We start from the raw sequence: 72,089 nt of genomic DNA, 5'->3' as shown, positions 1-72,089 counted from the left end.
AACCTGACGTATATTAACCCTCCTCTACTGTAACCTGACGTATATTAACCCTCTACTGTAACCTGACGTATATTAACCCTCTACTGTAACCTGACGTATATTAACCCTCTACTGTAACCTGACGTATATTAACCCTCTACTGTAACCTGACGTATATTAACCCTCTACTGTAACCTGACGTATATTAACCCTCTACTGTAACCTGACGTATATTAACCCTCTACTGTAACCTGACGTATATTAACCCTCCTCTACTGTAACCTGACGTATATTAACCCTCTACTGTAACCTGACGTATATTAACCCTCCTCTACTGTAACCTGACGTATATTAACCCTCTACTGTAACCTGACGTATATTAACCCTCTACTGTAACCTGACGTATATTAACCCTCTACTGTAACCTGACGTATATTAACCCTCTACTGTAACCTGACGTATATTAACCCTCTACTGTAACCTGACGTATATTAACCCTCTACTGTAACCTGACGTATATTAACCCTCTACTGTAACCTGACGTATATTAACCCTCTACTGTAACCTGACGTATATTAACCCTCTACTGTAACCTGACGTATATTAACCCTCTACTGTAACCTGACGTATATTAACCCTCTACTGTAACCTGACGTATATTAACCCTCCTCTACTGTAACCTGACGTATATTAACCCTCCTCTACTGTAACCTGACGTATATTAACCCTCTACTGTAACCTGACGTATATTAACCCTCTACTGTAACCTGACGTATATTAACCCTCTACTGTAACCTGACGTATATTAACCCTCTACTGTAACCTGACGTATATTAACCCTCCTCTACTGTAACCTGACGTATATTAACCCTCCTCTACTGTAACCTGACGTATATTAACCCTCTACTGTAACCTGACGTATATTAACCCCCTCTACTGTAACCTGACGTATATTAACCCTCCTCTACTGTAACCTGACGTATATTAACCCTCTACTGTAACCTGACGTATATTAACCCTCCTCTACTGTAACCTGACGTATATTAACCCTCCTCTACTGTAACCTGACGTATATTAACCCTCTACTGTAACCTGACGTATATTAACCCCTCTACTGTAACCTGACGTATATTAACCCTCTACTGTAACCTGACGTATATTAACCCTCTACTGTAACCTGACGTATATTAACCCTCTACTGTAACCTGACGTATATTAACCCTCTACTGTAACCTGACGTATATTAACCCTCTACTGTAACCTGACGTATATTAACCCTCTACTGTAACCTGGCGTATATTAACCCTCTACTGTAACCTGACGTATATTAACCCTCTACTGTAACCTGACGTATATTAACCCTCTACTGTAACCTGACGTATATTAACCCTCCTCTACTGTAACCTGACGTATATTAACCCTCTACTGTAACCTGACGTATATTAACCCTCTACTGTAACCTGACGTATATTAACCCTCTACTGTAACCTGACGTATATTAACCCTCTACTGTAACCTGACGTATATTAACCCTCTACTGTAACCTGACGTATATTAACCCTCTACTGTAACCTGACGTATATTAACCCTCTACTGTAACCTGACGTATATTAACCCTCTACTGTAACCTGACGTATATTAACCCTCTACTGTAACCTGACGTATATTAACCCTCTACTGTAACCTGACGTATATTAACTCCTCTACTGTAACCTGACGTATATTAACCCTCTACTGTAACCTGACGTATATTAACCCTCCTCTACTGTAACCTGACGTATATTAACCCTCTACTGTAACCTGACGTATATTAACCCTCTACTGTAACCTGACGTATATTAACCCTCTACTGTAACCTGACGTATATTAACCCTCTACTGTAACCTGACGATATTAACCCTCTACTGTAACCTGACGTATATTAACCCTCTACTGTAACCTGACGTATATTAACCCTCTACTGTAACCTGACGTATATTAACCCTCCTCTACTGTAACCTGACGATATTAACCCTCTACTGTAACCTGACGTATATTAACCCTCCTCTACTGTAACCTGACGTATATTAACCCTCCTCTACTGTAACCTGACGTATATTAACCCTCTACTGTAACCTGACGTATATTAACTCCTCTACTGTAACCTGACGTATATTAACCCTCCTCTACTGTAACCTGACGTATATTAACCCTCTACTGTAACCTGACGTATATTAACCCTCCTCTACTGTAACCTGACGTATATTAACCCTCCTCTACTGTAACCTGACGTATATTAACCCTCCTCTACTGTAACCTGACGTATATTAACCCTCTACTGTAACCTGACGTATATTAACCCTCCTCTACTGTAACCTGACGTATATTAACCCTCTACTGTAACCTGACGTATATTAACCCTCTACTGTAACCTGACGTATATTAACCCTCCTCTACTGTAACCTGACGTATATTAACCCTCCTCTACTGTAACCTGACGTATATTAACCCTCTACTGTAACCTGACGTATATTAACCCTCTACTGTAACCTGACGTATATTAACCCTCTACTGTAACCTGACGTATATTAACCCTCTACTGTAACCTGACGTATATTAACCCTCCTCTACTGTAACCTGACGTATATTAACCCTCTACTGTAACCTGACGTATATTAACTCCTCTACTGTAACCTGACGTATATTAACCCTCTACTGTAACCTGACGTATATTAACCCTCTACTGTAACCTGACGTATATTAACCCTCCTCTACTGTAACCTGACGTATATTAACCCTCTACTGTAACCTGACGTATATTAACCCTCTACTGTAACCTGACGTATATTAACCCTTCTACTGTAACCCAGACGTATATTAACCCTCCTCTACTGTAACCTGACGTATATTAACCCTCTACTGTAACCTGACGTATATTAACCCTCCTCTACTGTAACCTGACGTATATTAACTCCTCTACTGTAACCTGACGTATATTAACCCTCTCTACTGTAACCTGGACGTATATTAACCCTCTACTGTAACCTGACGTATATTAACCCTCTACTGTAACCTGACGTATATTAACCCTCTACTGTAACCTGACGTATATTAACCCTCCTCTACTGTAACCTGACGTATATTAACCCTCCTCTACTGTAACCTGACGTATATTAACCCTCCTCTACTGTAACCTGACGTATATTAACCCTCCTCTACTGTAACCTGACGTATATTAACCCTCCTCTACTGTAACCTGACATAGCAGGCCTAAAAGAAACGCCTGAAACTAAACGCCTCACATTCTGGTCATGACGAGAGAAACAAACTGTCCGAGGAGGTTCACCCTATCCAGTAAATGTGGAGTAGGAGTTAAGATGGAGTATCGTCTTGTTAATATTCAGATGGTAACAACTTCAGAGCTAGCCAGCTAGCGTTATCCAGCGATTAATGGAATCGCCGACAAAGTTGACACCCAACAATATTGGTATGTGGTGTTTGTCTACTTTGTGGCACTTGCTTGGAAAGCTCCGTGTTTTCCAGTCATACAGTGCCGCGAAAAAGTATTTTCCCCCTTTCTGACTTTCTCTATTTTTGCCCCCTTACACTAAATAACTGGTTGTGCCACCTTTAGCTGCAATGACTCCAGCCAAACGCTTCCTGTAGTTGTTAATCAGTCTCTCACATCGCTGTGGAGGACATTTGGCCCACTCTTTCGTGCAGAACTGTTTTAACTCAGCGACATTTGTGGGTTTTCAAGCATGAACTGCTCGTTTCAAGTCCTGCCACAACATCTCAATTGGGATTAGGTCTGGACTTTGACTAGGCCATTCCAAAACTTCAAATGTGTTGCTTTTTAACAATTTTAATGTAGACTTGATTGTGTGTTTTGGATCATTGTCTTGCTGCATGAGCCAGCTGCGCTTCAGCTTCAGCTCGCAGACAGATGGTCTGACATTCTCCTGTACAATTATCTGATATAGAGCAGAATTCATGGTTCCTTCTATTAAGGCAAGTCGTCCAGGTCCTGAGGCAGCAAAGCATCCCCAAACCATCACACCACCACCACCATGCTTGACCGTTGGTATGATGTTCTTACTGTGGAATGCAGTGTTTGGTTTCCATCTCGTCAAATAAGCAGTTCATGCATGAAAACCCACAGCGACGTGAGAGACTGATCAACAACTACAGGAAGCGTTTGGTTGGAGTCATTGCAGCTAAAGGTGGCACAACCAGTTATTGAGTGTAAGGGGGCAATTACTTCTTCACACAAAGGAATTGGGTGTTGCGTAACTTTGTTTATTAAATAAATGAAATAAGTATGTAATTGTTGTGTTATTTATTCACTAGAGGTTCCCTTTATCTAATATTAGGTTTTGGTTGAAGATCTGATAACATTCAGTATCGTGCACTATATGTTTCACCGGGGACTGTAAACTGCGAGGCACATGTCCAAAAGCGGAAGTCGCGTCACAGGCTCTCTTCCTTTTGCCCCTAAAAACCGGATGTCTCAGATTTTTGCCCCTGAAAACCGGATGGCTCATATTTTTGCCCCTGAAAACCGGACGGCTCATATTTTTGCCCCTGAAAACCGGATGGCTCAGATTTTTGCCCCTGAAAACCGGATGGCTCAGATTTTTGCCCCTGAAAACCGGATGGCTCAGATTTTTGCCCCTGAAAACCGGATGGCTCAGATTTTTGCCCCTGAAAACCGGATGGCTCAGATTTTTGCCCCTGAAAACCGGATGGCTCAGATTTTTGCCCCTGAAAACCGGATGGGTCAGATTTTTGCCCCTGAAAACCGGATGGCTCAGATTTTTGCCCCTGAAAACCGGATGGCTCAGATATTTGCCCCTGAAAACCGGATGTCTCAGATTTTTGCCCCTGAAAACCGGATGTCTCAGATTTTTGCCCCTGAAAACCGGATGTCTCAGATTTTTGCAGATGAGGCTGAGGGTGCATCTACCGTGTCTATGTAACATTTGGGAATATGGGATACAACATGTGGTTTTGTCTTGGATACATGGGATACAACATGTGGTTTTGTCTTGGATACATGGGATACAACATGTGGTTTTGTCTCGGATACATGGGATACAACATGTGGTTTTGTCTCGGATACATGGGATACAACATGTGGTTTTGTCTCTGATACATGGGATACAACATGTGGTTTTGTCTTGGATACATGGGATACAACATGTGGTTTTGTCTTGGATACATGGGATACAACATGTGGTTTTGTCTCGGATACATGGGATACAACATGTGGTTTTGTCTCTGATACATGGGATACAACATGTGGTTTTGTCTCTGATACATGGGATACAACATGTGGTTTTGTCTCGGATACATGGGATACAACATGTGGTTTTGTCTCTGATACATGGGATACAACATGTGGTTTTGTATTGGATACATGGGATACAACATGTGGTTTTGTCTCGGATACATGGGATACAACATGTGGTTTTGTATTGGATACATGGGATACAACATGTGGTTTTGTATTGGATACATGGGATACAACATGTGGTTTTGTCTCTGATACATGGGATACAACATGTGGTTTTGTATTGGATACATGGGATACAACATGTGGTTTTGTCTTGGATACATGGGATACAACATGTGGTTTTGTCTTGGATACATGGGATACAACATGTGGTTTTGTCTCGGATACATGGGATACAACATGTGGTTTTGTCTCGGATACATGGGATACAACATGTGGTTTTGTCTCGGATACATGGGATACAACATGTGGTTTTGTCTTTCTCTACAGAGTACCTATTATGTTGGTGGGAAATAAGAACGACCTGCACATGGAAAGGTGTGTTACTTACTGACATACGTAGATACACACACTCACACACACACACACACAAACACACACACACACACACACACACACACACTAAAGCTCTCTGATTCAGAGGGGTTGGGTTAAATGCGGAAGACACATTTCAGTTGAATGCATTCAGTTGTACAACTGACTAGGTATCCGTGACGCCATCCTCTAACCTGTTGGTGTGTGTGTGTGTGTGCGTGTGCGTGTGGTGTCTGATTGGTGTGATGTTACTTTGTATTCCAGGGTGATCAGCTGTGAGGAAGGGAAGGCACTAGCAGACTCCTGGAACGCTGCCTTCATGGAATCCTCAGCTAAAGAGAACCAGGTGAAAACAACTAGAACACGTCTATGCCATAGAACAGGGCCTGGAGGGACAAAACACTTCTGGTGCTTGTTTCTACCTGGTAGTTAATCACCTGGTTTCCCAGGTCTGAATTAGTCCCTGGTTGGAAGGAGAGAATGAAAACCTGAAGAAGTGTTTTTGGCCCTCTATGACCGACATCGAACAGCCCTGCCGTAGATCGTAGCACTAATACACCTGATTCCACGAACCAACTCCTCATCAAACCTTTGATTAATGGAATCAGGAGTGTAGTACTAGGGCGAAAACTACAATATGCACCTATTTGGTCCCCAGGGCCAGGGTTAAAAAACACTGCTACAGGCACTGAGCTTGGGAGTCTACAGGCCTGTATTGCAGTACTCTGTACTCTACAGCAGGGGACAGCTCAGCTCTCCACACTATTGAAAGGAACATTCTAGAGAAGTTACAGTACTGTTCTCTCTCTCTCTCTCTCTCTCTCTCTCTCTCTCTCTCTCTCTCTCTCTCTCTCTCTCTCTCTCTCTCTCTCTCTCTCTCTCTCTCTCTCTCTCTCTCTCTCTCTCTCTCTCTCTCTCTCTCTCTCTCTCTCTCTCTCTCTCTCTCTCTCTCTCTCTCTCTCTGACGGTGGTGTCGTAGTAGATAGTAAAGTAGTCTGTTCTATTTCTTTCTGGTGTGTGTTTCCGACGGCGGTGGAGTTGTTATATTCTAACCGGTGTGTCTCTGTGTGTGTCTCAGACGGCGGTGGAGGTGTTCAAGAGGATGATCCTGGAGGCCGAGAAGCTGGAAGGAGGCGTCCAACCAGGGAAGACTTCCTGCTCCTTGATGTAGAGCTGCTGATCAATCAAAACAGAGAACAGGACACTGCACTGGGATATCCCGTTACTTGAAGGCTTCCTGCCAGTTCAACTACTACTTCTCAACTGTCTTCAACTGTCAACTCACCAACAGTTTATTTGTCAGTATTTCTGTTTGTTTGTTATGAAAGGTTGAGTGGCTGTCATACTGTACATTTCCCACAATCCACTTCTCGTCTGTTCTGTGCTCAGCCCTGATGCAAAACTGAGGCCCTGCCCAGAAATAACCCCTAGACCCTACACCCTTACCCCCCAAGGCACTTCTAGGGTTTAGGGACTAGGGGCTGTTTCTGTAGTCTTGTTCGACTATCCTGATCTTGCAAAAGCACAGCGATCAGGATGGTAGATCAGACTACTGTTTCTCATAAAGTATGTATCAGAAACTATGACTGGCTTCCTCACGTGGGGCTGCACAGGTGTCCATTCTGGCTTTATGGTGGAATTGTGACTATGGAAGATCAGAGATATTCCATGTAATTTGATTTCACATTGAACCTTCTCATATTAGAGATGTCATGAAGACAAACAATCCCTTCTATTGAATTTAGTTTTTTATATGTTTATTTAATCAATGATTGTTTTGTCCTCACACAGCTCTATCCATGGAATTAGTCCACTGTGCCACCAGCATGGACCTAGCATGCAATGTTTTGTTTCACTCATACAAAGCTCTTCGTTTTAGTCTATTCAAACAGACCCCATTTCAAAGGAAACAAGCACTCATTAAGATCAGGTGTGGTTAATTAGTGGGTGTAGCCAACACACCTGAACACACTTAACAAGATACAGGATAGAGAGAGTTTTGTTGACGCTGAGAACAGAATTTATATGTTTTTAAAATAACAATCTTAGAACATTCTCTGAATGTTACTAAAGTTTTCTGTATTTTTTTAATGGACCTTTTGGAACAATTTGAGAACATGACTTTAAATAAAAACCATGAGGAAAACTGTAGGAAACGTTATGCTGAAGTACTGAAATTCCCACAGAAGAACGTTGTTTCTTAACGTTCTCTGAACTGTTTTAAAATGTCAAACCAGTTGGAGAACGTTTCTAGAACATTACCAAAATTGAAATGAAATGTAACCATGTTTGACATTTTAGGAAACATTCTGTTAAAAGTAATGAAATAGGAAGACAATTACGTTTTTTAAGTTCACCTAAATGTGCTGAGAATGTTCCAAAGCCAAGCAACTACCCAGAAAGTTGTGGGAAGGTTGTATGCAAAATAACCGTAGGACAACAACGCTCTCACCGAGCTCTAAGAAACACATGGTTCTCAGAACGTTATGTGCTAGCTGGGATGGTTCTCAGAACGTTATGTGCTAGCTGGGATGGTTCTCAGAACGTTATGTGCTAGCTGGGATGGTTCTCAGAACGTTATGTGCTAGCTGGGATGGTTCTCAGAACGTTATGTGCTAGCTGGGATGGTTCTCAGAACGTTATGTGCCAGCTGGGCTCTGTCATTGTTGTCATTGTCAATCCATACCCCACTAAAACCTAATAGGAAATCTTCCAATAAACTTAAGGGCGAATCCTAACTCCCTTAAGTCAAATTTTCACAGTCTCCCATTGACATCAATGCATGACTAAAGTGAACATTCAATTTATGTGGAAGTTAGGATTAGCTCTTTAGACATTTCTGATGCATTCGTAGCTGTTTCCTCTGTCCCTCCAATACACAGCTCTTTCTTTATCTACTACTTCTCTCCCCGTCGTTGTCAGTCAGATGTTTTGTTTTGTTGCATAGCCGTTTCTGTCGTCAGACAAAATATCTGCATCGCATTTTCTAATGTTGTACAAAATGTTTTTTGATTGTAATCATTAAAGCAGAAAGTGATTATTTATTTCAGAAGTGTTTGTTGTATCATTCCTACAATGATGATTGATACACTTTGCTCAGATTCAATCATTTTGAAAAAAAGATTTTTTAACTACAAAGGGTTTCAAGGTTTTGGTTTATTTCAAGTCAAATCATGATTCACGTTTGCTGATAAATATCAAGCATAGTTGATGTGATGGTTGTTGTGATGGTTGATGTTGTGATGGTTTAAGTTGCGATGGTTGTTGTGATGGTTGATGCTGCAATGGTTTATGTGATGGTACTCCAGACCTCCAGGGTAGGATTTGAATATCCCTGGTCCAGAATGTGAACCAGTATATAGATTCTAGAATGTGAACCAGTATATAGATTCTAGAATGTGAACCAGTATATAGATTCTAGAATATGAACCAGTATATAGATTCTAGAATGTGAACCAGTATATAGATTCTAGAATGTGAATCAGTATATAGATTCTAGAATGTGAATCAGTATATAGATTCTAGAATGTGAACCAGTATATCGATTCTAGAATGTGAATCAGTATATAGATTCTAGAATGTGAACCAGTATATAGATTCTAGAATGTGAACCAGTATATAGATTCTAGAATGTGTTGCACTTCTCAGTGTCACAACACTTCATGTTGATGTAAGCGTTGGTTTGGAACATCTTACAGCCCGACATGTCCATGCATCTCTGGAAATGGCCAACTGAGAGAGAAAACATAGGACAATGTTATGTTACTATGTGATAGCTGTTAACGGTTGACTATAATCTGTATTAAAAACCTTTTATTCTTGGTTATTCAAACCAGGGCCTGCATCCCCTCTGAAAAAAAAACTGCATAGACCAGCATGATACGTATGCTGATCTATGCTTTTTTATTTTTTAGCAGGGTCCACAAAGCATCTCAGAGCAGGAGTGCTGATGTAGGATGAGTCCATATAGTCTTATTCATTACGATATAAAACTGCACCACTCTGAGACGATTTGTCAACACTGGCACAGAACTTAGTGTGACATGACATCCAATGCTGTTTTCTCAAGTAATGTAGCATCATCACAACATTACTATTTTTCAAGTGTAAGGGTTTAGCTCAGCGGGCTAACATAGTCTGAAGACCCGGGTTTTGAACCTGGTCAGTAACATTACTTACACGGTGCTCTGAGGAACTTGGCGGCTGCACAGCCGTCCTTCTCTGGGGGGCAGGTTTCTACTGTCACCTCACAGTCTCGTCCCGCCTTAGTTGGGACACAGCGCAGACAGTCAAGGGCTTCACCTAGGGGACAACACCACTGTGTCAGGACCACAGATTATAGCGAGGTTATAGGAACCCTAGAACACACCTAGAACACACCTAGAACACACCACTGTGTTAGGACCACATCGATGTTACAATACGAGACCGTTCCATAGCCTCACCCAGCACCACAGTACGGGAGGGGTTAAAAGACAGTGTTTACTCAGTAGTTAATTAGTGACAGACCCACCACTAGCCAACACCAGGGCCAGAGCCACAGCCAATATCACTATCTTCATCTTGCTGGTTGGCCTGTGTGTGAACCTGAGAGAAGGGAACAGGCAGTGATTTGTAAACATTGCGAAAAAATGTTTTGTGAACCCTTTTTGTGGATTATGCTTTGCAGCGAGACATACGTACGGCTCACTGCATTATGTTTGAATTAACTTATATTTTTGAGTATTTTATTGTTTGATGAATGGTGATAGTCAGAACGTAGAGGGGAGACGTATACAGAAGGAGACAGAGAAGAAGGGCTGACACGGGATTCGAACCCCATGTCCCCATGGGTATATGACATGGGATTCGAACCCATGTCCCCATGGGTATATGACATGGGATTCGAACCCATGTCCCCATGGGTATATGACATGGGATACGAACCCATGTCCCCATGCGTATATGTGGTCTAACCACCACACCAGATTCAGAAACACTTTTGATTAATTAAAATAATTTATATCACGTTACCATACACTTTGATCTTGAACAAAAAATAGCTTTCATTACTCATATTGAGAAACAAACCCAAGCAATAGAGGACAGTAAAAGACTATAAAGCATCCAGCCGTTGAAACGTTGTAAAGCAACATGAAAAATGAAGAATACCGATCAGAGAAGCATGAGACAAAATGTACAACTGACTATAATAATAATAATATGCCATTTAGCAGATGCTTTTTATCCAAAGCGACTTACAGTCATGCGTGCATAAATTTTTTGTGTATGGGTGGTCCCGGGGATCAAACCCACTACCTTGGCGTTACAAGCGCCGTGCTCTACCAGCTGAGCTACAGAGGACCACAATAGCTAATTGCACACTAATGAGAGAGAGCAAGTGAAATGAAACTCAAAACGGAGATTAATGAACTGCTCCAATGCAAACGGCTGTTTTTTTGTTGTTGTTTTTTAAGAACAAGCTTTGAGATAAGGAGCCATAAAACCCTAACAAAATATCTAATACAGCACGTGCAGCGATGGTTATGTCTGAATGTGTTACTGTTAACACACAGGTAAATGTAGTTCAGGTATGACTTACCTCTCCAACGCTGTGCTGAGAAATGTGTTGTAAAGATCAAGCCTCCTCCTTTTATAGCCTACCATTGGTCTCTTTACTCAGTCCTGTCTACTCCCCTCCTATGGACACAGGAGTGTATTGGAGCAAACACTGTACAATCACGCCATCAGTTCACCAACCCACTCTATGGCTGCGTTCCCAATGGCACCCTTATCCCTTATAATAGTGCACTACTTTTGACCAGGCCCTCCCTGCCATTAGGGACGCAATCCTACGACTACAGGGGGCGTGTTTTAGTCAAAGTCTGTAGAATCATGTGCACGGTGTGCTATCGGTTCATGCCAACTCCCCTAGGAGTTAAGACTGTATCATCAGGAATGCTACAGTACCTCTCCACCCACCCAGTCTACCAATGTATGCTCTCTCCACCCACCCAATCTACCAATGTATGCTATCTCTCCACCCACCCAGTCTACCAATGTATGCTCTCTCCACCCACCCAGTCTACCAATAGAGACACAATGTCCAAAGGATAGCAGTGCCTTTCCCAACACCTTAAAGTTCCTATGGGTTAAATCCCATAGGATTGCATCTACAGTACATATGTATGTGGTCCTCTGTAGCTCAGCTGGTAGAGCACGGCGCTTGTAACGCCAAGGTAGTGGGTTCGATCCCCGGGACCACCCATACACAAAAATGTATGCACGCATGACTGTAAGTCGCTTTGGATAAAAGCGTCTGCTAAATGGCATATTATTATTATTATTATTATGTCTCCCCCCCATATCTGTAGGTCTAGCATGGGTACCTGTCTGTTTGTGCTAACATTCCACCCCTGGCCAGTTCTTGTCATGCTATTGTTTGACAGTGGCACAGAGAACAAGGAGTGGAGTCATAAAACAGGTCTGGATTTCAGCCCACTGGACAAAAACGTTGTTTCCATGGTCTTTGAACCCCAAAAAATGTCATGTGATGACTTTGAATAAACGTGGAAAACAAATTGAATTTGCAAAAAATAATCAATTGAGCCCTATTTGAATCGGCTACAGTGGGTTGAATTGAGCCCTATCTGAATCGGCTAGAGTGGGTTGAATTGAGCCCTATCTGAATCGGCTACAGTGGGTTGAATTGAGCCCTATCTGAATCGACTACAGTGGGTTGAATTTAGCCCTATCTGAATCGGCTACAGTGGGTTGAATTGAGCCCTATCTGAATCGGCTACAGTGGGTTGAATTGAGCCCTATCTGAATCGGCTAAAGTGGGTTGAATTGAGCCCTATCTGAATCGACTACAGTGGGTTGAATTGAGCCCTATCTGAATCGGCTACAGTGGGTTGAATTGAGCCCTATCTGAATCGACTACAGTGGGTTGAATTGAGCCCTATCTGAATCGACTACAGTGGGTTGAATTGAGCCCTATCTGAATCGGCTACAGTGGGTTGAATTGAGCCCTATCTTAATCGACTACAGTGGGTTGAATTGAGCCCTATCTGAATCGGCTACAGTGGGTTGAATTGAGCCCTATCTGAATCGACTACAGTGGGTTGAATTGAGCCCTATCTGAATCGGCTAAAGTGGGTTGAATTGAGCCCTATCTGAATCGACTACAGTGGGTTGAATTGAGCCCTATCTGAATCGGCTACAGTGGGTTGAATTGAGCCCTATCTGAATCGGCTACAGTGGGTTGAATTGAGCCCTATCTGAATCGGCTACAGTGTGTTGAATTGAGCCCTATCTGAATCGGCTACAGTGTGTTGAATTGAGCCCTATCTGAATCGGCTACAGTGTGTTGAATTGAGCCCTATCTGAATCGGCTACAGTGGGTTGAATTGAGCCCTATCTGAATCGGCTACAGTGTGTTGAATTGAGCCCTATCTGAATCGGCTACAGTGGGTTGAATTGAGCCCTATCTGAATCGGCTACAGTGTGTTGAATTGAGCTCTATCTGAATCGGCTACAGTGGGTTGAATTGAGCCCTATCTGAATCGGCTACAGTGGGTTGAATTGAGCCCTATCTGAATCGGCTACAGTGGGTTGAATTGAGCCCTATCTGAATCAGCTACAGTGTGTTGAATTGAGCCCTATCTGAATCGACTACAGTGGGTTGAATTGAGCCCTATCTGAATCGGCTACAGTGGGTTGAATTGAGCCCTATCTGAATCGGCTACAGTGGGTTGAATTGAGTCCTATCTGAATCGGCTACAGTGTGTTGAATTGAGCCCTATCTGACGAAAAAAACAACGTTGTTGCCAGTGATGTCCGGTGAGGATCTGCCTTACAACAGGCCTACAAGCCCTCAGTCCAGCCTCTCTCAGCCTGTTGCGGACAGTCTGAGCACTGATGGAGGGATTGTGCGTTCCTGGTGTAACTCGGGCAGTTGTTGTTGCCATCCTGTACCTGTCCCGCAGGTGTGATGTTCGGATGTACCGATCCTGTGCAGGTGTTGTTACACGTGGTCTGCCACTGCGAGGACGATCAGCTGTCCGTCCTGTCTCCCTGTAGCGCTGTCTTAGGCGTCTCACAGTAGGGACATTGCAATTCATTGCCCTGACCACATCTGCAGTCCTCATGCCTCCTTGCAGCATGCCTAAGGCACGTTCACGCAGATGAGCAGGGACCCTGGGCATCTTTCTTTTGGTGTTTTTCAGAGTTAGTAGAAAGGCCTCTTTAGTGTCCTAAGTTTTCATAACTGTGACCTTAATTGCCTACCGTCTGTAAGCTGTTAGTGTCTTAACGACCGTTCCACAGGTGCATGTTCATTAATTGTTTATGGTTCATTGAACAAGCATGGGAAACAGTGTTTAAACCCTTTACAATGAAGATCTGTGAAGTTATTTGGATTTTTACGAATTATCTTTGAAAGACAGGGTCGTGAAAAAGGGACATTTCTTTTTTTGCAGAGTATTTATTAGGCAGCAGCTACTCTTCCTGGGGTCCAAACATATTAAAGCACTTACATTACATATAAAACAAAATATAAAACAGTACATCATATAACATTATTACACCACTACATATCTACAATACAAAATGTATAATACCATCATACAACAATATCACAATGTGGGCGTATGCATGTGTCTGTACCTTTGTGTGTGTCTCTTCACAGTCCCCGTTGTTCCATAAGGTGTATTTTTACCTGTTTTTTAAATCTGATTCTACTGCTTGCATCAGTTACCTGATGTGGAATAGAGTTCCATGTAGTCATGGCTCTATGTAGTACTGTGCGCCTCCCATAGTCTGTTCTGGACTTGGGGACTGTGAAGAGACCTCTGGTGGCATGTCTTGTGGGGTATGCATGGGTGTCCGAGCTGTGTGCCAGTATTCCAAACAGACAGCTCGGTACATTCAGCTTGTCGACACCTCTTACAAAAACAAGCAGTGATGAAGTCAATCTCTCTTCCACTCTGAGCCAGGAGAGACTGACTTGCATGTCATTAATGTTAGCTCTCCGTGTACTTTTAAGGGCCAGCCGTGCTGCCCTGTTCTGAGCCAACTGCAATATTCCCAAGTCCCTCTTTGTGGCACCTGACCACACTACTGAACAGTAGTCTAGGTGCGACAAAACTAGGGCCTGTAGGACCTGCCTTGTTGATAGTGTTGTTAAGAAGGCAGAGCAGCGCTTAATTATGGACGTACTTCTCCCCATCTTAGCTACTGTTGTATCAATATGCTTTGACCATGACAGTTTACAATCCAGGGTTACTCCAAGCAGTTTAGTCACCTCAACTTGCTCAATTTCCACATTATTCATTACGAGATGTAGTTGAGGTTTAGTGAATGATTTGACCCAAATACAATGCTTTTAGTTTTGGAAATATTCAGGACTAACTTATTCCGTGCCACCCATTCCGAAACTAACTGCAGCTCTTTGTTAAGTGTTGCAGTTATTTCAGTTGCTGTAGTAGCTGACGTGTATAGTGTTGAGTCAACCGCATACATAGACACACTGGCTTTACTCAAAGCCAGTGGCATGTCGTTGGTAAAGATGGAAAAAAGCAAGGGGCCTAGACAGCTGCCCTGGGGAATTCCTGATTCTACCTGGTATATGTTTGAGAGGCTTCCATTAAAGAACACCCTCTGTGTTCTGTTAGACAAGTAACTATTTATCCACATTATAGCAGGGGGTGTAAAGCCATAACACATACGTTTTTCCAGCAGCAGACTATGATCGATAATGTCAAAAGCCGCACTGAAGTCTAACAAAACAATTCAATGTCTATTCCACGTTGGTTCAAGGTAACTTACCCTGATCAGGCATGTGACACAGAGGCGTCATGCCGATTGGGGGCACAGGGGCACGTGCCCCCTCAGATTTGTCCTGTTAAAAAAAAGAAAACGTATATAAAGTACCAGTCAAATGTTTGGACACACCTACTCATTCAAGGGTTTTTTCTTTATTTTTACTATTTTCTACATTGTAGAATAATAGTGAAGACATCAAAACTATGAAATAACACATATGGAATCATGTAGTAACCAAAAAAAGTGTTAAACAAATCAAGATGTTAGATTCTTCAAATAGCCACCCTTTGCCTTGATGACAGCTTTGCACACTCTTGGCATTCTCTCAACCAGCTTCACCTGGAATGCATTTCTCTCAGATAGGTTCCCAACCTCCCATCCTCATAACTAGCTACCAGGAAGCTATTTCAGCCTGTCAATCAAGTTAGAGTAGCTAGCTTGTCTAACTATCTTAGCTGGCGTGCCTGCTGGCAAGGTTGGTAGACTTGGTAGAAAAGCAAACAATTACTAAAAGCCTTTTCACACTAAATTGTTCTTAGCCCCAGGCTATCTTAGCCTCAGGCCAGCATTTGTTAACCCTGGGCTATGGATTCACACTTGTATTACAAAGCCCTGGGCTAACGGACAAACACAGAACTATCTATTCAAACGCAACCAACGTTAAAAGCAATAAGACATTTATTAACACTTGATTTCCTCTTGCTTCTAGCCTAGCATTTGTATAAACCTTGCTGTCTGACCTCGGAAACAATGTTTCACTTTTGACATTTGATCGCGCCTGTACAGAGAATGCTGCTGTGCACGAACAAGACGTCAACTTGTCTGAACCAGGCGAAATCATGCAACAAGTATTATCATGGATATGTCCAATTAAATGTCAATAGAAAATCTATGAAAACATAGGAAAATTGTGCATTTGCTGACCTTCCAGCTGCAGAGTTTGTGTCAGAGGAAGGCCAAAAGGCTCCTTAACAGCTCCTACCCCCAAGCCATAAGACTGCTGAACAATTAATCAAATGGCCACCCGGACTATTGACACCCCCCCGCCCCCTTTGTTTTTACACTGCTGCTACTTGCTGTTTATTATCTATGCATAGTCACTTTACCTCTACCTACATGTACAAATTACTTCGACTAACCTGTACCTCCACACATTGACTCAGTACCGGTACCCCCTGTATATAGCCTCGTTATTGTTATTTTATTGTGTTACTTTTTATTGAATTTTTTACTTTAGTTTATTTAGTAAATATATTTATTGAACTGCATTGTTGGTTAAGGGCTCGTAAGTAAAGCATTTCACGGTAAGGTCTACACCTGATGTATACGGCGTATGTGAAAAATAAAGTTTGATTTGATTTGATTTGTAGCTTGATGAAAGTATTTAGGTGTTTGTCCTCAGATGGAAAGATTAAAAAGTATGAATTTATTCATCACAATAAGGAGCAGATCACATAACAAGCATAACGAGCACATGTCAATTAAAGGAAAGGTACAGACATTTTAATAATAATAATAATAAATAATAATATGCCATTGTCTAGCCCAGCTGATTTGTAGGGGTCCAGATTTTGCAGCTCTTTCAGAACATCAGCTGTCTGAATTTGTGTGAAGGAGAAGCGGGGGGGGGGGCATGGGCAAGTTGCAGCGGAGGGTGCAGAGCTGGTGGCCGGGGTAGTGGTAGCCAGGTGGAACGCATGGCCAGCCGTAGCAAAATGCTTGTTGAAATTCTCGATTATTGTAGGTTTATCGGTGGTGATAGTGTTTCCTAGCCTCAGTGCAGTGGGCAGCTGGCAGGAGTGTCCCAAAATGTTTTGGAGTTCGTGCTACATGATGCATATTTCTGTTTGAAAAAGCTAGCCTTTGCTTTCCTAACTGCTTGTGCATATTGGTTCCTAACTTCCCTGAAAAGTTGCATATCGCGGGGGCTATTCGATGCTAATGCAGTACGCCACAGGATGTTTTTGTGCTGGTCAAGGGCAGTCAAGTCTGAGGACAACCAGGGGCTATATCTGTTCTTAGTTCTGAATTTTTTGAATGGGGCATGCTTATTTAAGATTGAGAGGAAAGCACTTTTAAAGAACAACCAGGCATCCTCTACTGACGGAATGAGATCGATATCCATCCAGGATACCTGGGTCAGGTCAATTAGGAAGGCCTGCTCGCTAAAGTGTTTTAGGGAGCGTTTGACAGTGATGAGGGGTAGTCGTTTGACCGCGGACCCGTTACGGACGCAGGCAATAAGGCAGTGATTGCTGAGATCCTGGTTGAAGACAGCAGAGGTGTATTTAGATGGTAGGTTAGTCAGGATGATATCTATGAGGGTGCCCATGTTTGCGGATTTAGGGTTGTACCTGGTAGGTTCCTTGATATTTTGTGTGAGATTGAGGGCATCTAGTTTGGATTGTAGGATGGCCGGGGTGTTAAGCATATCCCAGTTTAGGTCACCAAGCAGTACGAACTCTGAGGATAGATGGGGGCAATCAATTCACATATGGTGTCCAGGGTACAGCTGGGGGCTGAGGGGGTTCTGTAGCAAGCGGCAACAGTGAGAGACTTATTTCTGGAAAGGTGGATTTTTAAAAGTAGGAGCTCAAACTGTTTGGGCACAGACCTGGATAGTATGATAGAGCTCTGCAGGCTATCTCTACAGTAGATTGCAACTCCACCCCCTTTGGTAGTTCGATCTAGACAGAAAATGTTGTAGTTGGGGATGGAAATGTCTGAATTTTTGGTGGCTTTCCTAAGCCAGGATTCAGACACTGCTAGAACATCAGGGTTGGCGGAGTGTGCTAACGCAGTGAATAACTCAAACTTAGGAAGGAGGCTTCTGATGTTAATGTGCAGAAAACCAAGGCTTTTACGATTACAGAAGTCAACAAATGATAGCTCCTGGGGAGTAGGAGTGATACTGGGGGCTACAGGGCATGGGTTAGCCTCTACATCACCAGAGGAACAGAGTAGGACTAGAATAAGGATACGGCTAAAGGATTTAAGAACTGGTCTTCTAGTGCGTTGGGTACAGAGAATAAAGGGGGCAGATTTCCGGGTGTTGTAGAATAGATTCAGGGCATTATGTACAGACAAGGATATGGAAGGATATGAGTACAGTGGAGGTAAACCTAAGCGTTGGGTAACAATGAAAGAGATAGCATCACTGGAGGCACCGATTGAGCCGGTCTCGGCGTGTATGGGGGGGTGGAACAAAGGAGCTATTTGAGGCAGTTTGAGAGGGACTTGGGGTTCTACAGTGAAATTGTATAATAAGAACTAACTGGAACAGCAATAGGCAAGGCATATTGACATGGGAGAGAGGCATAAAGCAATCACAGGTGTTATTAGAGAGAGCTAAGACAACATCTGGTAATGGCGATGAAAGTTTGGGCTGAGGCTAAACAGATAAACAGGACAGGGTACCGTGTAAAGGAACAGTCCAGCAGGCATCAGCTGTGCAGCTAAGTGATCATAAGGTCCAGTGAACAGCAATATGTGAGTCCAAGAGCAGTTCGAATTGGTGCTTCAGCACAGCGAGCAGGAAGCACGGTTGTAGTTTGCGTGTGCTAGCGGGCCGGGGCTAGCAGATGGATCTTTGTGGTCGTCGCAACAGGAAGCCTGTTGAAACCACAGACGATTACGTCGGCAGACCAGTCGTGATGGATCGGCAGGGCTCCGTGTCGACTCTAGGAGGTCCCGTCCGGTTGACAGAGAGGTAGATAGCCGGGAGATGTGCCTGACTCGAGGCTAGCTCAAGGCTGATTAGCCAACAACAACATACATTTGGTTGCAGCTAGATAGTTGCGATGATCCGGTGTTAAAGGTCCAGTGATTCAGTGATTCCGGCAGAAAATCCAATATGTTCTGGGTCGATAACGCGCTGTGCAGACAGTGCAGACTGGCCGATAATAGTCCAGGCTAGAGCTGGATGGTAGGTAGTGCAGGCCACGGATAATGGTGAAAAACCGCTAACGTTGGCTAATAGCAAGTAGCTAGTTAGCTGGCTACTCTCGTCCGGAAGACAAAGAGGTAGATAGCTGGGATATGGGCCTGGCTCGAGGCTAGCTCAAGGCTAACTGGTGTTTACTTCGGGGGCAGTGGTGATTAGCCTACAGCAACATCCATTCGGTTGTGGCTAGCTAGTTGCGATCCGGTGTTAAGGTCCAGTGATTCAGTTAAATCCGGCAGAAAATCCGACGTTCTGGGTGAAAACCGCTAACGGTGGCTAATAGCAAGTAGCTAGTTAGCTAGTTAGCTGGCTGGCTAGTTTCAACTGGAGATTCTAGATAAAGGTGAGTAAATAATAGAATCCGTTCCACATTGAGTGAGGCGGGTTGCAGGAAAGTATATTTAGTAGAAGGATAAAAAGTGTGATAGGGAAATACAGTCTTAGTCTTTGTTGGTCATGGAATCACTGAACACACAGTCAGATACAATATGAAGTCTTACCATGATCTAGTTTTGCATACGTTATCTACCCATCATAGTAGATAGGGGAACACACTGGATTTCTCTCTCTCGCACACACACACACACACAAATGCAATTATGTGTATGTCAGAGTTTTTCCATAGGTTGTCAAACTGGTTTTGTATCAAGAGCAGGAAATGTAGAAGCATTCACTATAAAATGTAGCCATCTTAGATGTTGTTTTACCTGCTTTGTAAGACGTGACACCATGAAGGACAACTTTAAGAGAAAGGACATCTTGAAGACAAACATCAACTATTGAAGAACGAGCATAATATCAACGCTGAGATTTAAGGACTGCTGATTAGATAACAAGCCACTGCCTGCTCTCTTCAGAGGCTGTTACAGAGAAGTGACTGTGATTTGGCTTCTGGTTCATCTTTACAAGAGGAGGATTTCTCCTGTCCTGTGTGCTGTGACGTCTTTAAGGATCCTGTTCTCCTGTCGTGTGGCCACAGCTTCTGTAAAACCTGTCTGCTGGAATACTGGAAACAAAGGGAATGTCGGGAATGTCCAGTGTGCAGCATAAAATGTTACAAAGATTGGTATCCTCCTGACCTTTCTCTAAAGAGCCTGTGTGAGTTCTTCTCAGTCACAGTTAGGTGGTCAGAGAGCTTCGTAAACAGATCAGGGAAGATCTGAGGTGCACTGCAGTCTGCACAGTGACAAACTCAAGCTCTTCTGTCTGGAGGATAAACAGAAGACGCAGCAGCAAGGTCATTAATATACACTGCTAAAAAAAAATAAAGGGAACACTAAAATAACACATCCTAGATCTGAATGAATGAAATAATCTTATTAAATACTTTTTTCTTTACATAGTTGAATGTGCTGACAACAAAATCACGCAAAAATTATCAATGGAAATCAAATGTATCAACCCATGGAGGTCTGGATTTGGAGTCACACTCAAAATTAAAGTGGAAAACCACACTACAGGCTGATCCAACTTTGATGTAATGTCCTTAAAACAAGTCAAAATGAGGCTCAGTAGTGTGTGTGGCCTCCACGTGCCTGTATGACCTCCCTACAACGCCTGCTCCTGATGAGGTGGCGGATGGTCTCCTGAGGGATCTCCTCCCAGACCTGGACTAAAGTATCCGCCAACTCCTGGACAGTCTGTGGTGCAATGTGGCGTTGGTGGATGGAGCAAGACATGATGTCCCAGATGTGCTCAATTGGATTCAGGTCTGGGGAACGGGCAGGCCAGTCCATAGCATCAATGCCTTCCTCTTGCAGGAACTGCTGACACACTCCAGCCACATGAGGTCTAGCATTGTCTTGCATTAGGAGGAACCCAGGGCCAACCGCACCAGCATATGGTCTCACAAGGGGTCTGAGGATCTCATCTCGGTACCTAATGGCAGTCAGGCTACCTCTGGCGAGCACATGGAGGGCTGTGCGGCCCCCCAAAGAAATGCCACCCCACACCATGACTGACCCACCGCCAAACCGGTCATGCTGGAGGATGTTGCAGGCAGCAGAACGTTCTCCACGGCGTCTCCAGACTCTGTCACGTCTGTCACATGTGCTGAGTGTGAACCTGCTTTCATCTGTGAAGAGCACAGGGCGCCAGTGGCGAATTTGCCAATCTTGGTGTTCTCTGGCAAATGCCAAACATCCTGCACGGTGTTGGGCTGTAAGCACAACCCCCGCCTGTGGATGTCGGGCCCTCATACCACCCTCATGGAGTCTGTTTCTGACCGTTTGAGCAGACACATGCACATTTGTGGCCTGCTGGAGGTCATTTTGCAGGGCTCTGGCAGTTCTCCTCCTTGCACAAAGGTGGAGGTAGCGGTCCTGCTGCTGGGTTGTTGCCCTCCTACGGCCTCCTCCACGTCTCCTGATGTACAGGCATGTCTCCTGGTAGCGCTTCCATGCTCTGGACACTATGCTGACAGACACAGCAAACCTTCTTGCCACAGCTCGCATTGATGTGCCATCCTGGATGAGCTGCACTACCTGAGCCACTTGTGTGGGTTGTAGACTCCGTCTCATGCTACCACTAGAGTGAAAGCACCGCCAGCATTCAAAAGTGACCAAAACATCAGCCAGGAAGCATAGGAACTGAGAAGTGGTCTGTGGTCACCACCTGCAGAACCACTCCTTTATTGGGGGTGTCTTGCTAATTGCCTATAATTTCCACCTGTTGTCTATTCCATTTGCACAACAGCATGTGAAATGTATTGTCAATCAGTGTTGCTTCCTAAGTGGACAGTTTGATTTCACAGAAGTGTGATTGAATTGGAGTTACATTGTGTTGTTTAAGTGTTCCCTTAAATTTTTTGAGCAGTGTAGATTAGGAATAACAAAGGTCCAATTATCAAACGCTTTGGCACACCACAGAATATCTTGGCCCTGGTAGATGCACAGCCGTTTGCATAAACAAATTGTTCTCTATCATAAACATAACTACAGTGCGGAGAACAAGTATTTGATACACTGCCGATTTTGCAGGTTTTCCTACTTACAAAGCATGTAGAGGTCTGTAATTTTTTATCATAGGTACACTTCAACTGTGAGAGACGGAATCTAAAACAAAAATCCAGAAAATCACATTGTATGATTTTTAAGTAATTAATTGGCATTTTATTGCATGACATAAGTATTTGATCACCTACCAACCAGTAAGAATTCCGGCTCTCACAGACCTGTTCGTTTTTCTTTAAGAAGCCCTCCTCATTACCTGTATTAACTGCACCTGTTTGAACTCGTTACCTGTATAAAAGACACCTGTCCCCATACTCAATCAAACAGACTCCAACCTCTCCACAATGGCCAAGACCAGAGAGCTGTGTAAGGACATCAGGGATAAAATTGTAGACCTGCACAAGGCTGGGATGGGCTACAGGACAATAGGCAAGCAGCTTGGTGAGAAGGCAACAACTGTTGGCGCAATTATTAGAAAATGGAAAAAGTTCAAGATGACGGTCAATCACCCTCGGTCTGGGGCTCCATGCAAGATCTCACCTCGTGGGGCATCAATGATCATGAGGAAGGTGAGGGATCAGCCCAGAACTACATGGCAGGACCTGGTCAATGACCTGAAGAGAGCTGGGACCACAGTCTCAAAGAAAACCATTAGTAACACACTACGCCATCATGGATTAAAATCCTGCAGCGCACGCAAGGTCCCCCCTGCTCAAGCCAGCGCATGTCCAGGCCCGTCTGAAGTTTGCCAATGACCATCTGGATGATCCAGAGGAGGAATGGGAGAAGGTCATGTGGTCTGATGAGACAAAAATAGAGCTTTTTGGTCTAAACTCCACTTGCCGTGTTTGGAGGAAGAAGAAGGATGAGTACAACCCCAAGAACACCATCCCAACCGTGAAGCATGGAGGTGGAAACATCATTCTTTGGGGATGCTTTTCTGCAAAGGGGACAGGATGACTGCACCGTATTGAGGGGAGGATGGATGGGGCCATGTATCGCGAGATCTTGGCCAACAACCTCCTTCCCTCAGTAAGAGCATTGAAGATGGGTCGTGGCTGGGTCTTCCATGACAACGACCCGAAACACACAGCCAGGGCAACTAAGGAGTGGCTCCGTAAGAAGCATCTCAAGGTCCTGGAGTGGCCTAGCCAGTCTCCAGACCTGAACTCAATAGAAAATCTTTGGAGGGAGCTGAAAGTCCGTATTGCCCAGCGACAGCCCCGAAACCTGAAGGATCTGGAGAAGGTCTGTATGGAGGAGCGGGCCAAAATCCCTGCTGCAGTATGTGCAAACCTGGTCAAGACTTACAGGAAACGTATGATCTCTGTAATTGCAAACAAAGGTTTCTGTACCAAATATTAAGTTCTGTTTTTCTGATGTATCAAATACTTATGTCATGCAATAAAATGCCAATTAATTACTTAAAAATCATGCAATGTGATTTTCTGGATTTTTGTTTTAGATTCCGTCTCTCACAGTTGAGTGTACCTATGATAAAAAATTACAGACCTCTACATGCTTTGTAAGTAGGAAAACCTGCAAAATCGGCAGTGTATCAAATACTTGTTCTCCCCACTGTACTTACCAAAATTGGTCCACACGGACCAAAGTGGGTTTGTTAAAAAACCTTTATCCTTAAATTACCTCTGTCGACTATTACATATCTTAAATGCTTCCTCAGAAACAACAGCTCCTTGGGCCGTATTCTCTCGATTCAGAAAAAGCTTTTGATAGACTAGAACGGTCATATCTCTGGTCTGACTTGGAACGTATGGGAATTGGCTCCTATTTCATTTATATGATTAAAATGTGCCAATCCCTCAGCCATACTAATAACAGGCTATATCTGCTCCGTTCAGAATCACTAGAAGCATCAGACAAGGCGATCCGATTTCTCCTTTGCTTTTCTTATTATCCATGGAACCCCTGGACAATTCGTCAATCGAAAGGAAATAACCCCCAATTTCCCTCAAATCTACTGATCACTTCATCTCATTAAATTTGAAGGTAGCATATCGTTAGCTTGCCGCAATTGCTGGAAGTCTATGGGTATCTTCTAGCCAGCTCCTCTCAAAAGCAGGGGAAATAGACCTTCTAGGACCTCCAAAAGCTGGGTGATTGGTCATTTATAGTATTACAATGCTATATATAGTAAACAATATTTAATAGATTAGTTAATTTTACTGATAATCGTAAGAAATTAGATTCTATCAACTTCCTCATTTATGGACTACTTTGGGTTCTGCCTGAGCTCTCTTCCCACGAAACACTTTGCGTGGTTTTTGTAAACAAAACTCCTGGAAGGCAGCCAAGCTGTTGCATACTCTAGTAGCCAAAGCTTTTACTCCCCATCACAATTGAAAAGGGATCACTGCCAAAGGTTTGGCTTAGTGGCCAAAACAATTATCAACATTGATCAATACTTAGACAGTAATTTAAGAAGCCGAATCAGGAACCACCATATGAACGAGATCTCATCTCTGGAATGTTGTCAGGCATTACAGGATGCATCTCTGCGTCACGAACGTTGAGACACGGGTCAGACCAAGGTGCAGCGTGGTTCACCCAAATAAACATACAACCAAAACAAGAACCAATGTGACGTCCTCCGGCTATACGCATACAAGCCTATACAGGAACAAGATCCCACAACTAAGGTAGGCAAACAGGCTACTTAAGTAAGATCCCCAATCAGAGACAACGAGCGACAGCTGCCTCTGATTGGGAATCACACCCGGCCAAACATAGAAATACAAATACTAGACTCTAAACATAGAATCTAAACAGAAAACTCACACCCTGACCCAACCAACAAGAGTTCTCTCGATCAGGTCGTGACACTCTGGAATACATTTTGACGTTAAACATATAGAAATGTATTTTTTGGTATGGAACAAACACCATTGTAAAAACAAACAATATTCATCTGTTTATTAATTTCCCCGTGCCATTCATACTTCAACTATTTGCACATTGTTACGACATTTACATTTTACATTTTAGTCATTTAGCAGACGCTCTTATCCAGAACAACTTACAGTTAGTGAATACATATTTTTTCTTTTTGTAATTTTTAGTCTTTTTTTTTGTTCTTTTTTTTTATACTGGCCCCCCGTGGGAATCGAACCCACAACCCTGGCGTTGCAAACGCCATGCTCTATCAACTGAGCTAGATCCCTGCTGGCCATTCCCTCCCCTACCCTGGACGAAGCTGGGCCAATTGTGCGCCGCCCATGAGTCTCCCGGTCGCGGCCGGCTGCGACAGAGCCTGGATTCGAACCAGGATCTCTAGTGGCACAGTTACGACACCGTAGATAGCTAATAATATAACATGCCTTTATCCTTTTGAAACTTTGTGAATGAAATGTTAACTATGTTCTGATTGTTTATGCAATGTAAATGTCAAAGGTGTGACTAATTGTCTCGTTAGCACCCCAAGACATTTAATTTGTTAATTGTGTTCACCTGTATTGTATTTAACCCCTGTTCTTTCTGTTTGAGGGTTAGTTTGAATTGAGAGAGAGAGAGAGAGAGAGAGAGAGAGAGAGAGAGAGAGAGAGAGAGAGAGAGAGAGAGAGAGAGAGAGAGAGAAAAAGAAAAGGGCAACCAGTGAAGAACAAACACCATTGTAAATACAACCCATATTTATGTTTATTTATTTTCCCATTTGTACTTTAACTATTTGCACATTGTTACAACACTGTATATATACATAATATGACATTTTAAATGTCTTTATTCTTTTGAAACTTCTGAGTGTAATGTTTACTGTTAATATTTATTGTTTATTTCACTTTTGTTTACTATCTACTTCACTTGCTTTGGCAATGTTAACACACGTTTCTCATGCCAATAAAGCCCTTAAATTGAAATTGAAATTGAGAGAGAGAGAGAGAGAGAGAGAGAGAGAGAGAGAGAGAGAGAGAGAGAGAGAGAGAGACAGGAGAGAGAGAGAGAGAGAGAGAGAGAGAGAGAGAGAGAGAGAGAGAGAGAGAGAGAGAGAGAGAGAGAGAGAGACTGAACAGTACTGTAACATCTCATTGCTGTCATTCATCTTTGTCAAAGTGATTTCTTTCACTAAATTAGAAATTGTATTCACAGAGATTGAAGTGTTACCTACTGTTGCATACTGTATATACCTGTCATACCAGGCAGGGAAACAGTAGGGTTGTGTCCCAATTGCCACTCTATTCACTCTATAGTGCACTACTTTTGACCAGAGACCAATGGGCACTATATAGTGAATAGGGTGTAGTGAATAGGGTATAGTGAATAGGGTATAGTGAATAGGGTGTAGTGAATAGGGTGTAGTGAATAGGGTGTAGTGAATAGGGTATAGTGAATAGGGTGTAGTGTATAGGGTGTAGTGAATAGGGTGTAGTGAATAGGGTGTAGTGTATAGGGTGTAGTGAATAGGGTGTAGTAAATAGGGTGTAGTGAATAGGGTATAGTGAATAGGGTGTAGTGTATAGGGTGTAGTGAATAGGGTGTAGTAAATAGGGTGTAGGGAATAGGGTGTAGTGAATAGGGTGTAGTGAATAGGGTGTAGTGATAGGGTGTAGTGAATAGCGTGTAGTGAATAGGGTGTAGTGAATAGGGTGTAGGGAATAGGGTGTAGTGAATAGGGTGTACTGAATAGGGTGTAGTGAATAGGTTGCTTACATTGATTCAGTTGTATTCACAGAGAGTCTATGTTTGGGCTGTATTGATTCAGTTGTATTCACAGAGAGTCTATGTTTGGGCTGTATTGATTCAGTTGTATTCATAGAAGGTCTATGTTTGGACTGTATTGATTCAGTTGTATTCACAGAGAGTCTATGTTTGGGCTGTATTGATTCAGTTGTATTCACAGAGAGTCTATGTTTGGACTGTATTGATTCAGTTGTATTCACAGAGAGTCTATGTATGGGCTGTATTGATTCAGTTGTATTCACAGAGAGTCTATGTTTGGGCTGTATTGATTCAGTTGTATTCACATATAGTATATGTTTGGGCTGTATTGATTCAGTTGTATTCACAGAGAGTCTATGTTTGGACTGTATTGATTCAGTTGTATTCACAGAGAGTCTATGTTTGGACTGTATTGATTCAGTTGTATTCACAGAGAGTCTATGTTTGGACTGTATTGATTCAGTTGTATTCACAGAGAGTCTATGTTTGGACTGTATTGATTCAGTTGTATTCACAGAGAGTCTATGTTTGGACTGTATTGATTCAGTTGTATTCACAGAGAGTCTATGTTTGGACTGTATTGATTCAGTTGTATTCACAGAGAGTCTATGTTTGGACTGTATTGATTCAGTTGTATTCACAGAGAGTCTATGTTTGGGCTGTATTGATTCAGTTGTATTCACAGAGAGTCTATGTTTGGGCTGTATTGATTCAGTTGTATTCACAGAGAGTCTATGTTTGGACTGTATTGATTCAGTTGTATTCACAGAGAGTCTATGTTTGGGCTGTATTGATTCAGTTGTATTCACAGAGAGTCTATGTTTGGGCTGTATTGATTCAGTTGTATTCACAGAGAGTCTATGTTTGGGCTGTATTGATTCAGTTGTATTCACAGAGAGTCTATGTTTGGACTGTATTGATTCAGTTGTATTCACAGATAGTCTATGTTTGGACTGTATTGATTCAGTTGTATTCACAGAGAGTCTATGTTTGGACTGTATTGATTCAGTTGTATTCACAGAGAGTCTATGTTTGGACTGTATTGATTCAGTTGTATTCACAGAGAGTCTATGTTTGGACTGTATTGATTCAGTTGTATTCACAGAGAGTCTATGTTTGGACTGTATTGATTCAGTTGTATTCACAGAGAGTCTATGTTTGGACTGTATTGATTCAGTTGTATTCACAGAGAGTCTATGTTTGGGCTGTATTGATTCAGTTGTATTCACAGAGAGTCTATGTTTGGGCTGTATTGATTCAGTTGTATTCACAGAGAGTCTATGTTTGGACTGTATTGATTCAGTTGTATTCACAGAGAGTCTATGTTTGGGCTGTATTGATTCAGTTGTATTCACAGAGAGTCTATGTTTGGGCTGTATTGATTCAGTTGTATTCACAGAGAGTCTATGTTTGGGCTGTATTGATTCAGTTGTATTCACAGAGAGTCTATGTTTGGACTGTATTGATTCAGTTGTATTCACAGATAGTCTATGTTTGGGCTGTATTGATTCAGTTGTATTCACAGAGAGTCTATGTTTGGGCTGTATTGATTCAGTTGTATTCACAGAGAGTCTATGTTTGGACTGTATTGATTCAGTTGTATTCACAGAGAGTCTATGTTTGGGCTGTATTGATTCAGTTGTATTCACAGAGAGTCTATGTTTGGGCTGTATTGATTCAGTTGTATTCACAGAGAGTCTATGTTTGGACTGTATTGATTCAGTTGTATTCACAGAGAGTCTATGTTTGGGCTGTATTGATTCAGTTGTATTCACAGAGAGTCTATGTTTGGGCTGTATTGATTCAGTTGTATTCACAGAGAGTCTATGTTTGGGCTGTATTGATTCAGTTGTATTCACAGAGAGTCTATGTTTGGACTGTATTGATTCAGTTGTATTCACAGAGAGTCTATGTTTGGGCTGTATTGATTCAGTTGTATTCACAGAGAGTCTATGTTTGGACTGTATTGATTCAGTTGTATTCACAGAGAGTCTATGTTTGGGCTGTATTGATTCAGTTGTATTCACAGAGAGTCTATGTTTGGGCTGTATTGATTCAGTTGTATTCACAGAGAGTCTATGTTTGGGCTGTATCGAGGTCTTTCATTTACTACTATTTCTTCTTTCGGTAATAAACAGTGATGAACTCAACACACACACACACACGCACACGCACACGCACACACACACACACACACACACGCACACACGCACACACGCACACACGCACACACGCACACGCACACGCACACACACACACTCCTGAACCCCACCCCTAAGACATTGGTACTGCATAGAGTCGAATGTTGAGAAGGGTATAGTTCCTCACTTCATGACGACATAACTGTATCTGCCACACAACGGTCACTATAAAGGACTCTAACTCACTACTACAACTAATTTACTACGACTTCAAGACTCACAGCATCTACTGACGAGAAGGACAATACCATCAACACTGAGATTTAAACAAGACTGAAGTCAATGTCTGCTTCCTTCAGAGTTTCTTTTACGAAATGGCTTCTGGTTCGTCTTTCCAAGAGGAGGATTTGTCCTGTCCTGTGTGCTGTGACGTCTTTAAGGATCCTGTTCTCCTGTCGTGTGGCCACAGCTTCTGTAAAACCTGTCTGCTGGAATACTGGAAACAAAGGGAATGTCGGGAATGTCCAGTGTGCAGGAGAAAATGTTCCAAAGATTGGTATCCTCCTGACCTTTCTCTAAAGAGCCTGTGTGAGGCCTTCTCACAGTCACATATGGATAGTCAGACATCAACAAACAAGATAAGCTCTGAGGCGCTCAGCAGTCTGCATGGAGAGACACTCAAGCTCTTCTGTCAGGAGGATAAACAGCCTGTCTGTTTGGTGTGGCAGGATTCAAGACAACATAACAACCACAAACCACTAGATGAGGCTGTAAAGGATCATAAGGTATCAATATGTTCTTATGTATTTTTTTGCTTTCAAAAATGGTGTGTGTGTGTGTAAACAATGCCTAAAAAAAGAATGTATCTTCCCTGTAACGATATAATTATTGACAATAAAGCGTAAAGCTAGAATACAGAGGCTCTGTCCATAGTAAAGTGTCAACGTTTCATTGTAGGAGGAACTCCAGACTGCCCTGAAGCCCTTGCAGAAGAAGCTCGAAGTCTTTAATAAAGTTAAACTAATCTGTGATCAAACCGTTTGGCATATTAAGGTAAGAATGAGTTGTAATGTTAGGCTGAAATCCAGAAGGGTTTGACTCTTACATTCCACTCCTTATGCAAACATTACGGTCTTTGTTTGGCATGGCAAGAAGTGGAATGATATCAGAAACAGACTGGTACCAAAGGTTCCTTATAGAACCAAAAAGGGTTATATCGCTTGCTTCATGTATGGAACCCCTAAAAATTCTATATACAGTTGAAGTCGGGAAGTTTACATACACTTAGGTTGGAGTCATTAAAACTCGTTTTTCAACCACTCCACAAATGTATTGTTAACAAACTATAGTTTTGGCAAGTCAGTTAGGACATCTACTTTGTGCATGACACAAGTTATTTTCCCAACAATTGTTTACAGACAGATTATTTCACTTATAATTCACTGTATCACAATTCCAGTGGGTCAGAAGTTTACATACACTAAGTTGACTGTGCCTTTAAACAGCTTGGAAAATTCCAGAAAATAATGTCATGGCTTTAGAAGCTTCTGATAGGCTAATTGACATCATTTGAGTCAATTGGAGATGTACCTGTGGATGTATTTCAAGGCCTACCTTCAAACTCAGTGCCTCTTTGCTTGACATCATGGGAAAACCCAAAGAAATCAGCCAAGACCTCAGAATTTTTTTTTGTAGACCACCACAAGTCTGGTTCATCATTGGGAGCTATTTCCAAACGCCTGAAGGTACCACGTTCATTTGTACAAACAATAGTACGCAAGTATAAACACCATGAAACAATAGTACGCAAGTATAAACACCATGGGACCACGCAGCCGTCATACCACTCAGGAAGGAGATGTGTTCTGTCTCCTAGAGATTAACGTACTTTGGTGCGAAAAGTGCAAATAAATCCCAGAACAACAGCAAAGGACCTTGTGAAGATGCTGGAGGAAACAGGTACAAAAGTATCTATATCCACAGTAAAACAAGTCCTTTATCGACATAACCTGAAAGGCCGCTCAGCAAGGAAGAAGCCACTGCTCCAAAACCGCCATAAAAAAGCCAGACTACGGTTTGCAACTGCACATGGGGACAAAGATCGTACTTTTTCGAGAAATGTCCTCTGGTCTGATGAAACAAAAAATAGAACTGTTTGGCCATAATGACCATCGTTATGTTTGGAGGAAAAAGGGGTTGCTTGCAAGCCGAAGAACACATTTACATTTACATTTACGTCATTTAGCAGATGCTCTTATCATTATTATTATTATTTTTTTTTTGGGGGGGGTAAGGGGGGGTAGAAGGATTACTTTATCCTATCCCAGGTATTCCTTAAAGAGGTGGGGTTTCAAGTGTCTCCGGGAGGTGGTGAGTGACTCTGCTGTCCTGGCGTCGTGAGGGAGCTTGTTCCACCATTGGGGTGCCAGAGCAGCGAACAGTTTTTACTGGGCTGAGCGGGAACTATGCTTCCACAGAGGAAGGGGGGCCAGCAGGCCAGAGGTGGATGAACGCAATGCCCTCGTTTGGGTGTAGGGTCTGATCAGAGCCTGAAGGTACAGAGGTGCCGTTCCCCTCACAGCTCCGTAGGCAAGCACCATGGTCTTGTAACAGATGCGAGCTTCAACTGGAAGCCAGTGGAGTGTGCGGAGGAGCGGGGTGACGTGAGAGAACTTGGGAAGGTTGAACACCAGACGGGCTGCGGCATTCTGGATGAGTTGTAGGGGTTTAATGGCACAGGCAGGGAGCCCAGCCAACAGCGAGTTGCAGTAATCCAGACGGGAGATGACAAGTGCCTGGATTAGGACCTGTGCCGCTTCCTGTGTAAGGCAGGGTCGTACTCTCAGAATGTTGTAGAGCATGAACCTACAGGATCGGGTCACCGCCTTGATGTTAGCGGAGAACGACAGGGTGTTGTCCAGGGTCACGCCAAGGCTCTTCGCACTCTGGGAGGAGGACACAACGGAGTTGTCAACCGTGATGGCGAGATCATGGAACGGGCAGTCCTTCCCCTTCTCCCCCGATTGCTCAGTTTGGCCACGTGGCCAGCTCTAGGAAGAGTTTGTGGTTCCAAACTTCTTCGATTTAAGAATGATGGAGTCCACTGTGTTCTTAGGGACCTTCAATGCTGCAGAAATGTTTTGGTACCCTTCCCCCTGATCTGTGCCTCGACACAATCCTGTCTCTGAGCTCTACGGACAAATTCCTAGACCTCATGGCTTGGTTTTTGCTCTGACATGCACTGTCAACTGTGGGACCTTATATAGACAGGTGTGTTCCTTTCCAAATCATGTTCAATCAATTGAATTTACCACAGGTTGACTCCAATTAAGTTGTAGAAACATCTAAAGGATGATCAATGGAAACAGGATGCATTTGAGCTCAATTTCGAGTCTCATAGCAAAGGGTCTGAGTATTTCTGTTTTTTATTTGTAATAATTTTTCAAAATGTCTAAAAACCTGTTTTTGCTTTGTCATTATGGGGTGTTGTGTGTAGAGTGATGATACTTTTTATTTATTTAATCAATTTTAGAATAAGGCTGTAACGTGACAAAATGTGGAAAAAGTGAAGGGGTCTGAATACTTTCCGAATGCTTAAGATGCACATGCTCATCCCCAGAATCTTTTCACTTGTCTATTTTAAAGGATAAAGCTAAGAACATTAACAACTTCATAGTTAAGAACACTATAACAATGAAACATTTAGACAATAATCAATATCACTTCCTAAAAACACAACCCCTATGGAACAATCCTTGGATAGTTTTTCAGAATTCACCGAAAATTGGTACCCATGGAAACTAAATGCATATAAACTGTAAATGACTTGGTAACAGGAAATACATTTATTTCCATGACAGAATTAAAAAGCAATTTTGGACTGACCCATGTAGATATTTTCAAATACATGCAACTTAAAAGTTTAATATCAAGAAATTCTCATTTGAAATCTTCTGGCCATAGAGCAGTCTTGAGGGAATCCTAAATGAGTCAGAAAATGGTTTTCATATGATAGGTAAGACATACGAACCTCCTTGTTCGGGCAGGTTTCGGCGTTCGGCGTCACCGGCTAACTGGCTACTGCCGATCCATTTATCATCACTCCATTTGTCTTGTCTTGTCAATCACACACACCTGGTCCTTATTCCCTCATTAGTCATGGTATAAGTGTTCCCTCTGCTTCCCTGCCCGTGTGGGTGATTGTTTTATTGTGGAGGTTAGTGAAGCTCGATGGAGATCGTGTATTTTGTATTCAACGGGAGTATTTTCCCGTATTGCCTTGTATTTTCCAGTGCGCCTGTTTTGTGCCCTGGAGTGTGTTTGACGCATTTCTGCGTAAACCTGTATTTTGCGGATTAAAGCCTGTTATTCTGTGATTTACCCTCCTGCGCCTGACTCCTTCAACACCACCTCATCACACAGAGAGACTTTCCAACTGACAATCTCTTCGGAAAAAAAATATATATAAACTACTGGAACCAAAACGTAAAAAGTACTGATATTGGCACAAGATGGAGGGAATGTTGGAACGAACATAACTAACAAAATTACAGTTAAGAAAAATGTAAACTTAATCCAGTATAAATTGGTGTATTAGTAATTCATTTCACGAGACAAAATTCACACGTTCTACAGCACAATGGCAGAGTCATGTCTTAAGTGTAAAACTAACAACGACTCAATAACCCCATTGCCTTCTGGGAATGCTATAAAGTCCAAAAGTTGTGGGCGGAGTTAGAAAGTTTAAATCCGTCTGGCGTATGAGGGTGCAGTAAGATACCGTAATGGGTTGGACGATACTTCTCTCGTCAATCATCTTCGAAAAAGCGTATTCTTAAAAAACTGGAACTCAACCAATCCTGCATCTTTTAACACAATCGAAAGCTCAAGTGTTTTATTATGTAAATATTGAAAGTGCGTGGGGCGACGGAGAGAGACTAAATGGTGCAGTTTGAGGCCACGTGGCGGAGAGTGATGCAGGCGCTGGAGATGGAGGGTGTGAGCAGGTGGGGTCTGGGGCAGGGTGATGTTGTGGATGTTTGTGTGCTTCTGTATGTTGTCGTTTGTATGTCTATGTTTTGTCTTGTAAAACAAACATTTTCTTTTTCTAGGAGTTCAGGCTAACTATGAAAATACAAGGAGAGAGCAAAACTACAGTGATGTAGGTTATCATCATCTATTCCTATCACTTTCTCCAGAGCCAGACCCAGCACACAGAGAGGCAGATTAAGGAAGAGTTTCAGAAGCTTCACCAGTTTCTACGAGAGGAAGAGGAGGCCAGGATAGCTACACTGAGGGAGGAAGAGGAGCAGAAGAGTCAGATGATGAAGGAGAAGATTGAAGAGATGAGCAGACAGATATCATCACTTTCAGACACAATCAGAGCCATTGAGGAGGAGCTGACAGCGGAGGGCATATCGTTCCTGCAGGTAAGGACTAATATCTCAACAGTAAGTACATTATTGTGACTGATTTGGATTTCAGTTTTTCTATTCATTAATCATTTCCTATTTTTGTCTGCAGAACTACAAAGCCACAGTGAAAAGGTAAGTGATCTACGTCCTGTCTCTCTCTTCTCTGTGATTCTGAACCCAACCCCACAGCTGAACTGACTCCTGAATGTTCTTCCAGAGCCCAGTTCACACTGCCGGATCCACAGCTGGTCTCAGGAGCGCTGATAGACGTGGCCAAACACCTGGGCAACCTGCAGTTCCGAGTCTGGGAGAAGATGCAGGGGATTGTGAAATACAGTGAGTATCATTTGACTTACCATGATGAACAATTTCCTTTTATTTATGATATTTTTACCCCAAACAGTAAAACACTAATGCATTCAGACAAACAGGAGGAAAACCGATGATATTCTGTCAAAAATATGTTATGGTAAAAAACGTTCTTATCCATAAATTAACTATATGTAATAGTGTTCAAAAACATTAAACACATTTTAAATCAATTAAGTTTATTTCAACTACTTACAAGGTCCCTCTCTCCTGGTGTCAGTCCTGATATCATGACCAGTTCTAATCTCTATTTCTCTCTGTTCAGCTCCTGTGATTCTGGACCCCAACACTGCCTACCGACATTTCGTCATGTCTGAGGATCTGACCAGTCTGAGATTCTGTGCGAGTCAGCAGCTTCCTGACAACCCAGAGAGGTTTGATTACAATGCATGGGTCCTGGGCTCTGAGGGTTTTAACTCAGGGACACACAGCTGGGACGTTGAGGTTGGGGACAGCACAGTCTGGTCCGTGGGTGTCGTACAAGAGTCCGCCCAGAGGAAGGGAAACATGAAGCCTGAAAGGTGGATTGTGCATTATAGTGGAGGTCAATACGGAGCAAGCCCCCCATCAGGGCCAGGTATTCCCATCACAGTGAGACCGAAACCCCAGAGGATCAGAGTGCAGCTGGACTGGGACAGAGGACAGCTGTCATTCTCTGACCCTGATAATAACACACATCTGCAGGCATTCACACACACCTTTACTGAGAGAGTCTTTCCAGCCATAGGTCATGTCTCGAAAGTTCACCACCTGAAGATCGTACCAGGGAAGATCTCTGTAAAGATGGAGTAGACTCCGCCCCCTACTGGGCATCATCAGTAACACACACACATGAGATGGATTGAGAGAGAGAGACATTTTAACGCTCACACTTTATTTGGATAGTCCGGATCTGTAGATGCTCATACTATCAACAAACCAGGGGAGCAACTTTGGTTTTAGAAGTAAGGGGGGACACACATTTTCTTTTAAATATATATATATTTTTTATTGTTTCTGCTTTAATATTGCAGATAGATTGTGGCTTCCATCAATGTAATTGTCTGCATCATTTCCGATCCCCCATTTATATTTTCGAAAATATATACAGTACCAGTCAAAAGTTTGGACACACCTACTCATTCAAGGGTTTTTCTTTATTTTTTACTATTTTCTACATTGTAGAATAATAGTGAAGACATCAAAACTATGAAATAACAAATCAAAATATATGTTCTATTTTAGATTTTTCAAAGCAGCCATCCTTTGCCTTGATGACAGCTTTGCACACTCTTGGCATTCTCTCAACCAGATTCATGAGGTAGTCACCTGGAATGCATTTCAATTAATAGGTGTGCCTTGTAATTTGTGGAATTTCTTTCCTTCTTAATGCGTTTGAGCCAATCAGTTGTGTTGTGACAAGGTAGGGGGGATATACAAAAGATAGCCCTATGTCCATATTATGGCGAGAACAGCTCAAATAATCAAAGAGAAACGACAGTCCATCATTACTTTAAGACATGAAGGTCAGTCAATACGGAACATTTCAAGAACTTTGAAAGTTTCTACAAATGCAGTCGCAAAAACCATCAAGCGCTATGATGAAACTGGCTCTCATGAGGACCGCCACAGGAATGGAAGACCCAGAGTTACAGCAGAGGTAACTCTGGGTATTCCTTTGCTATCATATTTTGGTTTATTTTTATTTAACTAGGCAAGTCAGTTAAGAACAAATTCTTATTTACAATGACGGCCTACACCGGCCAAACCCGGACGACGCTGGGCCAATTGTGCGCCGCCCTATGGGACTCCCATTCACGGCCGGTTGTGATACAGCCTGGAATCGAACCAGGGGGTCTGTAGTGACGCCTCAAGCACTGAGATGCAGTGCCTTAGACCTCTGCGCCACTCGGGAGACTATCTGGAATCATGTAGTAACCAAAAAAGTGTTAAACAGTCTTCAAGGCAAAGGGAGGCTACTTTGATGACTCTAAGACTGTTTAACACTTTTTTTGGTTACAACATGATTCCATATGTGTTATTTCATAGTTGTGATGTCTTCACTATTATTCTACAATGTAGAAAATAGTAAAAAATTAAGAAAAACCCTTGAATGAGTAGGTGTGTCCAAACTTTTGACTGGTACTTTTTATATACACTACTGTTCAAAAGTTTTGGGGTCACTTAGAAATTGCCTTGTTTTCGAAAGAAAAGCAATGTTTTTGGTCCATTAAAATAACATCAAATTGATCAGAAATACAGTGTTGACATTGTTAATGTTGTAAATGGCTATTGTAGCTGGAAACGCCCATTACGCCCATTATCAGCAACCATCAGTCCTGTGTTCCAATGGCACGTTGTGTTTGCTAATCCAAGTTTATCATTTTGATCATTAGAAAACCCTTTTGCAATTATGTTAGCACAGCTGAAAACTGTTGGGCTGATTAAAGAAGCAATACAACCTGGCCTTCTTGAGACTAGTTGAGTATCTGGGGCATCAGCAATTGTGGGTTCGATTACAGGCTCAAAATGGCCAGAAACAAATAACTTTCTTCTGAAACTCGTCAGTCTATTCTTGTTCTGAGAAATGAAGGCTATTCCATGCGAGAAATTGCCAAGAAACTGATGATCTCATACAACGCTGTGTACTACTCCCTTCACAGAACAGCGCAAACTGGCTCTAACCAGAATAGAAAGAGGAGTGGGAGGCCCCGGTACACAACTGAGCAAGAGGACAAATACATTAGAGTGTCTAGTTTGAGAAACAGACGCCTCACAGGTCCTCAACTGGCAGCTTCATTAAATAGTACCCGCAAAATACCAATCTCAACGTCAACAGTGAAGAGGCGACTCCGGGATGCTGACCTTCTAGGCAGAGTTGCAAAGAAAAAGCAATTTCTCAGACTGCCTGGCCAATAAAAATAAAAGATTAAGATGGGCAGAGATATGGCTTTCTCTCTTTTTATATATTTGTCTTTATTGTTTTCCCCTAACCCTACCATCCCTTCCCTAATTTGAGTAAACTAATGAACAGCAACACTTAGGCTTCTACTTCCAGCATATACATACTATATACATTTTACGGACAAAGTATATTTTACAATAGTTATCTTTTGTTTGTTTTTAGTCCCATCCTTCAGCTCCACTCAACCCCTCCCATCGATCTCTGAACACCATCCAATTTTGATTTCTATTTGCCATATATTTTTCAACTGTGCTGTGATGTATCACAAAAGTTCTGAACCTTTCTATTCTCATAGATTCTACATATTGTAAATTAAAACTGAAGCTTTGCCTTCACACAGCCTGTCAGCCCGCTCTGTGTTGACCTCATGGTCCTAAATCCAGTCCGGTAAACACTCCAAACAGCCTACCCAACCGCTCAGAGGCGTCCGCATGGTCCTGAAGCACACCGCTGCCTTGTTTTGTATCACATTACAATGATAAAACTGGGGGGGGGGGGGAGAAAAATGCAATTTCAGAATGTTGATAAGCAACTGCTTGCTAAGGTTACAGCCCCCAAGACTCGATGTCCGCTCCCCCGCGGATATCTAATTAGCATAATAAACAAATCGCCATAAAAATCTGTCCATTTAAGCTAGAGATATCGTTTTTTTTGCATCCGCCGATGTCGCACTTCCGCATCTGCGGTGAAAGGTGGCAGAGCTAGAGCGGTGTTTGTCAGACTATGAGACATCCCGAAAATCTGTCTTCTCATAAAATCGTCTGTAGCGTTTTCCAACGGTTTGGCCTACAATATTATTTGTATTATTTGGCCTACTATATTATGACCCCTCTATGGAACGAAGAGACTCTCACGAACACGTACATGTCGGTTGTTTTCCACAGGCCTCACAAGACTCATCTGAAGGTCCCCCTGTACCAGTTTTAAAAAATGAATGGAAGTATATATGGAGACAGTTTAGTGCCAAAAATAAGGGGTTTAAATACGTTTCCCCCCCACCTTAACCCTACATAAGGCTTAAGGTTAGAGCTAGTGTTGGGGTTAGTTGATAGTTAGTTGAAATGTTACTGATCGTCTGTAGATAGTCTGTAGAGCAGGGTTCTTCAATTCCGGTCCTGGAGGGCCGAAACACCTCTGTTTTTCCATCCTCTCCTTCTAATCAGGGGCTAATTCAGACCTGGGACACCAGGTGAGTGCAATTAACTACCAGGTAGAAATAAAAAACAGAAGTGTTTCGGCCCTCCAGGACCGGAATTGAAGAACCCTGCTGTAGAGCATCTACAGATGGGACTATCCAAATAAAGTGTTAAACCTATTCACTTGGATTGAACCACTACATGGCCCATATTTACTGTGAATATTATCAAGGAAGCCTTTTCATGTACTAGTTTACTTCTTATGGTAATAAACAGTAATACATTCCGTTTGTGTGTCAAGGTTTTATATTCCACCAAACACAAAATGTGCTTTGTTCAGCATTTTGGCAATACAGCTGTTGAAGTTCCACTCATCCTATGAGACTTTATGGACAGGGTGAAAACAGAAATAATCAGTGTTTCATCATCATTTTATTTTAATGTCTTATCTAGTTATTCTGAAATGTCCAGGCTCACTGTAGTCAACATAACATTCACACTTTGTTTCCTGGAGCCGAGAGACAAAATAAACACACACACGCACGCACACACACACACACACACACACACACACACGCACGCAAACAACTGCACAGCTAAAATAAAAAATATTTTCCGATATGTGATCAAGCGTAAAGCTTTCTAAAGGCATCATGTGGGGCAATAGCTCAGGCTTGTTTTTTTGTTTTTTTTAAAGCAGTTCTGATTGGTCTATATACTTTGATCTTCTCAACATATCTAGCCATGTTTGTTGTGGTCTCTCCTCACTCTCTTACCTCTTGTTATGAAAAAGGTATTGTCTTGTCTGTTGGGATTCTATTTGTCCCAACCTTTGACCCAGCTCTACATTTTAAAAAGAAAAGGTTCCCGGAGTATCCTTTAGGGGTTCTTCAAATTGAAACTGTGGGGAACCCCTATAAGTTATTTGTGGAACCCTTTAAAAGGGGTTCTTCAAAGAACCCCTTTTAATGGATCCTCTTAAGAACCTTTTGAAGAACCTTTTGGGGTAAATTTCTGAACTATGATTTTAGTGGCAAAGCAGAATTAAAACATCTAAATATGAGGTAAACTCCCAGCAGAGCCCCAAGTCCAATGGCTATATCCTCTGGCGTGTTGATGTTAATGTGTTGATGTTCTCCGTATCCATAGTCAGAATGATTTTGCAGTGCATGGTGATCGAACAGGTTTCCTGTTATATTCATCAGAGGTGTAGGGAGGGTGACGTCTGTGAATCAAAAAAATAGTAATTATACAGATGATTAACAAAACAACCACACGACAGTATTCATACCTCGGTTTTTGTGGTGAATGTGAATGGAAAAAAACTGTTTTGATAATGGTTTTATCATACCTTGTCCATAATGAAGAGGCCTATGGGATATTAATTGAAGAGGTAAGGGAGGAGGATGGTAAATGTGATCTGCATAACACCAGTACCAATTGACATACCTTTGTATGCCTCCTCGTCTGTATACCTGCAAACACAGACACAAAAGTGAGCAGTTCAGTCATCTGCACCCAATACAGCTGCCTTCAACATATTCTTATAGCCTACATATTCTTACCTCTTTGTTGATTGATATCCATTGAATTGTGTCAATTTTCTGTTTAAGAAAGATTTGCACAAATATGTAAAGATAGATGGTATCATCAAAAAACTATGTCAATTTAGATCATACAAGGGACAAACATTACCTTAAATTGAGGAGATCTTTACATTTTTCAGTTAAGTGCCTGCAACTGCTGTCCTTTGAAATTCAAATCCAAATGTTTCAGTTGGGCAGTTAGGTTCCTGCAAGAACTCCCACCAACTAAGGAGGTTCCTCGATGAACCCACCTCCTATGGGGTTCTTGGAAGGACCTTTTGGGAGCCATTTTCAGTGCCAAGAACCCTAAGATTCTTCAAATAACTTTGAGGATCATAGAAGAACCATTATTGAACCCCTAATTGTTTTGTGTACCAGACAGCTTGCATATCAGCTCTACCAGACAGCTTGCATACTTTCTCTTACATTTACATTTACATAATTTAGCAGACGCTCTTATCCAGAGCGACTTACAAATTGGTGCATTCAACTTATGATAGCCAGTGGGACAACCACTTTAGTTTTTATATTTTTTTATGGGGGGTGGGGGAAGAAGTGGCCATGACGATAAATTAGAGCACATCTGTCTTTAACACAGTTTCACTGACTGAGTTATATTGAGTTACACGCCAGGGTCAATACGGTGTGTGTGTGTGTGTGTGTGTGTGTGTGTGTGTGTGAAAAACAGGGTCAACATAGAGTAATGAGGAAATGCTTTGTCTCAGGTTACACTCGTCTATTGGTTTAGAAGAAGCCCGTATGACCCCTGGTTTCAGACTGAGGCCTACATGTCATTACTACCTTTAACTAGAGGCATCATGGAGCTAATCATGTTGAGGCGCCACCGAGGGCCAAAGTCAATATCTGTGATTTAACTCTGTGTAAAAGAAAATCAAGAAACAACTACATTTTGTTATTTTTTTGTTTCTAAAGGAAAAATATGTTTTATTCTTCAGATTGATGAAATTGAGGGGGCATGTGTTGCTCGTTTTGAAGGACCCAACAGCCCAGCTGAGCTGCAGTTGATTCAGAGTAATAGTGATGTAGCCTAATAATCTATGTCAATGGCAAAAACAATTTAATATAAATATTCAGGGATGGGCCTCCCAAGTGGCACAGCGGTCTAAGGCACTGCATCGCAGTGCTTGAGGCGTCACTACAGACCCGGGTTTGATCCCAGGCTGTGTCGTGACCGGGAGTCCCATTGGGTGGTGTACAATTGGCCCAGCCTCGTCCGGGTTAGGGGAGGATTTAGCCGGGGGGGCTTAACTTGGCTCATTGCGCTCTAGCGACTCCTTGTGGCGGGCCGGGTGCCTGCAGGCTGACTTCGGTTGTCAGTTGAACAGTGTTTCCTCTGACACATTGGTGTGGCTGGCTTCCGGGTTAAGTGGGCGGGTGTTAAGAAGCGAGATTAGGCAGGTCGTGTTTCGGAGGACGCATGACTCGACCTTCGCCTCTCCCAAGCCTGTTGGGGAGTCGCAGCGATGAGACAAGATTATAATTGGATATCATGAAAATTGGGGAGAAAATGGGAGTAAAAATACAAAAAATATTCAGGGATCGCCATGTACACTTTCCTTTGTTGCAAAGCAATTCCCCTAAAAATGGATATAAGTATATTCTATTTCTTTCTAATGTTCGTGAGAGAAAACAAATCACTGAATATTTCAAATGTAGTCCCATGTAGCTCAGTTGGTAGAGCATGGCGTTTGCAACGCCAGGGTTGTGGGTTCGTTTCCCACGGGGGAGCAGTATGAAAAAAAATGTATGCACTCACTAACTGTAAGTCGCTCTGGATAAAAGCGTCTGCTAAAATGACTTAAATGTAAATGAATTCAGGATAAAAAAATATAAAAAATAAGGTCAAAATCACATGGATGCCTGTTAGCGGTTGTTGTGATATTATTTTATATTTGTCATGATGATCCATCCCGCTCCTCGAGCTGCCTGTCTCCCTGAACCCCCCCTCTTTGTGTTTACACATCCGGGTTTCCCAGATAGCAACACGTTCCCGCTTGTCACCAGTTACCACAGCCACAAAGTCAAAAAGGCTATATCGCAAAAATTAATGAAAACATAAATGTGCTTTTTGGTCTTAATTTAAGGTTTGGTTAGGTATAAGGTTAGTCGTGTGGTTAAGGTTAGGGTTAAGGTTAGGTTTAAAAACAAATTTAAAGAAGATAAATTGTAGAAATGGGCGGGGTTTAACCATATTTATGACGTTGTGGCTGTGGTAACTAGTGACGACCCCCCATTCTCCAATCAGGAGCCATTTTGTACACAGATCTCTAACATGCTTGTAGACTCCGAGCCTAGGCTAGCCTACTAGAGCGCAAACCTTGATTATCTAGTAGCTAGAATACGTGTGAAACGGAATCGGGACCCAACTCCGCAAATGTTGAATTTACTAGTGCACACGGGTTGCTAAAAAGTATTGTCTGTCTCTAACGGTCCTGCTACGGTGTTGTGCCGCCACTGCAGCACCGAGGCTACCGACCGACACGCTGTGGCTGCATGGGATCGGAGAAGCCCGTGGTTATTGAGTATTGTGATGTTGGACTGATGTCGGGACGATCTCCGGTTTAAATGTTCGCGACGGGAAAAGGAGAAAGTCTTCCCTGTCTTCTATTAATACGGGAACATAATGGCTTTTTCCTGGCTGAGTTGTTCACTTCTCCTGGGAACTTTGTGTGCAGGTAAGAAACGCCGCGTCCATTGTACCCATTGATGAAACCGCAACAGTTGCAACGTATTCAACAAACATCATTTGGCATAACTGGTAGCCTAGTTTCCCCCTTTATTTTGTTTTTGTCGAGGCACGTGTTTTCAAGGTGTATTTCTCTTCACATGGATATGTTTCTTGCTGTTTTCATTTGCAGTGAAATGATTCAATCGATTGCTGTCATTGGATGTGGTCTTCCAATATCCTGCTTTCCATAGATTGCCGATTCATTTTTTATTTAGGCTATAGCCTCCTCTGACGGAAAGCTGTTGCTGTGTGTGTAGGCCTAGGTGTGTGTTTGTGTCGAAACGGGATCATTCAGAGAATTGTTTTGTTCCCCATGGTGACCTGTGCAGATTCCCAACTATAAAACAATGGATGGATCATCTACACTGAACGAACATATAAACGCAACATGTAAAGTGTTTGTCCCAGGTTTCATGAGCTGAAATAAAATATCCCAGAAATTATCCATACAAACAAAAAGCTAATTTCTTTCAAATTTTGTGCACAAATTTGTTTACATCCCTGTTAGTGAGCATTTCTTCTTTGCCAAGATAATCCATCCACCTGACAGGTGTGGCATATCAAGAAGCTGATTAAACAGCATGATCATTACACAGGTGCACCTTGTGCTGGCGACAATAAAAGGCCACTCTGAAATGTGCAGTTTTGTAACACAGCACAATGCCACAGATGTCTCAAGTTTTGAGGGAGCGTGCAATTGGCATGCTGACTGCAGGAATGTCCACCAGAGCTGTTGCAAGAATTTTATATTCATTTATCTACCGTAAGCCACCTCCAATGTCGTTTTAGAGAATTTGGCAGTACGTCCAACCGGCCTCACAATCACACACCACGTGTAACAACGCCAGCCCAGGACCTCCACATCCGGCTTCTTCACCTGCGGGATCGTCTGAGACCAGCCACCCGGACAGGTGATTAAACTGTGGGTTTGCACAACTGAAGAATTTCTGCACAAACTGTCAGGAACAAAATGCCAAGCGTCGGCTGGAGTGGTGTAAAGCTTGCCGCCATTGGACTCTGGTTCGGGCAAGGTCCCTTAGTTCCAGTGAAGGGAAATCTTAACGCTACAGCATACAATGACATTCTAGACGATTCTGTGCTTCCAATTTTGTGGCAACAGTTTGGGGAAGGCCCTTTCCTGTTTCAGCATGACAATACTTCCGTGCACAAAGCGAGGTCCATACAGAAATGGTTTGTTGATATTGGTGTGGAAGAACTTGACTGGCCTGCACAGAGCCCATTGAACACCTTTGGGATGAATTGGAACGCCGACTGCGAGCCAGGCCTAATCGCCCAACATCAGTGCCCAACCTCAATAATGCTCTTGTGGCTGAATGGAAGCAAGTCCCCGCGGCAGTGTTCCAACATCTAGTGGAAAGCCTTCCCAGAAGAGTGGAGGCTGTTATAGCAACAAAGGCGGGACCAACTCCATATTAATGCCAATGATTTTGGAATGAGATGTTTGACGAGCAGTTGTTACTTTTGGTCATGTAGTGTATTTTTGTTCAATGTAGTTTGTTTTCATCGGTACACCATTTATCATGCTGGCTACATTTACATTTTAGTCATTTAGCAGACGCTCTTATCCAGAGCGACTTAGTGAGTGCATACATTTTCATAGTGGCCCCACGTGGGAATCGAACCCACAACCCTGGCGTTGCAAACGCCATGCTCTACCAACTGAGCTACACGGTTACCCCTCAAGCACTGTCTTTATGTAAAATATATTCCCATTAATGTACATAATGTGTTTAATAACTGGTCTATAGAAGTGGAAAACCGATTATGACCACACAGTAGGGGGGCTAAGGTTCTTCTAAACAGTCAATTATGATGTTGTAAACCATTGATGTTATACATGTGTAATAAATGGTCTATAGACTAAGACAGATTATGACTAGGCATAGTAAGTCATAGTAAGCACTTTCTCCAGAGTGGTTAAGGGCTTTTATGTAAGCATTTCACTGTAAGGTCTACACCTGTTGTATTCGGTGCATGTGGCAAATACAATTTGATTAGATGTTATAGTAAAGGGCAGGCTTCTGTAGTGACTCGAGGGAGAAAGAGAGAGCAAGAGAGGTTGGGAGATTATTCTGTATTCTAGTAGTTAAAGTCCTCTGGTCATATGACTACTGTTATCAGCAGTAGCATCAGGGATCACTGGAGAATGAGTCCATGTGTAGTACAGTATCTCGGTGTAGTTGACTAGCTTAGCTCTCTGTTTTAGCTCTGTGTGGTAGACTAGTTTAGCTCTCTGTTTTAGCTCTGTGTAGTAGACTAGCTCATCTCTCTGTTTTAGTTCTGTGTAGTACGCTGGTTGTAGGCTAGCTTAGCTCTATATTTTAACTCGGTGTAGTAGGATAGTTTAGCTCTCTGTTTTAGCTCTGTAGTATTTTTTTTATTTAGTACACTCGTTGTAGGCTAGCTTAGCTTTCTGTTTTAGCTCCGTATAGTAGGCTAGCTTAGCGCTCTGTTTTAGCTCCGTATAGTAGGCTAGCTTAGCGCTCTGTTTTACCTCTGTGTAGTTGGCTAGCTTAGCTCTCTGTTTTAGCTCTGTGTAGTTGGCTAGCTTAGCTCTGTGTAGTAGCCTGGTAGTAGGCTATTTTAGCTCTAGTATTTTGTATTTAGTACACTGGTTGTAGGCTAGCTTAGCTTTCTGTTTTAGCTCCGTATAGTAGGCTAGTTTAGCTTTCTGTTTTAGCTCCGTATAGTAGGCTAGCTTAGCTCTATGTTTTAGCTCTGTTTTTACTGACTTGATATTACAGGGCCACTATAAAGGCATGTTGCAATGGTTGCAGCCCTTGTTCCTGTAGGCTAAGAGACATGTAGCCTATTCTGTTGATATAAGCATTTACAGTGCCGTTTTATTTTGATAATGTTTTAATCCGTGTGTGTGTGGTCCTAGTGGGTAGATTAGGCCTAATGACGAGATGCTCATGTCTCCGCCCCAACGGCGGGAAGGCAGGCGACACGTTTAGGTCCGAAATAAGCCCATAGAAACACATTTGGCTTATTTTGGACAGATTTTGAAACCTCTCACTTTGCCTCTTCATCTCGGGTAAAAGGAATACCACCGTAGGCGGTTGGGCGGCCGGGCTGCTATAGACAGGGATTTAAAGAGACAGGCTTTATTTTTTTTCCAGAGAACAAAGATCAGAAACATCTACATGCTATGTCCAAACCATATTATGATGACATCACTTCTGATATTTTCCTATCCACACAAAAACATTGACAGTTTTGTTGATTTTTTTTTTTTTTTCTTCACAATGAGCTCAGTTTTATTCAATAAGTGAATAAACCCACGAGAATGAAAAAGGCCTAAACCTCAACTGACATTTTAAAAACAGTTAAAATGTAATGTATTTGAAAATAATTGCCTACAGGTCTAAAAGCTAGTGTTCTCCTCCGTTGTGGTGAAGAAGTCCTAGTCAACATGACAACTTTTCCTGCCCCAGTAGCCTATTCTACCACTGACACCACTGCTCTCAATGGGGGCTGTTTTGGGTTAGAACTCAAAGATGATTACTCTGCTCAGAGAAACTCCTTATCTTCCTTCCCAGATGTGCTCTAGTCATCTAGTTAAAGGGGCAATCTGCGATTGTTCTCCAAAATAGTGGTGGGGTGTCCTCTTTGTTGTTTGAACTGCAAATTGCCCCCCCTTTTATTTTTTAAAGCAAAAAACTCTATAGAAGTAGCTACCTCACACAGACAGGTTACAGTGTGTGTTCCAAATAGCACCATATTCCCTATATAGTGTACTGCTTTTGACCAGGGACCCATAGGGATTAGGGTGCCATTTGGAACGTACACAGTCATTATCATGGTTGTGGTGTCTTCACCCGGCATATATCAAGGTGGTATAATGACGTCATTGAAGACGTTTATCAGGGTCGTGTTCAGAAGGCATCAAACAGAAGATAACCGAGTAACTATCTGTAGGCTACTTGTCCAATAGGACATGCTCATTTTTGTTTTTTTTAAATGGGGTTCTCAGTTCATGTCGTTACCAGCTAGGTGTGAGCTGTTTTGGTGAGAGCAGCATAGAGCTACTGTATAGTATGTGGTCCTCTGTAGCTCAGCTGGTAGAGCACGGCGCTTGTAACGCCAAGGTAGTGGGTTCGATCCCCGGGACCACCCATACACAAAATGTATGCACGCATGACTGTAAGTCGCTTTGGATAAAAGCGTTTGCTAAATGGCATATTAAAATTAAATATTAAAATATTAAATATTATACAGGTAACTGCCAATATAATGGAAACTCTTGAGTAAATGAGGGATACAAAGTATATTGAAAGCAGGTGCTAAAACACACAGGTGTGGTTCCTGAGTCCATTTAAAGGGAAGATTCGCAGAATTAGGTTGCTGTTAAACATTCTGATTTTTTTTTCATCCTTACAACATATAACTTTACATTTTGTATTTTGGGAGAAATATAAATATATATTTATATTTTATCCAAATTTGACCGAAGTTATGATGGAAAAGTGTTCGGAGAAGTGACGTCAAGAGTAGAACGCACAAGTGAACACACAGCAGGAGTGAAGCCACTGTCCATAAGACGCTAAAGACCCACATCATAGCGAGTCCTCCTATTGGACCATGTCCTTATCATCATTGATTCTGTATCACTTATGTAGCGCGCAGGATTTTAGCATAGCCCCTTTTCCACCCCTGCTGGCTTACATTTACATTTAATTACATTTTATTTATTTATTTTTCATTTTTATCATTTAGCAGACGCTCGCAACCCATTGGCTGCCTTGATATCCTGCGAGTTATATTGGCCAATGAAGATCAGGCAGATCAGCATAATTTAAAAGACCTTGAAATAAACAATGACATTAATCCGATTTGGTATTTGGACCATTCATTTCTACAAAAATGTGCAGTGTTCTGTTGATGGAGTTGTTGTAGCTAGCTTGCGTGCTAGCTAGCGTATGCCACCCCCAAACACCATGCATCTGTCAACTGAAGCAGAGAATAGATACACTCATACATTGTTTACATGTTGAGCTATATGTTCTCCATTTAAAATGATGTCGGTAGACTATGTAATGAGGCAAACCATATACCAGATTTTGTACATGCCTTTTAAAGCTGCAATATGTAACTTTTTGGGAGACCCGACCAAATTCACATAGAAATGTGCATTATAGATCTGACATTCTCATTTGAAAGCATTTCTTAAGAAGCGGTAGATCTGTCCTATGTGCACTATTTCTATGCTACCCATTCTTAAGTTTTTTGTTTTTGTACACCAGCTGAAATTACAAAATGTTTGGTTATTGAAAATATACTTCACAGTGGTTTAGAGGGTACAATGATTTTTACACAATGACTGCTTGTTTTGAAACAAACTGAAATTAGGCAAACCTATTAGAATTTTATCAACCAGGAATGTCAGAGCGATTTCTGGTTGTATGAAAGTAAGGAGATGAGCATTACTTGTAACATTTAGAGGTTTATTTCATTTCATTAATGCTGCTCTCTCCTCTCTCTCGTCTCTCCTCTCTCTCGTCTCCTGTCTCTCCTCTCTCTCCTCTCTCTTGTCTCCTGTCTCCTGTCTCTCCTCTCTCTCGTCTCCTGTCTCTCCTCTCTCTCCTCTCTCTTGTCTCCTGTCTCTCCTCTCTCTCCTGTCTCTTGTCTCCTGTCTCTCGTCTCCTGTCTCTCCTCTCTCTTGTCTCCTGTCTCTCCACTAGGCTGGGGCCATGGCGATGTGGAGACCAGAGAGTGTGTGTACTACAATGATAACTGGCGTACAGAGCGTACCAACCAGAGTGGTGTGGAGAGGTGTGAGGGGGAGAAGGAAAAGAGACTACACTGCTACTCCTCCTGGCTCAACATCTCAGGAACCATCAAACTGGTGAAGAAAGGCTGCTGGCTGGATGACTTCAACTGCTATGACAGGTACTAGACACTACTTACCAACTGCTATGACAGGTACTAGACACTACTTACCAACTGCTATGACAGGTACTAGACACTACTTACCAACTGCTATGACAGGTACAAGACACTACTTACCAACTGCTATGACAGGTACTAGACACTACTTACCAACTGCTATGACAGGTACTAGACACTACTTACCAACTGCTATGACAGGTACAAGACACTACTTACCAACTGCTATGACAGGTACTAGACACTACTTACCAACTGCTATGACAGGTACAAGACACTACTTACCAACTACTATGACAGGTACAAGACACTACTTACCAACTGCTATGACAGGTACTAGACACTACTTACCAACTGCTATGACAGGTACTAGACACTACTTACCAACTGCTATGACAGGTACAAGACACTACTTACCAACTGCTATGCCAGGTACTAGACACTACTTATCAACTGCTATGCCAGGTACAAGACACTACTTACCAACTGCTATGCCAGGTACAAGACACTACTTACCAACTGCTATGACAGGTACTAGACACTACTTACCAACTGCTATGCCAGGTCCCAGACGCTTAGTACCTTTTCCTTGTGTGTTTTGATAAGACTCACGGGATAGGAAGCACTGGTCCTTATTCCACTTTGTGTAATAACAAAAAATGCTATGCGCCAATACTATGGCAATACAAATCAACTATGTAACATCATGATGTTACAATGGCCTTACTCAAATCATTCTAGCAGTACTACAGACGTATGAGAGTAACATTGAAGTAATAGAATGTGTCTCTCGTCAGGCAGGAGTGTGTGTCCAGGGAAGTGAATCCCCAGGTGTTCTTCTGCTGCTGTGAGGGGAACTACTGCAACGAGGGGTTCACACACCTACCTGACCTCATCGCCGCCGGCAACAGAGGTGAGTGGACATGACCTTTGAACCCCATTCTTAAAACATCGTTTTTTTTTATTTTTTTTGAATCAGAACACAAATCATACAGACTGGATATCAGGCATCACAATATACCAAAAGGAAAACATTTAGATATCAATAAAGATATTGATGTTGATTGTGTTCCCTTCCACAGTGAACATCTGACTGATTTGATTTTGACCTTCTGTGATCTTTTCTCCTCACCAGTGAAAATCCGTCCCCCTCCCAGAGTGCCGTCTCTGTTGAATATCCTGGTGTACAGTCTGCTAGCTCTGTGTGTTCTGTCGCTGACCCTGCTACTGGCTCTGTGGATGTACCGACAGCGCAAACCACCCTACGGAGATGTTGACCTCCATGAGGTGAGACCACACCACTTCAACTAGTGCTGATCTAGGACCAGGTCCCCCATGTGACCATATCATCTGATCTAGGACCAGGTCCCCCATGTGACCATATCATCTGATCTAGGACCAGGTCCCCCATGTGACCATATCATCTGATCTAGGATCAGGTCCCCCATGTGACCATATCATCTGATCTAGGATCAAGTCCCCCATGTGACCATATCATCTGATCTAGGATCAAGTCCCCCTGTGACCATATAATGTTATTCATCATGATCTGAAAGGCAAATTCATTATGATCCTATATCAGATCAAACAAGACTGTTTGAAGAAACAAAGGCTGTGTTTACACAGGAAGCCCAATTCTGATCTTTTGCCTAATTATTGGCAAAAGATCTGATCTGATTGGTCAAAAGACAAATGATTGGCAAAATATCAGAATTGGGCTCCCTGTGTAAACAAACACCCACACATAAAGAAGATCAAGGAAAGTATCAGAGAATTGATGGAATGTGACATGGAATGTGACATGGAATTGATGGAATGTGATATGGAATTGATGGAATGTGATATGGAATTGATGGAATGTGATATGGAATTGATGGAATGTGATATGGAATTGATGGAATGTGATATGGAATTGATGGAATGTGATATGGAATTGATGGAATGTGATATGGAATTGATGGAATGTGATATGGAATGTGATATGGAATTGATGGAACGTGATATGGAATTGATGGAACGTGATATGGAATTGATGGAACGTGATATGGAATTGATGGAACGTGATATGGAATTGATGGAACGTGATATGGAATTGATGGAATGTGATATGGAATTGATGGAATGTGATATGGAATTGATGGAATGTGATATGGAATTGATCATGAGGTTGTAGCGCTTTCTCCCCTTTCCTCTGTCTGTGTGTCAGGACCCTCGGCAAACCCCTCCCTCTCCCATGGTGGGGCTGAAGCCTCTGCAGTTACTGGAGGTGAAAGCTAGGGGGCGCTTCGGCTGTGTGTGGAAGGCTCAGCTGATGAGCGAATATGTGGCTGTAAAGGTCTTCCCTGTTCAGGTAAGACATGCAGGGCTTAAGTCTATGGCAGGAGCGTCAAACTCATTTTGGCCCCATGGGCCGCATTCGGTCTTCAACGACGTCCAGAGGGCCGCACTGAAAATGTGTTATATTTCCTTGGTAAATCTTCTATGACTGTCTAGTGGTTATTAGAGAGCCGGACAGTCAAACTGTATGAGTGTATTGTAGGTCCATTGTCATTTCTACACAGTTTTCCATTTGGTAAAACTGATTTCTGTGGGGAGTGGACATCGATTCTAGAGGGCTGAACATGTTCTTTACTCAAACCACCCGCGGGCCGTATGCCTGACACCCCTGGTCTATGGGATATTAACATTCAGCCCTGGGTGAATACAGGTGATGGCAGAAAATGATTCCCCGCTGAACCCGGTTCTCTCTTGAGGTTTCTTCCTTCATGGGAGTTTTCCTTTTCCACCGTGCTTCCGCTTTGTGGCTCTAGGCCGGGTTACCGGACACTACTGGTGTAAATAGAGCTTCATAAATATATTGTGATTTGATTAAAATAAATATGGGTGTGTTGCTGTATATTTCTATTATAACGCACGGTTGTATGGGTGTGCAGGACAAGCAGTCATGGCAGAATGAGAGGGATATCTTCCTGACTCCTGGTATGAGACACGAGAACCTGCTTCGTTACATCGCTGCAGAGAAACATGGCAGCAACATGGAGACTGAGCTCTGGCTCATCGTGGAGTTCCACGAACGGGTGAGAAATACATCCGATCAATTAATAATCAAATGAATCTATTCGTTTATAGAAGGGCATGTTGTGTTCATGTTTTGGTCTCTTCCAGTTTGTCATGTAAGCCATAGTCAAAAGCCCCTTTATCCAAGTCTGTGTGTGTCCAGGGTTCGTTGACTGACCATCTGAAGGGCAGTACGGTGACCTGGTCTGAAATGTGTCATATTGCTGAGACCATGTCCCGTGGTCTGGCTTACCTCCATGAAGACACACCCATCAAGGCAGAAGGTTCCAAACCCACCATCGCACACAGGTAACATCGGGTGTTCTCAAAGTCAATAACTTACCTGATTTTAGATAAACATGGTAATCTATAAAGCCTACAGGTTATATATAAACTGTGTTTCCCAGGGACTTCAAGAGTAAGAACGTGATGTTGAGAGATGATCTGACAGCCATCATCGGTGACTTTGGTCTGGCGGTCCGGTTTGAGCCGGGGAAACCTCCAGGAGACACCCACGGACAGGTAGTTTAACACACACACATATACACACACACACATACATACACACACACACACACACACACACACACACACACACACACACACACACACACACACACATACACATACATATATATATATATATATATATACACACACACACACACACACAGGTCTTACGCTTACTTACTAGCCCTCTCTCTCGCTCTCCCTCTGTCTCTCTCGCTCTCCCTCTGTCTCTCCCTCTGTCTCTGTCTCTCCCTCTGTCTCGCTCTCCCTCTGTCTCTGTCTCTCCCTCTGTCTCGCTCTCCCTCTGTCTCTCGCTCTCCCTCTGTCTCGCTCTCTCTCTCCCTCTGTCTCGCTCTCCCTCTGTCTCTCTCGCTCTCCCTCTGTCTCTCTCTCGCTCTCCCTCTGTCTCTCGCTCTCCCTCTGTCTCTCTCGCTCTCCCTCTGTCTCTCTCTCTCTCGCTCTCCCTCTGTCTCTCTCTCTCGCTCTCCCTCTGTCTCTCGCTCTCCCTCTGTCTCGCTCTCTCTCTCCCTCTGTCTCGCTCTCCCTCTGTCTCTGTCTCTCCCTCTGTCTCTTCCCCTCTCTCTCTCGCTCTCTCCCCCCTCTCCCTCTCTCTCTCCCTCCTCCAGGTGGGTACGTGGCGATACATGGCCCCTGAGGTTCTAGAGGGGGCTATAAACTTCCAGAGAGACTCCTTCCTGAGGATTGATATGTACGCTATGGGGCTGGTGCTTTGGGAACTGGTGTCACGATGCATCGCCACAGACGGTGAGAATCACTGCTGCTGTGTGTGTGACGGGTAGGATGCTCAGGATCCCCCCTGTTACAAACACGTTTCTATAGCTCTTTGTCAAGTGCTAGACCACACCCCCTCCATCTCTGTTTGATATCTAATATATATTTTAATATGTGCCATATGTCTCTGTCTCAGGTGCCGTAGGGGAGTACATGCTTCCGTTTGAGGAGGAGATTGGCCAGCACACGTCTCTAGGGGACCTTCAGGATGTGGTGGTTCACAAGAAGATGAGACCGGTCTTCAAGGACACCTGGCTCAAACACCCTGTCAGTAACACTGGGATAAAATACTGGGGTAGTACACTGGGATAAAATACTGGGGTAGTACACTGGGATAAAATACTGGGGTAGTACACTGGGATAAAATACTGGGGTAGTACACTGGGATAAAATACTGGGGTAGTACACTGGGATAAAATACTGGGGTAGTACACTGGGATAAATTACTGGGATAGTACACTGGGATAAAATACTGGGATAGTACACTGGGATAAAATACTGGGATAGTACACTGGGATAAAATACTGGGATAGTACACTAGGGTGGTACACCAACCTGGTCCTCCAGTACCCCCCACCACCCTGGTCCTCCAGTACCCCCCCACCACCCTGGTCCTCCAGTACCCCCCCCACCACCCTGGTCCTCCAGTACCCCCCCCACCACCCTGGTCCTCCAGTACCCCCCCACCACCCCGGTCCTCCAGTACCCCCCCCACCACCCTGGTCCTCCAGTACCCCCCCACCACCCTGGTCCTCCAGTACCCCTCACCACCCTGGTCCTCCAGTACCCCCCAACACCCTGGTCCTCCAGTACCCCCCACCACCCTGGTCCTCCAGTACCCCCCCCACCACCCTGGTCCTCCAGTACCCCCCCCACCACCCTGGTCCTCCAGTACCCCCACCACCCTGGTCCTCCAGTACCCCCCCCCCCCCAGCACCCTGGTCCTCCAGTACCCCCCACCAACCTGGTCCTCCAGTACCCCCCACCACCCTGGTCCTCCAGTACCCCCCCACCACCCTGGTCCTCCAGTACCCCCCACCACCCTGGTCCTCCAGTACCCCCCACCACCCTGGTCCTCCAGTACCCCCACCACCCTGGTCCTCCAGTACCCCCCACCACCCTGGTCCTCCAGTACCCCCACCACCCTGGTCCTCCAGTACCCCCCACCACCCTGGTCCTCCAGTACCCCCACCAACCTGGTCCTCCAGTACCCCCCAACACCCTGGTCCTCCAGTACCCCTCAACACCCTGGTCCTCCAGTACCCCCCACCACCCTGGTCCTCCAGTACCCCCACCACCCTGGTTCTCCAGTATCCCCACCACCCTGGTCCTCCAGTACCCCCCACCACCCTGGTCCTCCAGTACCCCCCACCACCCTGGTCCTCCAGTACCCCCCCACCACCCTGGTCCTCCAGTACCCCCACCACCCTGGTCCTCCAGTACCCCTCACCACCCTGGTCCTCCAGTACCCCCCCCACCACCCTGGTCCTCCAGTACCCCCCCACCACCCTGGTCCTCCAGTACCCCCCCACCACCCTGGTCCTCCAGTACCCCTCACCACCCTGGTCCTCCAGTACCCCCCCACCACCCTGGTCCTCCAGTACCCCCCCACCACCCTGGTCCTCCAGTACCCCCCACCACCCTGGTCCTCCAGTACCCCCCAACACTCCGGTCCTCCAGTACCACCCTGGTCTTCCAGTACTCATTTTAGTTGTAGTCCCTCCATAAACTCACTTGATTCAACTCATTGAGAGCTTGATGTTTAGTTGACCAGTTGAATCAGGTGTGTTTTATATTCAACTCTTTGGGGACTTCAAAAAAATCGTATGATCCTTTGTGCTGTATTTCCTGTAACCTCCTGCATGTGTGTCGGTGCTACAGGGTCTATCTCAGCTGTGTGAGACCATAGAGGAGTGTTGGGACCATGACGCCGAGGCTCGTCTCTCCGCCGGCTGTGTCGAGGAACGCATCTCCCAGATCACCAGGACAACCGTCAGCACTACCTCAGACTGCCCAGTCTCCATAGTAACGTCAGTAACCGACGACGACGACCTACCTCCCAAAGAATCCAGCGCCTGAGTTCTGTGTTATTATGACATCACAGCAGTGACATCATCACGGAAGTGGAACAAGCGACAGTTGATGCTCCTGACTTTTCCAGCCTAAAAAAAATGGTTTTTAAACAACTTGAATACAGCTGCTATTTTTATCATCTTCGTATTGGTGGTGTTGTTTTTAAGGGTTTTATGTTTTGTTTAGTTTTTTTTATTCTGGATCAAGTCGATTCTTCTCTTCCATCAGTCTTCTGTAGTTTTCTCTGAGAAACAACTATGACAGAAATAAGCTATATGATGGACAAGACATCTCTAAGACATTAACTTGTCAAATCTTCTATTCGGTCAATACCTCATGTTGTGTTTAGTGGGTTCTATTATTACCTCACTCTGTTGTCTGGGCAAGATGGCGGCCAGCCAAAGAAAGCTAACCATATTCCAAACCTCTGACGATACGTTACACACCACACAGTCTGGACGAAACACAGTGTAGACACACACACACACACACACACACACACACACACACACACAGTCTGGAACGATACACACACACACAGCCTGGAACGATACACACACACACACACACACACACAGACAGCCTGGAACGATACACACACACACACACACACACACAGCCTGGAACGATACACACACACACACACACACACAGACAGCCTGGAACGATACACACACACACACACACACACAGCCTGGAACGATACACACACACACTAGATAAACACACACACACTCAGCCTGGAACGATAGCCTACACACTGTAGATACACACGACTCATGTCAGAGGAACCACGAGACTGTTCAACATATTTATCTTCCTCGGGATGAAACGTCGCTCTTTACTCAGCCTTATGTTGTCCATCTTTGTTTGGCTACGAACACCTTGAAATAACGACACCGACAGCCTGAACCAGGCCTAACAGTAGAGTAGTAATAATAATAATAATATGCCGTTTAGCAGACGCTTTTATCCAAAGCGACTTACAGTCATGTGCGCATCAATTTTTACGTATGGGTGGTCCCGGGGATCGAACCCACTACCCTGGCGTTACAAGCGCCGTGCTCTACCAGCTGAGCTACAGAGGAGCACAGCATTTACAGTTGGCTAGGGGGGCAAGACGGCCCGGAGTAATAACATTGGATGAACGGACTTGGAAAGGATCTGGACAAAATACTACCTCTCAGGATTCCAGCCTATTAGAACATTTTATACACATGTAGAGAAGCCAAGCTATCTGTGTTGGACGATATAGCTGGGTTTTTATTTGAAACACCTTCGCCAATACCCGGCATTACTAAATGCAATCTGAAACTGAAATGTTATGTTACACGTTCTGGATGTGATTTTTTTTTGTGTGCTTGTGGAATAGAATGAGAGGATTTTTTATTTTTTTTTTGAAGCTGTGAATAAGTATTTGTTATTGATTCTCAGTCACAAGGGCCATGCTTGAGTTAATATCTCTGTCTGCTCAGTAGACTCCGTCTCACACCAGTTTCACAAATCTATGATTTCCAGTCTTTCATTTTGGAAACAATTGTCTGACTTGTGAGACTAAGTTTCAGTTGCCTCGGCAACCTGTATGTCATGCAAGGAAAAACTAAACTCAGTGGCTGCCTTGGTTTCAACTGCATACAAGACTAGCCTGGTTCCAGAACTGTTTGCGCTGCCTTGCCAACTCTTATGGTCAAAACATCACAAACACACCTGGAACCAGGCTAATATGACCAGACCATAACATACCAGTGAATGTCCACACAATGCTGCTGATACAGTCACTGCCAGGGTTGGGATCCAGGGGCGGACTGGCATTTCGGGCAAATTCCATATGGGCTGGTCCATTTTTAGCCCGGTATGGCCTGTCTAACTTGTTGTATTGCGCAAAATGATCATTATCTGGCTAATAATGGGGGGCCTAAAGGAAAGAGATGGGCTGGTGTGGGGGGGCCTTGAAGTAGAAGTCTGCGCAGGACTGATTTTATTAATTCCGCCCATACCTGCTGGCTTTCTGTCCGACTCCCACCCGCTACCACAAGAACTGGTCCCGAACCCAACCGCAGTCCAGCAATCTCACTTTAGGCGTATCTGATGAAGCAGCTCACTTGCCAGCCACGTTCGCCCTGTAGGCAATAGCAAAATGCGTAAAAATAACCGAAGAAACAGATTCTCACGTGGCCCATTTCATATTAGACTATTGATATTACTGGGATATATCAGCCAATAGGCTAGACGTAGTTTGAAGAGAGCAGTGTTGGAGAGACTTTCTCTTGAGCAACGTTTTAGAAGCATCCCCCGGGACCTGTGGGTCCCGACAGAGATCATTGTGGCACGGTCTGCATTTTTCATGCTGCAGTTGGGTTCAGCCCTTTACCTTGAGGGAAAAAATTGTCAGATTTTTGGGCCTTCAAGAAAATGTTTTGCCTTTGTGGGGGCCTCAAGGAATAAAATGGACCAGTGTTTGAAATGCCAGGGCTGATTTCTGGTCCCAGTCCGCCCATGTTGGGATGAATTTTTCCTAATTGAAAAGCATTGAAGAGAAATGGAATTTCAGTGTACTTCCTGAAAACGGAATTGACCCTAACCCTGCTCACTACTCAAGGATCATCAACGATAGATAATGTTCATGTATTCTCTTTTTTTTGTGCTTTTTAACTGACGACTCTCTGTGAATGTACTGTAAGATGACTTTTTATATGTTAGTTCTCAACTGTTTACTACACAGAAACCTTCTGACATCACATATACCTCAGGCTTTTATATAGATTCATTAATATCTCTGTTTTTATCATGTTACTTATCGTGTTTTAGTAGATGATATATTTTACTGAGAGTTTAACCTTTTTTATTTTTATGGAGATTTCAAATTCTATCAGACTCTGACTAGTTGCATGGAGGAGGTGTTGAGGAGGTGGAGGAGGTGTTGAGGAGGTGTTAATAATAATAATAATAATAATAATAATATGCCATTTAGCAGACGCTTTTATCCAAAGCGACTTACAGTCATGCGTGCATACATTTTTGTGCATGGGTGGTCCCGGGGATTGAACCCACTACCTTGGCGTTACAAGCGCCATGCTCTACCAGCTGAGCTACAGAGGACCACTGTTGATGTTGTTCAACCCAAATAAGAGTCTGGATCTTGTATGTAAATACCTGTTGTTGTAATGTACGCAGTTGCAGAACACTGATTTTACACCGTATCTGATTGGGGCATTATTGTTTTTCATTTTACATAATAATAATAATAATAATAATAATGTGTTTTCTGTTTTTAATTTTCTAAATATCATGGTTCTCCCCAAAGAATGTAAGCGGGGCGCTGTGCCACTGTATTATTTTTTAAAATATATATATTGCAACTTTATTTTATCATTTTAAGGCAATGTTTTGCTCTAGATTGCAGGAAATTGCATTTACAGGTGTTAAAACATGCAACAATCTCTGAGTCCAAAATCCTGGGGAGAACCCTGAAATATGGTTTTGTGTTATTGATTTTTATAATATATTCTATTGGTATGAGTGGCTCGGGGTCAAAAGCTATGTAGCTAGTGCTTACATTTTTCTCTCTGTAAAGAAATGTGTTGCTAGATTGTCTTTCAGCAAAAAATGCAATGGCCCCCTTCTAGAAGAGACCCCTACTCTTGAGTCTAGACCCTTGTGTGGATCTTGAAGAATTGGATGGGTATAGAAAAATATGGTAATATTTGTACACCGTACAGTCAAACCTGGCTGCGCGATATCTACCACTACAGTCAAACCTGGCTGCGCGATATCTACCACTACAGTCAAACCTGGCTGCGCGATATCTACCACTACAGTCAATCCTGGCTGCGCGATATCTACCACTACAGTCAAACCTGGCTGCGCGATATCTACCACTACAGTCAATCCTGGCTGCGCGATATCTACCACTACAGTCAATCCTGGCTGCGGCGATATCTACCACTACAGTCAATCCTGGCTGCGCGATATCTACCACTACAGTCAATCCTGGCTGCGCGATATCTACCACTACAGTCAATCCTGGCTGCGCGATATCTACCACTACAGTCAATCCTGGCTGCGCGATATCTACCACTACAGTCAATCCTGGCTGCGCGATATCTACCACTACAGTCAATCCTGGCTGCGCGATATCTACCACTACAGTCAATCCTGGCTGCGCGATATCTACCACTACAGTCAATCCTGGCTGCGCGATATCTACCACTACAGTCAATCCTGGCTGCGCGATATCTACCACTACAGTCAATCCTGGCTGCGCGATATCTACCACTACAGTCTCATTTGCTCTCTGACAGGCAAGGTGAACACTTCACCCTATTCCTTATACCTATCCAACCCTCTCAGATTTAAGGGTATAGACTTGAGTAGGCCTAGGGTGGTTTCTGGGCAGGGCTCGATTGTTTTGTGATGTCACCGGTGATCACACCCGATATTTCTACCTGCCAGTATCAACATTATCCTGCTCTAGTAATGTTTCAATCCCAGTAGTGGTAGTTATGGCTCTCAGCCAGGGTAGACTGTAGTGGTAGTTATGGCTCTCAGCCAGGGTAGACTGTAGTGGTAGTTATGGCTCAGCCAGGGTAGACTGTAGTGGTAGTTATGGCTCTCAGCCAGGGTAGACTGTAGTGGTAGTTATGGCTCTCAGCCAGGGTAGACTGTAGTGGTAGTTATGGCTCTCAGCCAGGGAAGACTGTAGTGGTAGTTATGGCTCAGCCAGGGTAGACTGTAATGGTAGTTATGGCTCAGCCAGGGTAGACTGTAATGGTAGTTATATGGCTCTCAGCCAGGGTAGACTGTAGTGGTAGTTATGGCTCTCAGCCAGGGTAGACTGTAGTGGTAGTTATGGCTCTCAGCCAGGGTAGACTGTAGTGGTAGTTATGGCTCTCAGCCAGGGTAGACTGTAGTGGTAGTTATGGCTCTCAGCCAGGGTAGACTGTAAGTGGTAGTTATGGCTCTCAGCCAGGGTAGACTGTAGTGGTAGTTATGGCTCAGCCAGGGTAGACTGTAGTGGTAGTTATGGCTCTCAGCCAGGGTAGACTGTAGTGGTAGTTATGGCTCTCAGCCAGGGTAGACTGTAGTGGTAGTTATGGCTCAGCCAGGGTAGACTGTAGTGGTAGTTATGGCTCAGCCAGGGTAGACTGTAGTGGTAGTTATGGCTCAGGTTTGAGGATGCAGATCTTCATCTTTCTGTGTTTTATTTGTTTTATCTCCCCAAGTAATTAAACATAACAACAATGTTCTATTCTCTATCAGCTTCCTTCCTAGTGTAATGTCTTTACCATGGTAACAGACGACACTGCATATGTAGTGTTTCTCTAGAACTGTGTTTTTCTAACTTCTATACCAGCGAATAGCAAGCTATGGGTTCCTCCTTCTTGGAGGAACGTTAAAACTGTTACGGGTGCAATCTGAACCCTGGTCTCCTGCTCAGGAAACCAACATGTTAACCATTAGACCAAGAGGAAATTCCGCGAAGGGTGAGAATGATATATTTCAAGTCTCAGGCAGTGCTACCTCATCACAAACCTCCACTACACTAACACCTGAGAATAGACCGGTAATACAACTATCTATCCCAGGGTCCTGAAGGAACAGTGCTCTAGGATACCTCAGGGTTATTCACTCGGAACCAAACAGGATGAAATGGGGAGGGACTAACCTGAACTTGTCCAATAAGAAACACTCATTTTCTTTGCAAATCCTTTTCCTCTGCAAAACATTTTGCCACATGAATACACCCCTGGATAAAACACCAGTGAATAAATGTTCTCACATACAGCTTCAGGTTTTTGTCTTAACGCTTTGTTTTCCTCATATGGAGAGCTATGGCTTTTTGACTTGTCATAGCGTACCTTGGTCTCTGTCTATGTATGGAGAAATGTAAGTAACCAAGGGGTCAAGCAATATATTCAGGATGCAGCAATAGTCTACTTTCATGGTTTCGTTCATGATCATCTGTGAAAAAAATAACTAAAGTCTGACGATGACTATGTATTTACAGCAAAATATATACAGTCTATGATCCATTGTCTAAGGCTGTGTTTACACAGGAAGCCCAATTCTGATCTGTTGCCCAACTATTGGCAAAATATCTGATCTGATTGGTCAAAAGACCAATTATTGGCAAAAGATCTGATCTGATTGGTCAAAAGACCAATTATTGGCAAAAGATCAGAATTAGGCTGCCTGTGTAAATACAGCCATTGTGGATGCAGTCTTAGGCTGGGATTTAGTCCAATCGCGCTTTGTCGGCTATGCACCTTTTTAAAGGTAATGTTCGTGGGGGCCGCATTCACGATAAACCTTTTAAATGTAAAACGCGATATTACGGGGATCTACCGCCTTACAGTACATCCTGCTTTTCTGAATAGAAACCAAGTACCTCATTATGCAGTTCCCATATAAATACTACAACACTGAATGTCGTATCATACTTGGAAATATCATATCATACTTGGAAAAAGTACCATGTATGTATTATTTACTTGTAAAGGTTTCTTCCTTTTCATATTTTGAATGCTGTGAAAAATAAATCTCCCATTTTTTAAATTTACACTTCTTTGATTGTTATTTTCTATGGTGGTGTGGATTGGGACCATTGGGGCAACAGGTCATTGGGATGTTCCAGAGAGCTGGATCATTAAGTTAGCTGGGATCATTAAGTTAGCTGGATCATTAAGTTAGCTGGGATCATTAAGTTAGCTGGATCATTAAGTTAGCTGGATCATTAAGTTAGCCAAGCTAACTCTGATAAACAGTCACATATCTCTTGATTTTTCTGGTTTATTTAGAAACATAAACTTGAATATTGGTTGTTTTGAGTCAATTATACCATGCTAAGACTTTTTTAAGCAGGTCAACATTCACAAGGCCGCAGGGCCAGATGGATTACCAGGACGTGTACTCCGAGCATGTGCTGACCAACTGGCAAGTGTCTTCACTGACATTTTCAACATGTCCCCTGACTGAGTCTGTAATACCAACATGTTTCAAGCAGACCACCATAGTCCCCGTGCCCAAGGACACGAAGATAACCTGCCTAAATGACTACCGACCCGTAGCACTGACGTCTGTAGCCATGAAGTGCTTTGAAAGGCTGGTCATGGCTCATATCAACACCATTATCCCAGAAACCCTAGACCCACTCCAATTTGCATACCGCCCCAACAGATCCACAGATTATGCAATCTCTATTGCAATCCACACTGCCCTTTCCCACCTGAACAAGAGGAACACCTACATGAGAATGCTATTCATTGACTGCAGCACAGCGTTCAACACCATAGTGCCCTCAAAGCTCATCACTAAGCTAAGGACCCTGGGACTGAACACCTCCCTCTGCAACTGGATCCTGGACTTCCTGACGGGCCGCCCCCAGGTGGTAAGGGTAGGTAACAACACATCTGCCACGCTGATCCTCAACACGGGGGCCCCTCAATGGTGCGTGCTCAGTCCCCTCCTGTACTCCCTGTTCACCCATGACTTCATGGCCAGGCACGACTCCAACACCATCATTAAGTTTGCAGATGACACAACAGTGGTAGGCCTGATCACCGACAACGATGAGACAGCCTATAGGGAGGAGGTCAGAGTGCCAGGATAACAACCTCTCCCTCAATGTGACCAAGACAAAGGAGATGATGGTGGACTACAGGAAAAAAAAAAGAGGACTGAGCACGTCCCCATTCTCATCGACGGTGCTGTAGTGGAACAGGTTGAGAGCTTCAAGTTCCTTGGTATCCACATCACCAACAAACTATCATGGTCCAAACACACCAAGACAGTCGTGAAGAGGGAAAGACAAAGCCTATTCCCCCTCAGGAGACTGAAAAAATTTGGCATGGGTCCTCAGATCCTCAAAAAGTTCAACAGCCGCACCATCGAGAGCATCCTGACTGGTTGCATCACCGTCTGGTATGGCAACTGCTCGGCCTCCGACCGCAAGGCACTACAGAGGGTAGTGCATACGGCCCAGTACATCACTGGGGCCAAGCTTCCTGCCATCCAGGACCTCTATACCAGGCGGTGTCAGAGGAAGGCCCTCAAAATTGTCAAAGACTCCAGCCACCCTAGTCATAGACTGTTCTCTCTGCTACCGCACCGGAGTGCCAAGTCTAGGTCCAAAAGGCTTCTCAACAGCTTCTACCCCCAAGCCATAAGACTCCTGGACAGCTAATCATGGCTACCCAGACTATTTGCACTGCCCCCCCACCCCATCCTTTTACGCTGCTGCTACTCTGTTAATTATTTATGCATAGTCACAGCCTCCGTACTGTTATTTTATTTTACTTCTGCTCTTTTTTTCTCAACACTTTTTTGTTGTTTTATTTTACTTTTTTTATTGAAAAATAAATGCATTGTTGGTTAAGGGCTGTAAGTAAGCATTTCACGGTAATGTCTACACCTGTTGTATTCGGCGCATGTGGCAAATAAAATTTGATTTGATTCATTTCAAGTGTATATTTCTGGAAAATAGGAAGAATATTTAGGACAGTTAGCTGGCTAACTCATTGATCCTGCTTTCTGGAACAGCCCCCATGAGCTCTGCGCGTCTGTGGTGCGCATGTCTTGTCTTGTCTTGTCTTGTCTTGTCTTGTCTTGTCTCTCGGCTCCAGGAAAAAAAGGATGAACGCCATGTTGACTACAGTGAGCCAGAACATTTAGAAATAAATAGATAAGAATACATCCATCTTTTTGTATATTTTAAATAAAAAGAAATACTGACTATTAACTGTTTGTGTGTTTATTCTCAGAACGATTAAGCACGCATGCGCAAAAATACATGTGTAGGGCCTCCCGAGTGGCACAGCGGTCTAAGGCACTGCAGTTCAGTGCTAGAATCGTCACTACAGACCCGGGTTCGATCCCCGGCTGTGTCGCAGCCGACCGGGAGACTCATGAGGCGGCGCACAATTGGCCCATCGTCGTCCCGGCTAGGGGAGGGTTTGGCCGGCCAGGATTTCCTTGTCCCATCGCGCTCTAGCGACTCCTTGTGGTGGGCCGGGTGCCTGCAAGCTGACTTCGGTCGCCAGCTGTACTGTGTTTCCTTCCGGGTTAAGTGAGTAGTGCGGCTTGGCGGGGTCGTGTTTCGGAGGACTCTCGATGGGACAAGACTGTAACTACCAATTGGATATAAAAAAAATATTGTAGACACATGACAGAACCAGTGCACACTGAAGTTTTTTTGTGTGTTAGTGTAGATTAGGGCTGGGATTCAATGCCTTCAGCGGTAGATCTGGGTTATAGCATGCTTTACATTTAGCCTCCTGTAGCTCAGTTGGTAGAGCATGGCGTTTGCAACGCCAGAGTTGTGGGTTCGTTTCCCACGGGGGACCAGTATAATATATATATATTTTTTTATGTCTGCACTCACTAACTGTAAGTCGCTCTGGAGCGTCTGCTAAATGACTAAAAACGTAATATCTGATTGAGCGAACATATGCAGTGTTCACAGTGAATGTGGGATTGGATTGAATACCTGGCCCCCATTAAAAAGACAAAACAGACTGAAATCAACAGAAAATGCTAATATTGATTACACTCTTCAAATAAACAAGGAAAATAAGATAATTGCAATGCATAGGAAAAAATAATTATGTGGAACAAATTATCAATATATCTTACAATAGAATGTACCGTAGACTAAGTTGTAAGACGTCAACTGCCTCTGTAGCTCAGCTGGTAGAGCACGGCGCTTGTAACGCCAAGGTAGTGGGTTCGATCCCCGGGACCACCCATACACAAAAAAAAAATATGCACGCATGACTATAAGTCGCTTTGGATAAAAGCGTCTGCTAAATGGCATATTATTATTATTATTAACTGTAGAGTGCCTACCCCATAGACTGGAATTCTCTCTCTCTGGAATACCTGGCCCTGATGGGGGGGGCTTGCTCCGTATTGACCTCCACTATAATACAAAATCCACCTTTCAGGCTTCATGTTTCCCGTCCTCTGACCAGCCTGGTATGATGACACCCATGAACCAGACTGTACTGTCCCCAACCTCAACGTCCCCGCTGTCTGTCCCCGAGTTAAAGCCCTCAGAGCCCATGGATCTGAAAATAAAATAAAAACATATTTCTTCCTTATAAAAATCCTGTACAGCCTCATCTATTGGTATGAATGTGTTGTCTTGAATCCTGACAATCAATCAATCAATGAAATTGATTTATAAAGCCCTTTTTATATTAGCAAAGGTCACAAAGTGCTATACAGAAACCCGGCCTAAAACCCCCAAACAGAAAGCAATGCAGATGTAGAAGCACGAAACAGACAGACGTTTATCAGAAGAGCTTGAGTTTGTCACTGTGGAAACCAATATTTTGACCATTTTCTTCTGCACACTGGACATTTCTGAGATGACCTGTTGTTCCCAGCCTAGTTCTAGACATACTTCACAGAAGCTGTGGCCACTCGACATGAGTCCGGGATCCTTGAAAATGTCATGGCACACAGAACAGTAGAGATCCTCCTCTTGGAAAGACGAAACAGAAGCCATTTTGTAATTTAAATCACTGTCACTTCTCTCCAACAGCCTCTGAAGGAAGTAGACATCGCCTTTGATGCATCTGGTGGACATGAGGAGTTGTTCGATTTTAACCTGGCGTTGTATTTATCTATTTATTGACAATCAATTCTGTTTTTGGACTAAAACTGTTTCTGACTTCAAGACACCTTTTTATGTGCACGAGGTAACGGCCAACTTCGTCACAGTGTGCGTGCGTGCACTTCCATAGAGAACACCTCTAATCATCTGTCACGTGTTGCGGCCGCTTGAACGCATGCTCATCTCTGACACTAGATGGCAGGATTGAGACAAAATGACTGACCAGTTTTATGAAGTGTAGCGTTGGCTGTGTAGTTACTGTTAACACGTTTAGGCTATATACACTTAGTTTGAACATAATAGCGTTTTTGACAAAAAAATGGCACATTAATTAACAGTCATGTAATAGGCTATACTATTTGTGTGGGTCACTATAATATAATAGTAATAATATGCCATTTAGCAGACGCTTTTATCCAAAGCGACTTACAGTCATGCGTGCATACATTTTTGTGTATGGGTGGTCCCAGGGATCGAACCCACTACCCTGGCGTTACAAGCGCCGTGCACTACTAAAACACCGAACAAAAATACAAACGCAACATGTAAATAAAATATGCCAGAAATTGTCCATATGTACAAAAAGCTTATTTCTCTCAAATGTTGTGCACAGATTTGTTTACATCCCTGTTTGTGAGCATTTTCTCCTTTGCGAAGATAATCCATCCACCTGACAGGTGTGGCATATCAAGAAGCTGATTAAACAGCATGATCTTTACACAGGTGCACCTTGTGCTGGGGACAATAAAGGCCACTCTAAAATGTGCAGTTTTGCCACACAACACAATGCCACAGATGTCTCAAGTTTTAAGGGAGAGTGTAATTGGCATGCTGACTGCAGGAATGTACACCAGAGCTGTTGCCAGATAATTGAATGAAGGCCAACATCGTTTTAGAGAATTTGGCAGTACGTCCAACCGGCCTCACAACAGCAGACCACATGTAACCACGTCAGCCCAGGACCTCCACATCCGGCTTCTTCACCCGCAGTATCGTCTGAGACCAGCCACTCGAACAGCTGACAAAACTGTGGGTTTGCACAACCAAAGAATTTCTGCACAAACCATTTCAGGGAAGCTCATATGCGTGTTCGTCGTCCTCACCAGAGTCTTGACCTGACTGCAGTTCTGCGTCGTAAACGACTTAAATGGGCAAATGCTCACCTTCGATGGCAACTGGCAGGCTGGAGAAGTGTGCTCTTTACGGATGAATCCCGGTTTCAACTGTACCGGGCAGATGGTAGACAGCGTGTATGGCGTTGTGTGGGCGAGCGGTTTGCTGATGTCAACGTTGTGAACAGAGTGCCCCATGGTGGCGGTGGAGTTATGGGCAGGCATAAGTTACGGACAACAAACACAATTGCATTTTATCGATGGCAATTTAAAATGAACAAAGATACCGTGACGAGATCCTGAGGCCCATTGTCATGCCATTCATCCGCCGCCATCACCTCATGTTTCAGCATGATAATGCACGGCTGCATGGCACAAGGATCTGTACACAATTCCTGGAAGCTGAAAATGTCCCATCGACGGGGCTGTAGTGGAACAAGTTGAGAGTTTCAAGTTCCTTGGTGTCCACATCACCAACAAACTATCATGGTCCAAACACAACAAGACAGTCGTGAAGAGGGCACGACAAAGCCTATTCCCCCTCAGGAGACTGAAAAGATTTGGCATGGGTCCTCAGGTTCTGAAAAAGTTATACAGCTGTACCATCGAGAGCATCCTGACTGGTTGCATCACCGCCTGGTATGGCAACTGCTCGGCCTCCGACCGCAAGGCACTACAGAGGGTAGTGCGTACGGCCCAGTACATCACTGGGGCCAAGCTTCCTGCCATCCAGGACCTCTATACCAGGCGGTGTCAGAGGAAGGCCCAAGAAATTGCAAAGACGATAGTGACTGTTCTCTCTGCTATGCACGGAAGCGGTACCGGGCGCCAAGTCTAGGTCCAAAGGCTAACAGCTTCTATCCACCAAGATGGAATAATGGCTACCCAGATAATTTGCATTGTTCCCCCCCACCCCCCACCTCCTCTTTTACGCTGCTGCTACCATCTGTTTATTATCTATGCATAGTCACTTTAACTCTACCTACATGTACATATTACCTTGACTAACCTGTGCCCCCTGCACATTGACTCTGTACCGGTACCCCTTGTATATTGCTTCGCTACTGGTATTTTACTGCTGCTCTTTAATTATTTAAATTTTTTTACTTAACACTTATTTTTCTTAAAACTGCATTGTTGGTTAAGGGCTTGTAAGTATTTCACTGTAAGGTCTACACCTGTTGTATTCTGCGTTTGATTTGATTCTTCCATGGCCTGCATTGTGATGATGGGACGGATGGAGTCAGGCGCAGGAGTGTGAAGAAGGAATATGCTTTATTCAGCCCAATAAGGGCCGGTTTTCTGATCCACGCTCCTACCTTTTTTTTAAAGGTATCTGTGACCAACAGATGCATATCTGTATTCCCTGTCGTGTGAATTCCGAGTGGCGCAGTGGTCTAAGGCACTGCATCGCAGTGCTAGCTGTGCCACTAGAGATCCTGGTTCGAATCCAGGCTCTGTCGTAGTTGGCCGTGACCGGGAGACCCATGGGGCGGCGCACGTCCAGTGTAGGGGAGGGAATGACCGGCAGGGATGTAGCTCAGTTGGTAGAGCATGGCGTTTGCAACGTCAGGGTTGTGGGTTCGATTCCCACGGGGGGCCAGTATGAAAATAAAAATGTATGCACTCACTAACTGTAAGTCGCTCTGGATAAGAGCGTCTGCTAAAATGTAAAAAAAAAATGAAATCCATAGATTAGGGCCTAATGAATGTATTTAAATTGACTGATTTCCTTATATGAACTGTAACTCAATCTTTGAAATTGTTGCATGTTGTGTTTATATTTTTGTTAAGTGTGAATGCGTTATTACAGTGTTACTAAACACACATGTTTCCATCTATATAATTTAGCAGATGCTCTTATCCAGAGCGATTTACAAATTGGGCGACTTACATTACTGCATTCTACATCAAACTTTATTTACAATGCATTTATCTCAACACGTGAACGTGTCGTGGTTCACGGACACGGTGTAAAATAAAAACGTAATTGTAGACAGTAGAGGCGTGGAGCATAGATGACAGATTGTAGAAGCTGTGAGGGCAGCCAGAGTAGACAGTAGAGGCATGGAGCATAGATGACAGATTGTAGAAGCTGTGAGGGCAGCCAGAGTAGACAGTAGAGGCATGGAGCATAGATGACAGATTGTAGAAGCTGTGAGGGCAGCCAGAGTAGACAGTAGAGGCATGGAGCATAGAGGACAGATTGTAGAAGCTGTGAGGGCAGCCAGAGTAGACAGACGAGGCATGGAGCATAGATGACAGATTGTAGAAGCTGTGAGGGCAGCCAGAGTAGACAGACGAGGCATGGAGCATAGATGACAGATTGTAGAAGCTGTGAGGGCAGCCAGAGTAGACAGTAGAGGCATGGAGCATAGATGACAGATTGTAGAAGCTGTGAGGGCAGCCAGAGTAGACAGTAGAGGCATGGAGCATAGATGACAGATTGTAGAAGCTGTGAGGGCAGCCAGTAAAAAGTAGGCTGGTTTTCAGCGTCACGTGACTGGAGGCTACACTAGTAAAGTTGTGAACGCAAGCGTAGCTAAACGACTCAAAATACACCCGACCAAAGCTAGTTGAAAGATGTGATTTTTTTCCCCATTCGTTTTGGATTGTATAAATAACTTTTCTTGAGAATGCCACTGAAGTACAAGTCAGGTGAGTTTATGTTTCTGGTAGCAAGAAGAAATGCTTCTGGCTAGCGGTCGACCCGAGCTATCCGGGATGCCAGCACGGCAGAGCACAGAGAAGACTCCCTGCTTTATGGGTTAGCTAGATAGCCTACACAAGGTTATTTTTTCTAAACTCAAGCTAGCAAGCTACAATTATGAATTGCATTTTTAGATAACATCCTTCAGCTAGTTTTATCATTGACTTTTGATTGCACATTTATATCTACATTGTTAAATAAATAACGTTACAGCTGTTGCATTATTAAAAGGTAGGCAGCTATTTTTCGGGTGTAACGTTAGTGCTAGAAGTAGAGCGGTTCCCGTCGATTCTACAGTAGGTGAGGTGGCCTACAATCAATAACAGGACATTTTACAGGTGTAGCTAACATAAAATCAATAACAGGACATTTTACAGGTGTAGCTAACATAAAATCAATAACAGGACATTTTACAGGTGTAGCTAACAGTTGGAAGAACATTGTAACAAATGTTGACCAACTACACTGTAACTAGCTAGCTAGCTATTTAACTTCATGTTACTAATACTTGCTAAATTCTCTTCAATATCGCTTCATTTATTTACACACATAACAAACATGAGATATGACAGAAAAGAAAAGAAAGTTAAATAACATGGCCAGAAAATAAGCTAGTCAAACAAACAAACGAACGACACAACAATCTAGTGTTTTAGGGCCAACCTGGGACTTAGGACCGGTGTGGACCACCCACATGGGGGCTAACACAGCCTATTGACCTGTAGCATACTGTAGGTAGAGTGTCACCGGTGACAACGGGCTAGCAAGGCAAGAACTGGGAGGCAGTGACCCTCTGGGATGTTACGGAAGAGCAGCAGTGGTACTGGTGGAGGAGGAGGAGGAGGAGGAAGAGGGGATAATACTGAACACCAACAGAACAAACAGCATCGCTCCAGCTTCACCACCCAGGGCCCGTCTCGCCTCTCCAACCCCGACACAGGGTCACTCTCTGCTGGGTCAACTAAGACCTGGGACATGGGCCGAAGCTCCAGGACCACCAACCCTCTGGGGAGTATGGGGCTTGGGTCCACCGTGGTAGGAGCGTCTGGGGTGGATCCGGACTATGTGATGCAGCTGGTGAATGACGTACGGAGGTTCGCAGATGTGCTGCTCAGCCTTAAAGAAGCATTCCATTCTAAAGGTGAGTCTGGGGCGCGTCCCAAATGGTACCCTATTTAAGTGCATTACCTTTGACCAGAGATCATAGGGTGAGACCAGGAAGGCCTAGTGGTTACTGTACTAGTACATAGTGTGTTGCAGGGTGCTTGGTTGGTTGTGAATACCTTTTAGGCTAGGTACAGTAGGCTACATTATGCTAAGGTTTCTCAGAAGTAGCATGTGTGCTGTGTGTGTCTGTATCTCGCTTTTTGTCTGTCTCTGTGTGTGTGTGTGTGTGTGTGTGTGTGTACACACTGTCTTGTTAAAGCAATATAACAAAGGCTAGTGCAGGTCAGAGCCAGCCATGTCAGCTCCTAGAGAGGGCTGGCAACCATGGTGCTGACACAGCGTTAGCTTAGCGCTCCGCTCTCCCTGTCACAGCGTTAGCTTAGCGCCCCGCTCTGCTCTCCCTGTCCTGTCCACTAGGTCAGTGACTCCACAGCGTTAGCTTAGCGTTCCGCTCTGCTCTCCCTGTCCTGTCCACTAGGTCAGTGACTCCACAGCGTTAGCTTAGCGCTCCGCTCTGCTCTCCCTGTCCTGTCCACTAGGTGGGGTGACTCCACAGCGTTAGCTTGGCGCTCCGCTCTGCTCTCCCTGTCCTGTCCACTAGGTCAGTGACTCCACAGCGTTAGCTTAGCGCTCCGCTCTGCTCT

General features: G+C 43.6%; 3 protein-coding genes and 1 long non-coding RNA gene across 4 annotated transcripts in view; 3 read left to right on the top strand and 1 right to left on the bottom strand.

Annotated features, from left to right (window-relative positions):
- LOC121535701 (GTP-binding protein Rheb) overlaps positions 1 to 7,936 on the top strand; it is a 19,641-nt gene extending 11,705 nt beyond the window's left edge. The window contains exons 6-8 of the mRNA XM_041842964.2: positions 5,744 to 5,791; positions 6,053 to 6,134; positions 6,867 to 7,936. Coding sequence (XP_041698898.2) covers positions 5,744 to 5,791; positions 6,053 to 6,134; positions 6,867 to 6,959 — 223 coding nt within the window. The 3' untranslated portion in view covers positions 6,960 to 7,936. The remainder of the gene's footprint in view (positions 1 to 5,743; positions 5,792 to 6,052; positions 6,135 to 6,866) is intronic.
- Positions 7,937 to 29,675: 21,739 nt separating this feature from the next.
- LOC121534509 (E3 ubiquitin-protein ligase TRIM39-like) lies at positions 29,676 to 35,944 on the top strand. Its single transcript, XM_045206097.1, has 6 exons — positions 29,676 to 30,086; positions 30,259 to 30,354; positions 34,500 to 34,730; positions 34,825 to 34,847; positions 34,933 to 35,051; positions 35,350 to 35,944. Exons 1-6 carry the CDS (start codon positions 29,676 to 29,678, stop codon positions 35,874 to 35,876), a joined length of 1,407 nt encoding a protein of 468 aa, XP_045062032.1. The 3' UTR covers positions 35,877 to 35,944.
- Positions 35,945 to 43,022: 7,078 nt separating this feature from the next.
- On the top strand, positions 43,023 to 55,982 carry LOC121535700 (activin receptor type-2B). The gene is made up of 11 exons (XM_041842963.2): positions 43,023 to 43,446; positions 49,205 to 49,412; positions 50,207 to 50,322; positions 50,545 to 50,696; positions 51,616 to 51,759; positions 52,343 to 52,486; positions 52,630 to 52,775; positions 52,874 to 52,988; positions 53,603 to 53,741; positions 53,905 to 54,035; positions 55,650 to 55,982. Exons 1-11 carry the CDS (start codon positions 43,395 to 43,397, stop codon positions 55,845 to 55,847), a joined length of 1,545 nt encoding a protein of 514 aa, XP_041698897.1. The 5' UTR covers positions 43,023 to 43,394; the 3' UTR covers positions 55,848 to 55,982.
- Positions 55,983 to 58,958: 2,976 nt separating this feature from the next.
- Positions 58,959 to 62,394, bottom strand: LOC123481581. The gene is made up of 2 exons (XR_006657200.1): positions 59,600 to 62,394; positions 58,959 to 59,566 (listed from the first exon to the last, which is right to left on the bottom strand). It is a non-coding gene; the product is annotated as an uncharacterized LOC123481581 (long non-coding RNA).
- Positions 62,395 to 72,089: the final 9,695 nt, after the last annotated feature.

The sequence above is a fragment of the Coregonus clupeaformis genome, chromosome 21, assembly GCF_020615455.1.
Source record: "Coregonus clupeaformis isolate EN_2021a chromosome 21, ASM2061545v1, whole genome shotgun sequence".
NCBI classification, from domain to species: Eukaryota; Metazoa; Chordata; class Actinopteri; order Salmoniformes; family Salmonidae; genus Coregonus; species Coregonus clupeaformis.
This window is presented reverse-complemented; position numbering and strand designations above follow the sequence as displayed.

Coding starts and splice junctions, on each gene's coding strand:
- LOC121535700 (XM_041842963.2), top strand. CDS start 43,395: ATGGCTTTTTCCTGGCTGAGTTGTTCACTTCTCCTGGGAACTTTGTGT. Junction 49,413..50,206: donor GACTTCAACTGCTATGACAG/GTACTAGACACT, acceptor GTCTCTCGTCAG/GCAGGAGTGTGTGTCCAGGG. Junction 52,776..52,873: donor AAACCCACCATCGCACACAG/GTAACATCGGGT, acceptor TGTGTTTCCCAG/GGACTTCAAGAGTAAGAACG.
- LOC121534509 (XM_045206097.1), top strand. CDS start 29,676: ATGGCTTCTGGTTCGTCTTTCCAAGAGGAGGATTTGTCCTGTCCTGTG. Junction 30,355..34,499: donor AAACCGTTTGGCATATTAAG/GTAAGAATGAGT, acceptor CACTTTCTCCAG/AGCCAGACCCAGCACACAGA. Junction 34,731..34,824: donor AGGGCATATCGTTCCTGCAG/GTAAGGACTAAT, acceptor TTTTGTCTGCAG/AACTACAAAGCCACAGTGAA.